Source organism: Talpa occidentalis, unplaced genomic scaffold (genome assembly GCF_014898055.3).
Source record: "Talpa occidentalis isolate TD23 unplaced genomic scaffold, MPIMG_talOcc4v2.1 talOcc4.5, whole genome shotgun sequence".
Classification (NCBI taxonomy): Eukaryota; Metazoa; Chordata; class Mammalia; order Eulipotyphla; family Talpidae; genus Talpa; species Talpa occidentalis.
The window spans coordinates 125,647,517-125,702,816 of record NW_023604861.1 but is presented as its reverse complement, the minus strand read 5'-3'; the positions used below and the strand labels follow the sequence as shown (position 1 = coordinate 125,702,816).

The following is a 55,300-nucleotide window of genomic DNA, read 5'->3' as shown; positions in this document are numbered from 1 at the left end:
CCAGGCACCACACGCCATACCCACTTACCATCTTATATCTAGGTGCGCCCTGGAGCTCTCCCTCCTCCTTGGAAACAGGGAGATGGCAGTGGGGCCAAGTGTGCTGGGTGTGCTCTTAAAACTGAATTTCGGGACAAACAGGAAAGTGTTTCTGGGGTCACAGTTGGCGGGTGAGCAGAGGCCTTGGTGTGGCCATCTGGCTCCCCCGGCCGGGGTCCTGGAGATCAGCCACTTCGTGAAGCCCCTGCCCATCAGACCCCACAGCTGCGTGGCCCCAAACTCCCAGGACAGAACCCCCCCTCTGCCAAAGGCTGGAGCCCACAGGGAGCGGGAGGGGATCTGAGTTCCACCTCCAGGGCTAATTGGGCTGCTGCCTACAATAGAAAAGTAAACTCCAGTTTCTCCAGATTCCAGCAGCCAACACAAGCTTGTCAGCTCACATCCGGCGCCATTGCCTGGGGTCCCTCCTGTCTTTGCTAGGAGAGACCTTTCTCATCAGGAGACTCAGCAGTGGACTCGAGCTCTGTCAGCCTCAAGAGCCTTCACCACGGGGCATGCCCTTTGCCCTTCACTTCCTGGGGGTCTCCTGCCCTGCTAAGTGGGAATTTAGGCCATATGAGCTACACACACACACACACACAGAGACAGACAGACAGACAGACAGACAGGGAGAGAGGTTCCCGTTGGCATTCATTTCAAGATTCTAAATTTCCACTGCATCTCTCGTGAGTATCTTGCCTGTTCCAATCAGCTCAGTCCTTCCCCGGCCCCCAGGGGCAGGAACCCCGCCCCCCCCCCAACCAGATCACCTAAGCCTCAGAGCTGGTTTAGGTGGGAAGGGAGGAGGCACTTGCACCTGCCATCCTGACTTGAAGACTGCTGCTCCCCATGTCACCTAGCCGGCCCCCACCCTCAGAAGGCGGGCAGGGCTGGCAGCGGGGCAGCGTTCTCCGACTGCGCCACTCGCCCGGCTTTCTTTAGCAGACAGAGGCTCGCATGGCAAGGGAAGATATCAGGGACCCTGTGGGGTCCCACAGAGCCTATGGTTTGATCCTTTTGGCTTCGGGGCTGGGACTCGGTCCCTCCCCCAGGGCAGTGTCAGGCCATCATCAGACACCCCTGGGCCTCTGGCAACCGTTTCCCCGTTTGTCCTTTTGGATCCAGCAAGTTACAGCTCATTCCTTTGGCTCACATTGTTCCTGAACGACATCACTTTTTCCATCTCCCTGACGGCCGGCCGTGTGCCCCTCCGCCCGAGCCTCCTCCCAGCTGGTCTTGGTCTCCCTGACGTCTCCCAGTGGGCTCTGTGCACCACTGCACTGCGCCATCTCTGGGCCATCCGGGATCTGTGCACGCAGAGCCCGCTACCAGCCCGTGCCTCCCTGCAGCAAGCCAGCGCCATGGCCCAGCCCTCATCCAGGGGGTCGGGCACTCCCGCCCCTTCAGATGGCCTGGCACACCGGGCACACTGCCCTTCTCTCAGGACCCAGCTCAAAACCTCCCAGGCACCTCCCTTGAGCACACAGCTGTGGAGGCCCTCTAAGCCCCTGCTCCGGCTGGGTCCCTGGGCACCACCCTGGGGCTGGGTCAGCCTCCTCCCTCACCTGTACGAGATCCACCACCAAGTCTCAGGGACAGGCCCTGTCCCAAGCTGGCGTTACTTGGCCTCACACACTGTTCTGCTCTGTTTTCTACTCAAAGTCAAGCATCTATCCCTGCCGGGGCAAACCCAGGCGCTGGACCCTGGTCCTTCCCACAACCTTCCTCTTTGAGCTGTTCATTCATTCACACACCACATTTTTTAAAAAAGTTCTAGCTCTGTGCCAGGCTCCTTGTTGATGGCACCTTTGGTTCTATTCCCCTATTCTCCACCCTCCCCCATTTTCTAAGGAGGGTTTATGGCAGAGAAATGAAAGCACAGACTTTGGGTTTGGATCCTGAATCCATCATCCAGACAAGTTGCTTTGCTGAGTCTCAGCCTCCTCATCTATAAAATGGGGATGCTGCTGCAACTCCCACGGCTGTTGGGAGCGCGAAAGCAACTATATACATAGCTGATATCAAGTGCATATGCAGAACGGCTGGTGCCAAGGACCCGAAGTAGAGCAAGGCTCAGGGCCCGAGAGGCAGGCAGAGCTGACGGTGCCAGGCAGGTGCTGCAATGAGCGGTGCAGGTCTGGCTCCAAAGGCCACGTTCTTGTGTGGCGTACTCTGCCCACACAACTTTCTGTCCCTCCTCTGCACCCAGGTGGCAGTACAGATGCTCTCAGTGCTTTCCGCAGCCTCCTGGCCCAGCTTTCTCTCCACCATTCCCAGAATAATATGGGGCATAAACTGGTTTCTTCCTTCTAGCCTCTCTCCTGGCAAATGATTCATGTGGGATACTGAAGACCAGGGTGATCCAAGCCTTCAAGGCTCCCCCACACCCCTCCCTTATCCCACCTCCCTTCTGCTCCTTGCCAATCCTACCCCAGAATCAGCTGGCTCCACCCCAGTGGTTGAACCAAGGTTGCTTCTCCTCCCCCATGTACATGCAAGGGCTGAGCGTGGCCTAGCAAGGCCTCCAGTTGTAATCAGCATCAGGGCTCCCCTTTGAGGACAGACCAAGGCTCTGTCTAATTACATGGGCACCAATCATTTGAGATCAGCAAGGCCAAGGAAAGCTGGAAGTCAGGTGGCCCCAAGGCCTGCTCTGGCAAGGTCGTCCTGCTCTCAAAGCCACAACCAGGAAAATCCAAGCAGAGAGACGGCTGAGCTGGAGAGCGTGACCTGGGCCGCAGCTGATCATAACGTTCTCTTCTTTTTCTTTCTTCTTTTTTTAAAAATTGAGATATAATTGACATGCCACATTGTATTCATTCTAGGTGTACAACATCATGATCTGATAAGATGTATACATTACAAAATGATCTCCACAAAAGGTTTAGTTGACATCCATCATCGCACATAGTTACCTGTTTTTCTTGCTATGAAAAAGCTCTCTTGGAGACTTTCAAACACACAATACGGTATTGTCAACACCGCACATCACATCCCCAAGGCTGACTTATCTTATAACCGGAGGTTTGTACCTTTGGGCAACTTCACTCATTGTCCTAACCGCGCCCCCACCCCTCCACTGCCTCTGATACCCACCAATCTCTAGTTTGTATCTGAGTTCATATTCTTAGGCATCTACAAATAAGTGAGGTTATATAGTATTTTTCTTTCTTTGTCTGATTTATTTCACTTAGATAATTCCTTTAAGTTCCATACCTGATGTTACAAATGGCAGGATTTCCCTTTTCATGGCCAGAGAATATTCCATTGTGTATGTGTGTATAAATATAACCCTACATCTGCATGTGTATACACATGCCATATTTTCTTCATTCTTCCATGGAAGGACACTTAGGTTGCTTCCAGTCTTGGCTATCGGCAATAATGTTGCAATGAGCATGGGGTGCAGATATCTTTTTGGGTTAGTGTTTTCATTTCCTTTGGATGTAGTCCCAGATGTGGAATTTTGGGATCATCTGGGAGATCTATTTTCACTGTTTTGAGGAACCTCCATCCTGTTTTTCATTGTGGCAGTCCCCGTTTACAGTCCTACCAGCAGTGCACAAGTGTCACTTTTTGCACATCCTCACCAACGTTTGTCATCTTTTGTCCTTTTGATACTAGGTGTTCTAACAGGTGTAAGGAGATATCTCATTGTGGCTTTGATTTGCGTTTTCCTGATAATCAGTCATGTGTTGGGCACCTTTCCATGTTCCTGCCAGTCATTTATATGTCTTCTTTGGAAAAATGTCTACTCAGATCCTCTGCCCACTTTTCCCCTACTGAGTTGTGTAAGTTCTTTGTCTATTTTTGATCCAACCCCTAATCAGATAAATGATGTGCAAACTTTCTCCTATTCTGTACTTTGCCTTTTCATTTTGTTGATGGTTTTCTTTACAGCCCTTTAGTTTACATTCTCACCTTTTAATAGAATTACTTAATTAGTCTTACTTTCACATTCATCATCTCACTTGAAGTCCCCCAGCCACTGCTTGAGGGGGGCTTTGTGGGGATTGCTCCCCTCAGTCGCTTATGTTACAGAGGGTAGCCCGGTTCTCACTCTGGTCCTGTCCTGGGATTACCCTCTACTAGGGTGCCTAAGTGGTCACACCATTTACTTAGTATCAACCCAGAATCTTGGAACTTCAGTGCTAGAAAGGACTGCTACCGAAATCCCCTCTTTGGCCATCTGACAGTGCTCAAAGTCTTCCAGAAGGTCTTCCTCTGGGGAAGGACATTGCTGTGGTCCAGGCTCCCCCCTGTCTCCATCTTGCTCAACACCCCCTCATTTCCAGGGACTGTCTCTCCCCATTTCTTCCCACTCTAGCACAACAGAACTTCCTCGAAGGATCTGAGACTCAGAAGCCACAAAATGGTACTCAAAAAATCATGTTTTTTCTTGGAAACACATTTCATAAAATTCTAGATGAAAAAAGAATGTCAGGCAACCAAAATTAAAATATATATTATTTCAGTTATGTTTTAAAACAGTCTGTCTAATTTGATACTTTGGCATATATTCCCATGTTTGGAGATTCCAAACAGGTTCTTCTCTAGCTGGTCATTTTAGCTTGGGCTAGAATCCAAACTAGATGGACTGGATAGACTAGTGTTTCTTTTTCGTTTTTCTTAAAACCAATTTATTGAGGCATGATTGACATACAAACGCTATACATATTTAGTGCACACAACTTGACGAGTTTGGATAAATATACAGCTGTGAAATCAGTCTATGCCATAAACATACCCATCACCTCCAAAAGCTTCCACCTGCTCTCTTTATTGTAATTAACATCATTATTTATAAGAACACTTAACAAAAGATCTATCCTCTTAGGGAAATTTAAGCATACGATACAACGTTGACATAAACTAGAAATTCAGACTTGGAAGGAATCCTCTTTAGCTCATACTACATGTTTGACAGACAGGTAAACTGAGGCTCAGGACTGACAAATATTCTGCCTAGTGAAATGCAGCTCCTTGGTGGCAGAGCCAAGTCTCAACCCAGGTCTTTGAGTTTCCATTTGTGCTGTTTCCACAACACTGCAGCCTGTGATCTGGGCAGCCTGGGGAAGAGGCCAGGGGACCACTTTCTGAGCAGCCCCTGGCTTCAGACCAGCCTCTGCAGGCCTGAGCCTCAGGCTGCTTTGATGCTCCTCCTCACACATGTGTCTAGCTCAATCGGCTGTCCCTTTGGACTGCTGCAAGGGGCTGATTAGATGTAATTGCTTTGCCTAGAGCGAGCTATCTGCTTAATAGAATCAGCTCTCAGTAATTAGCCTGCCAGAGGCCCATTTCCCTTGCTGGAGTCCTGGGTCTCCAGGTTTCCTTACTCCGACCTGTGCATCTGGGGACTCTGCAGGCAGCAAGGTATAGAGCATATGGGGTGGGAGGGGGCTCTGGAGAGTAAATGCTGGGAGAGAGCAGGGCTGTGCAGGCTCAGCAGACTCCAGGTGCAGTCCTCCCTGGAGCCAGGGAAATGCAGAATTTCACAGTTGGAGGACAAAACCCTGGCACAAAGGGACCACTTCCTAAGTGTAGAACTGAGCCAACTGAGCTACAAAGGGCACCTCGTCCAGCCCCAAGCTCGGTATATTCAACGATCAAGTCAAAGGACATTCTTGCAGCCTTATTATATGCCAGGCACTGTATTAACTCTCTCTAAAATGGCCTCCACCCTGGGGGTCAGCAGGCTGTGCTTGTATCCCCCCCTTGACCAGCGCAACTCGTTGCATGCTGAGCAGTTCAGTCTGTCCACAGAGGCGTGGAGAATGTTCCACCTATTTCACACTGAGAGTTCTTTCACCATAGCATCTCTCGCTGGATCATGAGCCCCTCCTAGGCTACCCAGAACAAACTAATCCCTCCTCCCTGTTATGGCTCACATGTCCCCTACATCGTTTCTCCAGACCGAGCATCCCTAATCCCCCCGATACGCCTCATCCATCATTGTTGGTGAAGCCCCCTCATTAATCTGGTTGATGGACTGAAACCTGCTTCTCTTCACCAGCTCCTCTCTCCCGGCATGGACAGGAGCCCAGTAGCCAAAACCACGGGGGCCGGGAGTCCTGTCCAGCAGGAAGAGAGACCCGCAGCCCTGGCCACTACTGGACGCCACTCACAGTGCCCAACATGTGACCCAGCCTGTCCACTGAGGGAAGGGACACCCGAAACCTGCTTTTTGGGAGTAAAGAGTCACCTCTCTTGTTCTCTCCTTCAGCTGGGTGTGTGTGTGTGTGTGTCCGCACACACAGGCACACTGCTGTGCGTGCTCTCAGGCGCCACTCAATACTGGCTGACTGATTAATCATTGCAAGTGCTATTATAATTATTGTGTTTGGTGCTGAGAACAGGCTGCCTCTGCTTGCTTCTCAGAAACCATAAACCTGCAAAGAAGAATTTCAAGATTTGTGAGGCTGTTGACTAGATCTTCAGGCTCGCTTTTTCCTGTAGCAGTAACACCTTTGTCTGGGAGTATATGCCATGGCCATGGCTTTCCTGCAAAGGCCAGGCTTAAGGGACTTAATTCTTGGGGTGGAAGGGGTAAGTTTAGGGAACTCATCTTGTAGCTATAGCCTGGGAGGTCAAGGCTGTCGACTTGAGTCTCTGCTCCAGTGCTCTCTGCCCCCAGCAGGCCTCAGTTTCCTCGTCGGCACTGGGTGACATAAGGTTTCTTCCAGACTGAATTATCCATGAACTTTGACCAAACACAGAGGAGGCTGTGAGTGGAGGAGAGAACAAGAAGGGCCAAGAGATAGAAGGGGAGGAGCAGAGACCAGGACTCTGCTGGCAGAAACTCTCAGGCCCACAGTCTCCTAAACACACACACACACACGGTGTGCACATATGCACACACAAATGCATGTATATGTGAACACACATGTGTGCATGCACGCGTATACACAGACACATATAAATGCACAGGCACACATGCACACACAACCCCCCCCAGGCTGGTTTTTGCCCAGCGCAGGTTCTCTCTCACCAGCTGGTCTGCCTGAGACCCTAGTTACTATGGGTCCTGCCACTGCCCTGTCCCAGAGGAGGCAAGGAGGAGGGAGGGGAAAAGGAGAGAAGGGGAAATTAGCAGGAAAGAGGAGGCATACAAATGCGAAAACAGAAAAATGAATCATGCCAGTGTCAGTAGGGCCAAATGGGCAATCTCGGGCACAGCTGGGGAGAGAAAACTGAGACAGTCACGCTGAGGACAGCGGCAGTGTTTAGTGACGGGCAGTGGGCCTCAGCACCGTGGCACCTCTGAGTATACGTGCCAGTGAAAATTCCCTGCGTGTCTCCAAAGGCACACAGGAGGGCTCGTCTCAGCACAGTGCTCAGAGTCAGAGGAGGCGGCTGGAGGAAGCCCGCCCCGGGGAAGGACCGTCAAATGTGCAGGCGGCAGATGCTAGACTAAGGCTTTCTCCTACTGAGGGGCTCCTCTGTGGGCACCCAGCTTGGGGAGGAAGACCCCACCGTTTCTCACTCTTACTGGGAGACCACATCGGGGTCTTGGCGGCTCACACAGCTCATCTGGGGCAGGTGTCCAGCCTCCCAGCGCAGGGCTGGCTCCCCAGCAGCTCCCAGGGCCTCTCCCTTTGTTAACAGTTACCTTTTGTGTTTAGTTTGGGCTGAGATGTTAAACAAATAGTGTCTCTTGACAAAGGCAAGGCGGCTGCACTGGGACCAGTTGTGCTCTGTGAATCAGCCAAATCCGGGTATCTCTCCCAACAGAGACACATCAAGAAATGCCTCAGTTATATCCTAAGCACCCTGCTCCCAATCAACCTGCTATCTGAGGCCACCAATCCCAGGCACAGCCAGGTCCCTGTCTCTGTGGCAGCTCCTAGGCCCCCTCAGCCCCGCCCCTCTCAGGCCTGCCATTGGCTTCTTGTTTAGATGACTCCAGACATCCCATAGGCAACCATGGGCCGCAGGCCCTGCCCGCCCACCTGACCCAGCCAGGCCTACTGAAACAGATGGGGGGTATTTACAGAGCGCATTCTATGCCAAGAGCTACCAAGGGCTGTGAGCTCAAAGAGGAGTAAGGCCCTCTCCGGGACCTGCAGGAACTTATGGTCTGGTCTACGTAGCAAGGACAAGAATTTCATGGCACAGCAGACCTCTCCTGACTCACCCGCTGCTCCCCTCAACAGTGTATTTCAGTTAGTCCGCTTGTTCTGTTCCCCACTCTGTCTCTGGTGAATCCTCTCACCAACCACAACTCTGGCCTGTACCCCAGCTCTTGTATGCATAAATAAATAAATCTTTTTTTTAAAAAAGAGAGTTTCATGGGAGGCTCTGGTCCACTTAGTAATTGATAGAGCTGGGATTTGAACCCTAGCTTATCTGGCTCAGGGTCAAGCCCATTTGCTCTCTGCCTCACTGTAACCTGCCCCATCTTCTAATCAAACTGGCAGATCAAGGAGGGCTGACAGAGAGGGTTTTGCCTTAGATCATAGTCTTGGCTATTGTAGATTGAACTTTGCTGGTCAAAGAACCAGGTCTGTCATGAACATCACAGAATGTCAGCGTGAGACGGGACCTTTTGAGATGATCAGCCCTTCCATCTTGTAGAAAAGGAAACCAAGGCCCAGAGAGGCCAAGTCTTCCCAGCTAGTTGGCAGTTGTGACGGCACTAGAGCCAGGCTCCATTGACGGGAGCCACAAGAGTCAGGAGTGGAGCATGGAAGTGCTTGGACCTAGAGCTTAGCAAGGAATGGAATGGATGATAAAGCCAGAAAATGATACATTTAAATTTTAGTGCATAAAATACACAACAACTAATAATATTGCATTATGTATCATTTATCCTAACTCTGAGTATGTCCTTTTCCTTGCAAGCTAAAGGCTAGACTCTTTCACCTGATTCTTAGAAGAACGAGGGAAGCAGAAGCAGAATAAGAACGTCATGGAATGTTATAAATAATGGGAACATAGACATGTCCTGATCCAAGTCCCTCCACTTGTGGATGTGCAAAATATGGCCCAGGGATCTGTGACTGGCCCCCTCCGCCCCCCGAGTCCCACAGCAAGCTGGTGGCAGAGACAGGACCCCAGCCAAAGCCTTCCAACCTGCCACCCTGAATTCTCTATACTGGACAGGAATAAATGTCTGGCCAAAGCTTCCTCCACTAGTGCCACCAATGGACTAGGAGAACATGGAGAAGCCACAGGGGGACAGTCTTTCTCTTTTACAACAGACAAGACTGATAGAAGTGATTTCTGACACTTGGCCCCACCTGGAGAGTGGGGCATCCCCATCATGTGGTGGGAACATGTGGGCAGGCCCCAGGTGTCGTGAATGGGAGGGAGGGGGATAGGTCTTTGACACAGTGCTACCACCCAAGTCAAGGGTTGACCAAGAGGACTCAAAGCCTAGCCTGCTACCAACTTGAATCTCCCTCATGCCCAGCTCCCATTTCCTGCTCCTTAAGCAAAAGGAGGGACAGGAGGAGACCCAGGCTGTCTTCCTGGGCTCCCCTATGTAATGAAAGCTACAGGGAAACCCAAACCTGGGCCATGAGTCCTGCCCCCTTCAGTCACCATGTGACCTTAGGTAACCCTATTCTTTGAGCCTCAGTTTCCTCGCCTGTAACGTGAGAGGGTTGGGCTAGACAGTCTCTAAAGATCCTTCCATTTCTGAAGTGCTGTGAAAATAGATTTTGTCATAATTAATAATAAATGCCCTGCCCCTAAAGAAAGCATTTTCACTTTTCCAAAGCTCTTTCACTCATAATATCACCTTTCATCTGCTCAGCAGTCTGGCTTGGCAACTAGAAGCAAGATCCTGAACACATAGTTTTGACACCAAAGACCAGGTCTAGTGAGCCACTTGTTCATCTGGACGAGTTAGGGGGAAACTGACTTCTGGGATGGTTGTGAACATCAGCAGTGTGCACATCCTAAACTTTACCCCAAACCTGAGAAGCCAAGAAAGACAACATTCTTCTTCCAGAGAACCAGAAGATGCAGTAAACTGAGTTCATGGCAAGGGGGCAGAGCCAGAAAGTCTGCCTTTTCAAATAATCAATGATCTTGGCGGGTTGAGGGGCTGGAGGCGAGGTGGGGGGCGGTCAAGAGCCAGGAATCACAGCCCTCCCAGCAGGCTCCAGTCAGAGATCTGGGTCCTAGGGTTGAAGAAGTCATTCGGAGCTTTACGCTGCCGGATCGGCACACATGCGGTCTTCTTTGATCCCTTTCAACAGTTGGTTCAGCATTAGTACAACTAGCTGCCCATTTACAGATGAAAAACTAGAGGAGTCATGTGGAGAACATGGGCTTGGGAGATTTCCCAGCTGAATGACCTTGCATGTCACTTGACTTCTCTGCACTGCCTTTAGCCTCAGTTTCCCCATCTATCAATATAAAGTAGGCATAACTTTGCCTACCTTCAGGACTGTAGTAAGGACTAGAGATGATGAATATAATACGCCTCGCCTGGCACGCAGCAGATGCTGATACATACTTGCTGAGTGAATGGTTGAAGGAAAGAATGTGTTGGTGGCACTCCTGGGAAAAGAAGCCCAGTGTCTGGCAGTGAGAGGTCAGCTCTGGACGTGAGCTGATGGTGCCCCCGCTCTGGCTGGCTGCCTCTGAGTCTGGCTATAGTCAGGGACCTTAGCGCCTCTTCCACGCCCCTCCTTGTGACCCATGCGAGGTCCCATGAAGGACTTTGTGACCCTCCTTGGCAGTGGGATTTGCATTCCAATCATTCTGCTCCCTCTGCCCATCCAACTCTGGAGTTGTTTGGAGCTGAGCAAGGCATGTGGGATCATCTGCCGTGGCACCTCATCAAGTCTCAGAGACGGGCCGTGGTACCTAACTGAGGTCCCACCGCATCCACCCCTCTTTGCCACCATTGCTACCACGGTGACAAATGAAGAAACTGATGCATAGGGAGTCCTTCTAGTTCTTTCAGTCTGTGAGCAAGTCTCCTGATCGAGGTGCCACCTGCTCTGTTTCAACTATTGGGTTGTCAGAAAAGTCACGATGTATTTTCAAGCAAAAATGCTTCGTGACTTTTCTGACAACCCAAGAGATCCCGGTTCTGTTGGCCTGCCTGTGGTGGTATCCGGTGCTGTCTCTGGCGGCTCAACCCCAGCCCCGCCTGACCTCCTGGTGCAGGTCAGGGGCTACGGATGCTAGGACAGCACAATAACTGGAGAGCAGAGCAGGAAGCCCCCGGACTTTGTGTTACTGGCCCAGGCTGCCAGCCTGTGCTTTCTCAACCTGTTCCAGGAACCATGATGACCCAGCGAGGAACACATTTTACAAGCGCAGGGCCTTCCCTGGGATGTTGGTCCATGTGCAGCCAGGTTCACAGCTGTGCTTCCCTGTTTCTCAGACAGCTGGCAGCTTGGGGCAGGGGAAGAGGTGTGGCCTGGGAGGAGGAAATCTTGGCTGAGCCCCAAAGTTGTCACTAATCACTGTGTTCCCTTGCACGTCACTTGACTTCTCTGTGCCTGTTTCTTCATCTACATAACAAGGGGCAGGACAGCAAGGTCCGGGGTCCTCTGCAGCCATGGCCCGCTGCGATTGCCACAGAGGCATGGCGGGGAGAGGGGGTCATTCTGCCTCTTCCTTTTCCCTTCCTGGCTTTTGGGCTTGTGTCATCTGTGCGTCTCCAGCTGTCAGGTCTCCCTGTCTCGGTTGGGTCTGCTCTTTTCTGGTTCCATTTTTGCTCTCTGCCTGTGTGTTTCGCTGCCTGCTGCTGCTTTCCTGCGCTCAGGAGTCTACCTCTGGCTTTATCTCCCGGCCTGTCACACCCCCTTCGCCTTTTTTCCTCTCTCTGTAGTTCTCTGCGTTTCTCAGCCTAGTTCTCCCTCCCTCCCTCCCTCCCTCTCCCCGTCCGGCCGGTCTCCCCGCCGCTCCGCTCCTCCCGCCCGCCCCTCCCGGCCCCCTCCCGCGGCGCGGCTCCCCAGCCCTTATTTGGCTGGGCGGGCGGGAGGCGGCCGCGGGCGGCGGGGGGCGGGGGGCGGGGGCGGGGGCGGCGCGGCCGCGGGGGAGGGCGGTGGGTGGTGCTGAAGGGACAGCTCCGCGGCTGCGGCGGCGTTGGCGGCGGCCCGGGGCGCGGCGCGGGGCCGGGCGCGCGGAGCGGGGAGCGCAGCCATGCCCCAGGCCGCCTCCGGGGCAGCAGCAGCGGCGGCCGGGGCCGGGGCGCGGGCCGGGGGCGCCGGGGGGCCGGCGGCGGCCGGGGCGGGACGATGAAGCGGCAGAACGTGCGCACGCTGGCGCTCATCGCGTGCACCTTCACCTACCTGCTGGTGGGCGCCGCGGTCTTCGACGCGCTGGAGTCGGAGCCCGAGATGATCGAGCGGCAGCGGCTGGAGCTGCGGCAGCAGGAGCTGCGGGCGCGCTACAACCTCAGCCAGGACGGCTACGAGGAGCTGGAGCGGGTGGTGCTGCGCCTCAAGCCGCACAAGGCCGGCGTGCAGTGGCGCTTCGCCGGCTCCTTCTACTTCGCCATCACGGTCATCACCACCATCGGTAACTACGCGCCTGGCGCGGGGCGGCACCCGAGGCTGGGCGGCGTGTCCCGGGCTGGTCTGCAGCCGCTGGGGCTGGCGGGGCGCCCCGGGAGGGTCTCGGCGCCGGCCCCGAGCTCCCAGAGCCCGAGTTCAGCCTGGCGTGGCTGCTCCGCGGGGACAGGACTCGGGGAGGGGGGAGGCTCCGACTCCTGGCTCTGGACCTGACTCTTGAGCCGAGCCAGCCCTGACTTGTCCCTGCCAGGCTGCGAGAGGGCCCCAGGGGACTCTGAAGTGTGTGAGAGGGGCAGGAAGGACCATCCGAGGTTGGGGCGAAGGGGTGTGGCCGGCCCAGGCCCTGGAGCAAGGCACTGTGTGCGAGGGGCGGGAGCGCAGGACAGCTCAGCGGCCCTGCGGGTGGGCTTGCTCACCTCACAAGCTGGGGCTGCAGGAGACCAGCGAGTCCACGGCACTTTGGGACACGCTGGGTTCCTGAAACACCTATAGCTGCAGCTATGGGTGCCGCCTGCTATGATGGTGGGGAGGTGAGTGTGTGTGTGTGTGTGTGTGTGTGTGTGTGTGTGTGTGTGTGTGTGTTGAGTTCCAGGAGTTTGGGCATTGCCAGCAAGCACCTTTAATTTTCTTAGGACAACAGAGCTGGTGCTGGAAGTCAGATCCTGCTCTGTCCACATTCTTCTCTGCTATCCCAGGAAAACAGTCTTCTCCTAAGAATGGCTCAAGTTCTTTTCTACAAGCCAGGGTGTAGACCACAGTGTAGGAGGCCACTGGCTCTCACAACCTGGGCACAGAGCACACATACACACACAACTGAATATCCAGGAAGGGACTGTCTGGTGAGGCCCTGATGATCTATTAGAAAGTGTCCAGGCAAGAGTGAACACCTTTCCTGCTCCCAAGACTGTGGTTCCAGCCCAGCCCCATCACGCCGTACGACCTTGGGCAGGTCCTGTCCGCTGCCTGGGTCTCAGGCTCACCTCCAGACAAGGAGTAGGGGCTGACTGAAATGATCTCAAGGAGTCCCTCCCAGTCCCGACGTGCTTGGGTTCTGGGATTAGAAGCCTGCCTTTCCCCAAAGCTAACTGCAATTCTCCAGGAGCTGTTTCCTTCACTCTGCCCATTTCTTCACTCTCCCTGACCATCCTCTTATTGGCTGAGCTCCCAGGGGCTCACTGCTACTTGGCATAGCCCGTGACAAAAGAGCAGTGTTTTCCCAGGAGTCAACAGGAGTCAAGAGAGTGAAAACCAGGACTAGACACTGTCCCTTCGGTCTATCCACTGCAGAACTCTATCCCAAGGCTTCGTTGCTCTCTGGGGACTACACTGGGACTGTGAGGTTTCTGGATTGCTCTCTCAGAAGAGAAAGAATAGGGCTTTCCAGAAGTGGATGTGGCCCAAGAGGGGACACCTTTGGGGTCTGCTGACCCTGTGGGCTTAGAGAAGGATGGACACACCCAGACCTGCCCAGAGGAGCCTGCTTTCCCGGGAGGGGATGGGCTAAGTTTGGTCTGGGGTCTGCTGCTCTACCTTCCAGGACTTCAGGAGCTGTTCAGTTGTCTGGAGAATCAAACTGAAGACCCTTAGGCCTTCTCTGTCCCTCTCCCCACACACCATCCCCATGGCCATGTGCCCCCTTGCTTTCTTAGTCCACTACTCCCCGGGTCCACAGTAACTTCCAAATTGGCCTCTTTGCCTCTAGCCTCATTCTCCTCATAGGGCAAGCTCCCCTGGACAATGCTTTCAGGAAGAATCTCCTCCCAAAAGACATCTCCAACCATCCCATGCCCTTCACAAAAGCCCTCAGTGGCACTGCCCACAGAATCTGGTCCATGATCCTTATCTTAGAGTTTAGGATCTTTGATACATGGCTTCAATTTCTATGTCTGACTTCCTTTCTCACTTCTTGCTTTTATGACCCATCCAAGGTCACCAAACTGTTCCTGAGAACATCTTCAGAGTGTCTGTCTGGCATGACTTTTTCTCTTTCTTCTATTTCTCTCATCTCAGCCAATCTCCTGGGCACTGCTCAAACCTCACGTCCTCCTTGAGGCCTCCAGGACCATCCAGGGCCTCTGCTCTGGATAACTGTGGGACTTACGTCAGAACGACCTGGGTGACAGAGTGTAGTCTCTTTTGTATGCTTATTTACATTTTAAGAGATGTGTTTTGTCTCTTTAGCCATGCTATAATTAACCTCCATGTGGGCAGGACCCTGTGGGTCCCAACTCCCTGCTCCCAGGGCGGGCACAGTACCCAGCGACACTCAGGAGCATTCAGAGAATGCTATTGATGGGTTTAAGGTGTGCAGAAATAAAAGAGCATCACCCTCCGTTCCCAAAGTGCTTGAATTCCTCACCAAGAGAGAAGCTAAAAGCTGGGCATAGAGGCAGAGAGTGCGGTTCTGGTGATGATTTATTTATAAAGTGCCAGGCAAGAGGAAAGACAGCATCAAAGGACCACCCTGGTTCTGTGGGGCCCCAACCTGGCACTGCCCACTCCCGGCCCCATTCACCCATCCCCAGCTTTTTATCATCTCTCACTCTGGCTATGCCACTTGTTTGGAAGCTGTCCTCAGGGGCTCTGCTCTAAGAAAAGCTGTCTGGGCTGTGATGAGATGCCTGGAAGGGGACCAATATTTGACTGATCCTGACCCCAAGCCCAAGGGCAGCAGCTTCTGTGCCCTGATGCCTTTGGGGACCCAAATGAGACTCCTGAGGCAAGTTTCCAGTAACTCATGCTCACAATGCACTTTCATCTCATTTCCTGAGTCTCAGCCTTCACAGCTTCCAGAAGTTGCAGGGCAGATGTTAGCTGGAGGCTCGGTGGCTCAAGGAGGGAAGGGACTTCCCCAAAGTCACCCAGCTGGTGAACAGGGGAATGAGAGTGAGAAGCTGGGGCTTCTGACTCCAAGTCCAGTGCTCTTTCCCTGCCAGTCTCTTGGTTATTTCCTCTGCCTCCATATGCTGTGAAGCCCAGAGCCAGCAGGGGTTGGCATGGCCAAGATGTGCTCAGTGACGCCAGCTTGCAGTGCGCTTGTGGGCAGTCCTGACTGGTTGAAGGTCAGCAGGGTTTGAATTAGTCATTCACCTGGTTAGTCACAGTCTTCACCGGCTACAAGGATTCCTCCAGATCCTTCCTCCCTGGTCTCCCAGCCAGGAAGTACTTCCTTTGTTGGGTCCTAAGTTCATCGAATGCAAATGGAAACTCTTTTCTGGGAAAGCTTAACCTCTTTAGCTGTTGAGTCATTAAACTCCTCCGGGGCCCCAGCCCCTTCTATTCCTGGCCGGAGGCTGTCAGAGCAGGAGGGGCCTCGGAGATCAGCTGGTGCCACCCCCTCCTCTAACACTGAAGGAAGCGGAGAGGTGAGAGGCACACAGCCAAAGGGCAGCACAGTCTGACTCCCCAGCCTGCCTTCCACTTGTTCCGGATGATTTTTTGCTATTATTATTATTAATAGCAGCAACAACAATAACCGCAGCCGCCATCCGTTATCTGCTCTTTGGCAGGTTCTCCATACTCGACACTCCATCCCCTCGTTTAATTCTCTCACCAGCCTTCAAGACAGGCATTATTACCCCCATTTTTCAGCTGTGAAACCTAAGGCTTTGAGTGTAAATGACTCACCCATGGCCTTGTGACTTGAAAGTGTGGCACGTGCCCAGTTGTAATTAAGCCTCTCGGACTCCCATGCCCTGGATTTTTTGCCAATCCTTTCTCCACTACAAGAATCCAGCCCAGACCCTGGTAACCTGAAGGCACCAAGTAGCCCTTGTCTATCCCCTGGTAAAGTGCTCCCCAGAAGGAGGGAGTCTTGACTTCACACACCCTGGTGGTCCCCCACGCCTTGGCCTCTGACCAAACGAGACCACCTGCCAGACCGCCCAGCACCAGGGCCCGCAGCTCACAGCTGCCGGTTCTCCCACTGTTGGCCCGGAATCCTGTGGCTCTAAGGCACCAAGAGACCAGGTGATAGGCCAGCTGACTGAGCTGGGGCAGGAAATCTGTTCTCTTTCCTTGGCTTCCAGCCTTTTCCCAGCTGAGCACAGGTGCCCCTCGCTCACCACATGGCTGGGGAAACCCCTAGTCTGTGGATTCATGTGGGTGGCTCCTGAGGGAATCTACTTTTCACCTCTTTCCAAGAAGGAAGAAAGTGAGGAAGTGATCTGCCACCCCCCCCCATCCCAAAGTCCTTAAATAAAAGGATGAGAGAAGACAGTACAAACATCCAAATACCCAGAAAGGTACATCACTTGTCCACATCACACAGCAAGTTGCACGTACCCCCCTTATTAGAACCCTGGCCTTTGGAGGCCCACACAGCAGATCTCACTGTCACCCCAGCCTGTTCCCTCGTGACTCATCATCTCCCTTAGCACCAAGGCCTCCAGCTGCTAATCACTCCACATGCCCAGTGTCCTCCTGACTTCCCAGGGAGAGGAAGGAACAGTCCAGCCTGGAACGGCCCACTGCCCACTCTCAGTCAGCAAGTCTTCCTCCTGCCCGCAGCCACACCTCTGCTTTGACCACACCGGCCCTTCCCTCAGGGTGGCGTGGGAGCACAGACACGGGCTTAGGAGCAGGAGGGCCTGGATTCATCTTCCACCCCACTTGTCTGAACCCCCCCAAACACACATAGTAACTATATGACCTTGGACAAGTCACTTAATCTCTCTGAGCTTGTTTAGACATTTACAAAGCAAAGAGGAAAATATCTGCCTCTCAGGATTAAAAGGGCTAATGTAAAGAAAGTGCCTAGTACAGAATAGGCACTTAATTAACATTATTGGCAACTATTAGCATTATTAATATTATTCATGTATTATTACTCCCCCCCACACAGAAGGGGATCACACTGTGTCCCAAGGGTTACCATAACCACAGCTGCCTCTGCTGCAGGTGGGGATGGTGGGTTACATACAAGGGCATGGTGATCACTAGTTACTAGAAACTTGGAGGTTCTGTCACTATTTCATCCTGATGGGACTTCAGTGCCTCGGGAGACCCATTTGGGTCTTCCTGACTCCCCAAAGGAGTCAGGTGGACAGAGGAGCTGCCCTTGGGTTTTGGGTCAGGATCAGTCAACTATTAGCCCTTTATCCTCCTAATCCCAATTCCCCATCACCGGCTTCCCCAGCTCCTCCCCAGTGTCTGGACTCTGTCTGACCTCTGGGCCCAGGGGGTTATGCTCCCCACTCAGAGTCGGCAAACCCTGCTGAAAACTATTAGAAAACAGTGGTAGGAGAACCGACTCTGGATTGGAGAATGGAGACAAAGTTCCAGCTCCACATAGCTCAGTTGCAGGTCCTCTGGGACCCTCAATTTCCTCATCTACAAAATGGGTCTATTTAACCAGAGGTCCTCTGACTGCATCGCCTCCTGTGTGTACTTCCATCACAGGTGGGGATGGAGACATGGAGGAGGTGGGAGCAAGAATAGGACAGAAATAAAAAGACGTATGCCTGGCCAGAGTCAGGCAGGACAAACACAATAAGTATCTTCAAAGAAAACATAAACAAGCACAGATGAATGTAGCGCAAATCACCACTATAAACAGCTTTCAGCTGGCAGCACAAACGGTAAATCTGTGAGTTGATTTTGCAATAAAAACGATGTAAAACTGATTTCCCTGCTGTCAGCCAGCAGCAAGGCAGAGACCCAGCTCTGCCCAAGGGCATCATCTGTTTAGGCAAGTCCCGGCAGAGGTGGGGACCTGCATTGCTCACACCCCAGCCTGCCTGGGATGCAGGGAACGGACGGGGTCTGGAACTGGTCAGGCTCTGTCCAGGCACTGCTCACCACCTGCATTCCCACGCTGGCCTGGGAGGGCAGGCTCGTTCGTGATCATCCTGCTACAGTCAAGAAAAGGGAAGCTCAGAAAGATTGGGAATTGGCCTAAGACCCTAAAGACATAAAGAGAAGACATCAGGACTCACTCAGGGGCGTCGTTCTTGGGGCCCTGCTGCTGCCCTCCCCAGAGACTGTCTGTGCTCCCTTTAATAGAACTGGCACCAACGATGAGGCTGGTGATAGGGGCCAAGCAGGGCACTCAGGTATGGCCTCAGCGTCAGGCTATCTCCCCTTCAGGATTATAGATAGAGCATTTGGCCCAAACAGAAGTCAAAATTGAATGCCAATCCTCTTGTTTTATGGTGTAGAAACTAAAATTCAGATTGGAGAAGGGGTGTGCTGAAGGCCATGCTTAGCCTGTCCTCAGAGCTGGCCTGCGGCCCTATTTATGACACTCCCCTCCATGTTCTTGGGCACCCCACCGGTTCTTGGAGAAGAGAGCAAGCTGTCACCAGCCTGTCCTGCTTGCTGGGCCCTCCCCCTAACCCCTTTGTAGAGCCTCTGGTTCTCAGAGAGTTGAATGACAAATGCTCTCTCGGTGGCAGAGAGAGCAGTCAGCTGCCCAACTGAAGCCACCGCCTCCCAGGCTGTCCCCACTTGCTGGTTGTCCGGAAACTGCCCAGGTTAAGAAAGCTTTCAGGTGGCACCTGGAGACGCACCGCCCCACACGACCACAAGTCACACCTTCACTGCCTTCTGAGGCCTCCTGGGATCCTGCCAGGCTGGAGCCAGCTTCCCCCCTCCCTCCCTCTTCACACATGCCAGCTCCTGTCGCCCCTGCCTCCCCTTGGCTTCCTCCAGAGAGTGACAGACAAGGACCCCTTTGTGAGGGGCACTGACTGCCAGAAATTCGAGCAGGAACCTGTCCAGGGAGCTGGAAACAGTTCTGTCCGCTGACAGGCCCTAGACCAGTCATTCCCGCTCTCTCTCTGCTGCCCCTCACGGGAGGAGCAGACGCCCGGTGACCTCAGACTGCCCATCTATATAGAGGGGGCACTCCACAGCCCACTCTGAAGAAGGTTAGCTCAGCAATTCAGAATTCTCCAAGCTCACACAGGGGAATGACCTGGCTGCTCTTGTTTAAGTGCAGATTCTGAATCACTAGGTCTGAGACCAGGCCTAAGATGCTACATCTAAGCCCCCAAGGGCTACTATTACTGACTGATCCATGGTCCATACTTTGAGTCGCAAGGCTCTAAATTACATGGAGACTTCACTTCTGGGAATAGACATGTGCTGTGAACTGTGCTTTTAAGAACAGAAGGTTTGGAGCTGGAAAATCACTTGGGAATCTGGTGGTGGAATGTCAGTGTCATGGCCGCAGAGCTGGTGGGCTTTCTCTGAGGCTGGAGGGGCCTGTAGCTTGCCCCTTGGGACTGGACCAGGAACCTGAGTGGGGTCACAGGCTGTGCCATCGCTTAGGGTGGGGGAGGGAGGGGAGGCGTGGAGAAGGGCAGAGTCCACTGGTCCCGGAGAGCTGGAGCTCCATAGATTAAACATCAAAGTGGGAAATTGACACCTCCCTCATCTACCTAGAATCCCCATAGTCAGTAAGACAGCAGCCCCCAATAGCAAAAGATGTTCCCTTCTTCCTTCGAGAAGAAACTCTATCTTCCCATGCACTGAGACCCCACGCCGTGGGCCCCTAGCCCATCATTCTATGACCACTAAATGCCTCTCGTGTTGCAGATTTCAGTGTGGAATGCAGCTGGCGGGACAAGTCTTGCTCTCGTCTAGATCTATCAGGTCACTTTGTGTCTGTGAACTATGAGTGGCATCACCACCAGGGGAGGTCGGAAACGGGGAGCAGCATATAAATGAGGGACACTTGCAGGAACAGGTGTGGAGAGCAGGAGTGCTGCCTTCTAATATCTGCTGGGCTGTTGAAAGTCAAAGCACCAACCTGGTGCTGATTGGGCCCAGGGGATTGAACTAGCACAAGTTGGCAGAGTCCGTAGAAAGACTTCATCTAGTCATATCTCAGGCAGGACTTAGAGCTGACACTGACCAGGGAGCATATAAGAAGACTGAATGGTCATGCTGCAGAGGTGACCTGTGTCAGTAAGAGTTCAACCACAGAAGCAGAGCCAGCAGGAGATATATCATAACAGATGTATTACGAGGCATTGGCTTATTGATGACATAAGTTAGACTAATCTGAAATCCGCAGAGCAGGCCATCAGGGAAGACAGTCTGGAACTTTCTCCAACATGAGCTGAAGCTGCTGGCCACAGGCAGAAATTCTCCTTCTGGAAAGTCACAGCTTAGCTCCTATAGCCTTTCAAATGATTGGATCAAGCCTCCCAGATTACCTAGGACGATGTCTTTCCCTAACTTAAAGTCAACTGATTATGGGCTTTAATCACATCTATAAAATGCCATCCCAGCAGCCCCTAGGTTAACATTTGATTAAGGAACTAAGGGCTTTAGCCTAGCCAAGTCAGTTCACCAAAACCATCATCACAGTGTCCATCATACTGCAGGCTGCAGCGGCAATAACTGCCTTCTGAGATGCTTTGGTGTCTTGGTCTTCAAGGGAGTGGTGGCCTGGGCAGTGAGAGTCCCCAGAGTGGAACTGTGGCCCCCAGGCCTCCGAACCCACTCGGTCACCTTCCAGGGAGCCAACTTTAGCTTTCATTTCAGTTCAGTTTACCAAGAATCACTGACTCTCCAGAATGCCAGGCACTATACCGGATAGTAGGAGAAGGAAACTAAGACCTAGATCCTTCTCCAAGGAGCCTCTGGTCTCGTGGAATCCTGAAAACCTGGGAAATATGCTAAATCCTTTCGGAATGGTTCCAAATTAGGGATCTGAGAAGGTTTCCAGGAGCAAATGACAAAGGCTTGAATGACAGGTGAAGACTGAGTAGGTGAAGATGGGCCGTGAGAGCTTTCCAGGATACAGGTGTGTGGGGGCCGGGTGGGGGTTGCATCGTGTGCCCAGGAAAGGTGTCAGGAGCAGAACCCACGGGGGGCTGGGAACTGGACTCCAGCAGGTGGGCAGGAGGAGGAAAGTAAAGGACCCAGCCTGTGTCCTTGTCCTGGACCCTGACCGGTGGGCCCCATGGCTTCAGGGAACTAGAGTGTAGCAGCAACCTGGATCCCGATCACCAACCTTCACCCTCGCTCTGGTCACCCAGCAGACCTCAGCCAGCCCCCAGGAAGAGCTTTACTTCCTCCTCTCCACCCTTCCTTTTCTGGGCCAAAGGCTCACTCTGGAGCCAGACCAAGCCAAATCTTCGGCGGCGTGCGGGAGCCCGTGGGCAGCGCTGCGCGGAGCTGAGGTCGGGGATAGCTTCTGCAGACAACCCGGGCCCGCTCTCAGGCCCCCTGCATCTCCGCTTGAGGCTCCGGCTTGGCGTGGACTCCCTGTTCCTCCCCAGGAATGTGTGGGCCTCTCCAGACCAGGGCTCCCATGCGGGAATAAGCATCTCAGAAATATCCAGAGAGGCACATTCCAGCCCACAGGCCACAAGACCTTCCGGGGGGCTCTCCAGAGACCCGGGCTGTCAGGCCCCAGTGGGGCAGCCCTGAAATCCAAATGCCGGGCTCTCGGGCTGCTCCTGGCTGGCTGGGGGAGCTGCTGCTCCCCTGGGATGGCCCATCCTCCGCCAGGGCAGGGGGCTCTCTGCAGCCTGGGGCAGGCAGGGTGCAGGAGTTCCAGGCGGGAGTACGCCTCGGGCCCTTGCAACAAAGGCATCTTCCCTTACTGTTCCCTGCAGACCTTAGACCCCACTGGGAGCCACCACTCCCACGAAGTCTGCCTGGGTTTTCAGGGTCATGAGCCAAGGCCACCACTCACTGGGAGGTTACTCTGAATTGAGCCTGCCATGTGCGTTGCCTCCTTTCATCCTCACAGCCCCCTGTGAGGGAGGCACTATCACCACCCCCACTTTACAGATGAGGACCCTGAGGCTCAGAGGGCTGAGGATTGAACCCCAAGGTGTTCTGCTGCAAGCACTGCCATGCCCTGGGTGTGTGAAGCCTACACAGCTCCTGGTGGACAAGACACATGGCCAGGTAGCCTGAGCCTAGTGGGCAGCATCAGTCCTACTTTGCCAATGAAGAAACCGACCCTGAGAACACAGGGTGATCCAGCAAACACAGGTAGTCAAATCCTGACCATCCAGCCCTAACACAGGCCCTCCCGTACCTCAGTGGCCTGGTGCTGGACACAGTGCAGGGGGGCTGATGCCCCGTGTGAGGGTCAGGGGCTTCACAGTAGCCTGTGGAGAGCAGGACGGGCAGCATGGGGAGGCATACTCCTCGCCCAGAGGCCTTAGTTCCATGCATTCCCCCCATCCTTCTGAACAGGGCGGGAACCAAGCAATGGTTCCTAACAGCAGTCAGTGAGGGGCAGCGGGGCAGGTAACCCATGTGCCTAGAGGTGGTCTGGCCGCAGCAGGGCTGGAAGCCCCCCCTGGGGGCCAGCTCTAGGAGGCAACGCTAACAACCATGGTTTTGTCATTTTTAATTTGATTGAGGTAGCCCTGGTTTGCAACGCTGCATTTGATGGGGAGTTATGGGGTCACACCTCCTGAGATGCATGTCACCCACCACCCAGGCGCCCACAGCCCCCCACTGTAGTGCATTGTGCCCCCTCCCACTTTGCTTCCCTCCCTCCCTTCCCTATCTTGTCACCTCAATTCCATGGTCAGGTTCTTGGTTTGGTTCTACTGACCCTGTGTTTTGTTTCTCTGTGTTCCACATGTAAGTGTCTTTCTCCTTCTGATGTATTTTGCGTAGCTTCATCCCCTCCAGTTCCATCCATATTGTCACAAATGGCAAGCGTTGGTCTTTTTCATAGCTGAGTAGTATTCCATTGTGTATAGGTACCGCGTCTTCCTAATCCACTCACCTGTCCTTGGGCACTTGGGTTGGTTCTGTGACCGGGCAACTGTAAATAGTGCTGCGGTGAAATAGGAGAGCACGTAGCCTTCAAACCAGTGTTTGCTTCCTTCAGGTAGATACTAGGAGTGGAATTGCTGGGTCATTGTTCAGTTTTTGAAAAACAACTACACCGTCGTCCACAGGGGCCGGGCCAGCCTGCATCCCACCGGGGTGTGTCAGGCGCCTTTCCTCCACGTGCCGTTCCTGATCCTTTTGACATGGGTCATTCTCCAGGTGTGAGGTGGTGTTTCATTGTTATCCAAGGATGTTCTTTACAGTAGGTTCTCTTTACAGTAGGATGTTGTTTACAGTATCCAGACTAGTATCTCACGCAGGACCAGCCATTGCATCAAGCTGTTAAATGAAGTTCCTTGAGTTTCCCTTATCTCTCCCGATCCCCCACCCCTCTACCCTCCAAGCCTCCTTTAAATGATACTTAACTTACATTCTTGCTGTATCCTCCCTTCTTGAGGGAGGGGTACATCAGCAGGTGGATAAAACCAATTATTTGTACAAAAGCCTGGAGTGAAATTGCTGGATCATGTGGTGGATATATTTGTAATATTTTGGGGCACCTCCACGCTGTTGTCCGTGGGGCTGTATTCCCATCAACAGAGGATGAAGGCTCCTTTTTGTCCCCCTCTCTGCTACTGGGTTTGGGAGCCCGGGAGAGAAGAGAGCTTCTTCGGGTCAGCATCATTCTGCACTTGGGAGGCTGGGCCCCTCGCCAGCCAGCAGCTAGCGCTTTCTTTCTGGATTTCCTTGGTACTTAAGAAACACTCAGGGGGTGGTTGAGGAATTGACAAGTCAAAGCTCCTGGGATGAGCCAGGTGGCAGAGATGGTGGGAGTCAGTGGGCAGCCCTAGGAGAAAGTCAGGTCCCCTCCCCCCAGAGGAGAAGGGGACTGAGTCTAGGGGGGTCCTGGAGGCAGGGGCTGATCTTTCCTTCCTGGCTTAGCGCTCAGCCTGCTCTCAACCCCAGGAAAGGGTAGGCCCAGTGGAAACCCTGTGAACGCTACTTGCCTAGGAACAAACTGGGGGCTTTGGCCAGACTGAGCCAGCATGACCCTCCTCGTGGGCTTTCCACCATGAGGGTTAGACAGAGCCAGACCCTCTGGTCATCAGCTACCTCCAGGCGGCCTAGAGAGACCTGGACTCAAACTCAGGGCTGCCCTTCTCTCCTGGGGTGCCCAGCTCAGCCCTGGAGTTCTAAGCACTGGTCATCTTGGGGCCACAAAGAGGACAACCCTTGCCTGATGGTCCCTGCCTGACCCCCCACCCCCAGGATGACCCACTAGTATCATAGAGATGGGCTTACTTGCAGCTGTGACTGGTGACGTCATAGCGGAGCTGAGGAAAGTGGGCTCACTGTCCCCTCTGCTGTCCCTCTGCTCCTACAGCAGCTCAGATGGCCTCTGCTGGGCCCACTGGCGGTCCCCACTTCGAGCCCCCCCACCCCCCCCAGAAGCACACTTCCTCGAGTTCCATGCTTGTCCTCATTTCACCCCAGGCCGGCTGAGCCCTGGAGGGACTTCCTCTATGTCTGGTCCCGAGAATATAGTTCTACCCGAGACCTCCATGTCACCCTTTCTGGAAAGAGAACGTTTCTGAGTGTGGCTGAGACCCTGCTTATCAGCAGAGAGAGTCCACTGCCCCAGCCCCTGGGATGGCTGGAATGCAGGCGCCTCCCTCCAGGAAGGGCAGGGCTCACGGGAGGCCTGGGGTGGGGGCGGAGGGAGCAGTGGTGCTGAGAGCAGGCTGACCCCAGTCAGGACTTTCTGAGGGGCGGGAGTGGGGGGGGGTGATCAGGCGGCAGACAGTCTTCTTCCCAGATGGGCCCTGGACCTGAGCCGGCTGGAGCAAGGGCCCGGCAGCGGCCGTCCTTCCGCATCCCAGCTTCCCCAGGGACTTGCCAGACTCTGGGGTGCCTGTCAACACCCTGAGTCCTCACAATGGTTTGACACCTCACTCTGGGTTAACATGTTTATGGGACGGGACACGATCAGCTGTCACAGCTCACACGCCGGCCTCCTGGAGGTGGAGGCCAGCACCGTCCTCCACCTTTGGCCGGGATGGGGAGGGTCCAGGCTGTGACACTCGGCATGCCCGGGCAGAAGAGGGGCTCACTTTGGCAGTGGATGGCGCTGCAGTCACTCCTGGGAGCCTTTGGATTCTCTGAGACTTTCTGATTCAGGCCAACCCTTCCCTCTCCCGGATGAGGAGACTGAGCCCCAGGACGGGGTGCGAGGGGAGCAGGCTGGCCCAGCCACTAGCAGTGTCCTGGCCCAGTCCTCCAAGCCAGGGCTCCGACTCTCTACCCCTCGGAGACCTACAGTCATTCTTCCATTCCCTTGGTTCATCTGGGGACATGCTGGGGACCATTCTAGGCCCCACAGATTCAGCCTCAATGGGGACAAGTGTTAGGCAGGAAAACAAGAGGTGGCAGCCTAACATCGCCTTCTGGGAAGGGGCCTGTGTGATGCAAGGATCAGAAAAGAGCTCCCCAGGGGTCACAGCAAATAGAAAGGTCCAAGGTAGGCCAGGTCTGGCGTGTTTGAGGACCAGGAACAGAGAGGACAGTGTGGCTGCAGCATCCTGAGCAAAGAGGTGGAAACAGGGCTGGCTCTTGCGGAGGCGAGGAAGCTGTGGTCAAGAGTTTGGACATTACACCAAACATGATGGAAGTCGCTGGAAGGTCTTAAGCAGGGCTGTGACATGATGTAACTTAAAGTTTTGCCAGCTCCCTTGCTGCTCTGAGGCGGTCAGGTGGTTGTATGGGGCGCTGGGAGACCATCCAGCTCGCAGGTCAGAGACTGGAAAGAGAGAATGATGGTGGATTGGACAAGGGGGTACTGGAGATGGTAGGCCTGGTGGGTGGAGGGGTGTTTTCAAGACAGAGTTGGCCGTGTGTGCTGATGGACAAGGTTGCTGTGTTGGAGGACAGAGAGCTGTGGGAGTTGGGGAAAGAGAATAATCAGGAATGGTCTTTGGCCCGAGCAACTGTGTAGAGGGTAAGCATTTACTAAGACGGGAAATAAAACCAGAGTTATGGGTCTGCTAAAAAAAAAAATGGGATCCAACTTTGTTTTAAACATACAGCTTAATTAGGAGATGCTTACTACAAGGCCATGAAGACAGACAGACAAGTCTGCAGCTCCAGGGAGAGGTCAAAGCTGAGACATAAATTTGGGAGGTATCAGATGGAAACAATATTTAAAGTCACCTCTAGATGAGCTCAGCGGGGGAGAAGGGAGGTAGGAGAGAAGAGCCTGGGGGCTCTTCCTCCAGCCCTGGGAGAGGGAGCAAGGGGTGGGGATGGGGGGGGGGCGTGAGGATCCCGGAGATCCATCTGGAAGGGTGTCCAGAGGCCAGGAGTGTTTTGGGAGAGGCACACAGTCCACAGACCCACCTGATGCTGGGGGTGCGTGAGATGACCGCAGAGAAAGCACCACTGGAGACACTGACTGTGAATACAGTGTGACATTCAACAGTTTGAGCCAGGAGCTGGAAGGTGAGGGTGGCAGGGGTTGGGGGTTTGTATGCATGGCCTCTAAGGTGGAAAACAGGGGCCAGATTCCAGGAGGACAGGGAGAGAACAAGCAATACCCAGCCCCCGTTTGCAGGCCTTTTCATAAATGCTCCATAAACCTCCTGCGGCAGAGACCCATGAGGTCATAATCATTATGTCCATTATACAAATGAGCCCCCAAGGCCCAGCAAGGTGATGGCCCACAGCACTCAACTGGGTACCCAAATCCAGGACTGTCTGACCCCAACCCCTCCTCCTCTTGCGGTAGCCCCTTCCCCGAACCGCCACTTTGGCCTGCCTCCCCAGCTGCTGCTTCCCACAGCCCTGCCACCGCCCATCCATCCTCCTCCTTTGATCACTCCTGTCAGCTTCCAGCTGTCTTGGCCTCTGCCTCTCTCCTCTGGGAAAGCTCTGGTTTTTCTCTTTGATCCTGCCTGTCTGTCCTCAGCTGCATCAGCTGTCCTCAGCTGGGCCCTGTGTCTCCCTCCCAGTTGCCACAGGATGTCCTCACACCTCTGCCAAAGGTGGAAGATCTGCCTGAGTTTCTGAGAGCCTGGAGGGAACTGAGGCCTGTGGGACAGGAGTGCAGCTCCACCTCTCCTCCCGGGGCTCTCTTCAGATCGGACCTGGCTGCAGGCCAGGCCCCTCTGCAGCGTGTCCGGAGTCCAGAGCTCACAGGCCGGGGAGGCCAGCAGAGGCCGCCAGGGCAGTCAGCCAGAAGGGCCACGCATTCTTCCCCAGTGGGTCAAGATGGGCCCAAAGTTCTTCTCAAGGTAGCGATGTGGATGTGACGCATGGTACGAGTCCCCCGTGGGGGACACACAGTTGGCTCAGCCACCTACCTGGCTGCTACCACCAGTGCAGGCGCGTCAGAGAAGAGGGGCTCAGGACCTCAAAGTCCCTTCTGCAATGGGGTGACTGCAATGGGAAGTCATGGCTAAGGCCCTGAAACAATGAGGGGTGAGAAGAGAAACCCTGGCAGGAGCTCTCCACCTGCCCTGGGGCCCCGCTCCATCCTGGCCCCTGCCCTTTCAAGACGAAGCCTCCCAGAGCGGCCCCCAGCTCCTAACCTGAATTCTGAGGCCTGTCTGCCCCCAGCCAGCTCCCAGCTGCAAGAGAGGAGCAGAGAGGACTCTACACACACGCGGGGTCCAGCTGCTCCCCAGAGCCCTGACAGGGGGCTGCCGCAGCAATTAGCTCCTCACACATCCCTGGGGTTATTTTTAAGCCTCGTTCTTCCCTGGTTTATTTTTAAAATAACACTGGCACGTGGCTGGCCGAATGCCCTGCCCAGGTGCCAGTGCCAATTTGGGCCAGGAATGGAGCAGGGCAAGCTGCAGCTCCTCCCGAAGGCCCCCCATAGAAAGCAGCGCTAACCAGCCCCCACTGGAAGGCAGAGGAAGTTCCCACTGCCACACAGAAAGTTTGGGTCCAGCTGGGGTGTGCAGGTGGGTGGGCAATGAAAGGCTCCCAGAACCTCCCCCATCTCCACGCTGCCTCCAACGAGCCTTGGCTTCCTCATTTCTCAGCGGGGTGAGTGACGTGCTGACTGCCTCACCGACTGTCGAATTCTCAAAAATGAGCAATACGCTAAAATTCTGCACCAAGAGCATTGGGATGAGCCCACATAAGACCATGCTGTCCCCCACTCTCCCACTAACCCCCCCAGGCCAGGCCCCTCTCCGGAGTGAGTGGCTCCCAATCTGTGAGAGGCACCTCTGACCCCTTAATCTCGAGTCCCCTGCCAAGACCTGTCTTCCACATGTTCAGTCCCTCTGAATCCAGGCTGCCCGGGGTAAAGGGCAGCTGTCAGGATGCCGGGGGCCAGATGGGGGTGGCGAGGGCAGAGCACCTCCACACCAGCACCTCCCCCTCCCTCCTCGCCCTCCAGGCTTCCAGAGAGCTGGAAACTAGAAAAGTGCTGCTGAACGTTAGCTCTTCCCTGGGGCGCACAGCAATAGCCGAAGCTGGAGAAGTATGTCAGGGATACATGACAGAGGCCATTGAACAATAGGTGGAATGTTGGGGCTCCTTTCCCCGTGGGCAATAGGGAGCCATGGCAGGATTTTGAGCAAAAGAATGGCATGTACAGAGTGGGGCACTGTCTGGAAGTTGATCTGGGAGAAGGGGGAGAAGGGATTGGAAGCTGTGGGGGGACAGTTAGGAGCTATCCGGGCTGGAAAGGGTGAGGACCTACAAGAGGTGGTTGTAGGCAAAGAAAGAAAGGGCAGCAGAGGGGAAGGAAGAGGGAAAGGCGGGGAGACCAAGTTGGTGGCTGAGGAGTGAGGACACAAGAGGAATCAGACAGTCCTGAGAGGGCAGTAGGGGAGTGAGGGGAGTTCAGGTGGCAGGGCAAGTTCAGGGGGAAGGTGTTCACCCAAGTGGCAGGTGGAGACACAGAACGGGGCAAGGCTTTGGTGGCCTTCCCGGAGCCAGCGCCACAGCAGCCAGAGCCAGCCCACTCTTGCATCCAGGTGCAGGCATGAGCAGTGGCCGAGAGCAGACTGCAAAAGGCCAGGAGGAAGCTGCGGGTGGGGTGGGGGGGCTGCCCCACAGGGCCGAGCTTGGTCAAAAGAGGGAGGGATGCCGGCCTCCCCTGGTGGCGCAGCGGTTGAGCGCTGGGCTGCGAGGCTGCCCGCAGCCTCTACAGAGCCGGTTCGTTCCCTGCCACCAGCGAGGGTCCCACCAAAAAAAAAAAGAGAGAGAGAGGGATGCCACCGTGTGTGGTTGTCCAGGTTGCACACTGTCCAAAAGGGTTCAGTGGCGGGATTTGGGGAGCTCCAGTCGAGGCTGCTCACCAAGCGCTGCACTCCTGGGGGCTGCATCCACATAGAGAGGCCCATTTTTTCCCCTAATTTCTCCCAGAGCGCCATGTAGCGAGAGCAGACCTGGGACACCTTGGGGCAAAGGGACAAAAGCAGAGAAATCCCTGCTGGCCTTGGTGAAAGTGATCTTAGTGGGTGAACCAGAGACAACCCGTGGGTAACGGGGAAGCAACAGGTGCGAACACAGTGGAGGCGCATCTGGGCCGCCTCCCTTCCGCCCTGGCAACCTCCCTTCCAGACGTGAAACCAAATGACCTTTTGAAAATGCCCTCAAATGGGGAGTCCCTGCAGTCAGGAAGAAAGGCACAGTAAGGAATCAGCCTTGGGAGGGGAGGCTCACAGCTGCTGAAATGGAAGCTGGAGGGAAGGAGAAAGCGTGGAGCGGGAGAAGGGGTACAGAGGAAGCCATGGTCTGCCATGGACGTGCTGCACAACCTTGAACAAATCTCTTAACCTCTCTGTGGCCCGGTTCCTGCATCTCTAAATGGGGCTAATAAAAGTACCTGCCCAACAGGGCTGTTAGGGGAATAAAAAGTGTCTACACCAGCTCCCTTAGAGCAGCGTGGCACGTAGTAAGCATTGTGTAAAGGTCAGCTGGTGTTGTTTTGAACTGGGAGGACGGAGCCTGACAGAGGCATTTCATCATTTGAGTCAAGTCAGAGAAAGCTCTCGCAGATTCCACATCAGGGCTAGCAGGGCCAGGATGCTCAGCACAACTGGGAGCAGTAGCTGGAGGGAGCTGGGTCCTGGGGAGACTGCCTGGGTGCTGGGGACGTTGCCCAGCTTGGGCTCTTGGCACCATAAAAGCAAGCTCAGGACACCAGCGCATTGATAGGCAGCTTCTATAGCCGCAGGAAACATGAAGTCACCCTCCTATTATCCCCCGGCCCTGGTCTCTCTGCCCACTCTGGGCTGTAAACAGCTGTGGGGATGGAAAGCTTGGGAGGTGGGTGGCAGAGATAATTGAAAGGGCTGGGAGTCCGAGGTCAGAAGAGAGGTCTCGAGCCCAGAGTGAGTCAGGCATTGAGAGGCAGGCTGGGGATGAGCAGTGGTCCCGAGGGTGGGACAGCAGCTGTCCCCACGAGGACAGGCTGAGAGGGGCTGGCCTAAGAGGCACTTCCAACAGGGCCCAGGGTTGGGTAAAGTGTGTTTCCAGAATGTGGAATCTTTTTTTTTTTTTAAAGATTTATTTTTTATTTATTTATACAAGCATTGGGTACAGTCCAAAGCGCGGGAGGGTGAGAGAATTCACCAGAGCCAGAGCGGGGAACAGAACAGGCAGAAGGACCGAAGTACACTGCTGAGGGGAGCAGCGGGCGGCAGGAGAGGTCTGCGTGCCATGTGGGACCCTCCTCCGGTGGCCGGGGAGCAGCCGGGGATTGAACCAGCGCTGCAGAGGCTGCGGGCAGCTTCCCAACCCAGCGCTCAACCGCTGCGCCACCGGGGAGGCCCCAGAATGTGGAATCTTAACTGAGAACGTGTCTCACATCCTATTGAGCTGGTGGTAGGGGGAGGCCACATTGGTGGCTTCTTTAGTCCCCAAGAGACTGGAACTTGAAGAGTGGGAGGACAGAGGTCAGAGCCTGGGGGGTTCCTGCTCCCTTTACTGGTGCAGACTTTCTTGCTTCCCTCAGTGCGCCCACCTGTAGCCCATCCCTGCCCTGGATGGTGCATGGAGTCTTGCCAAGAGGCCACAGTGGGGGGCATGTGGGGTGTGGAGTGTGTTCACACTGGGGACACCACATTTTCAGGCTGCTCAGAGGGAGAAAAGGTCCTGGCAGCTGCCTCCCGGCTGAAGTCCCTGTTGCCTAGAGTCCCTCTCCTCCTGGGCACCATGCCAACCTACACCATCTGAGCTCCTGAGCCCTGGGAGGGTGCTGAGCCTAAGAAAAGCCTCCCTCACATCCCCTGGCATCTGCTCCCAAATTCCCTGCCAGCCCAGAGCTGTCTGGGACACCACCATGAGCAGGAAGGAGAGTGGGGAGGCAGGTGAGGGAGGTAGGGTTCACAGGGGCCGTGCCTGCACCACCACCCCCCCCCACTTCCATCCAGACCAGCTTCATGTATCTGCTGGGAATTAAATGGACCCTGGCAAGGGAGGCAGGGGGATGGGGTTCCTCTCCATGCAAAGCTAAATCCCTGCAGAGATGGCAAGGGCAGAAGAAGGTGCCATTCTTGCAGTCGGGACAGGTTAGGTGTGCCAGAAGGTGAGCCTGGAGCTGTCCTTGGGAGGCAGAAGAGGGGGCGGGAATTCCAGGCAGCAGGCGTGTGCTCAGAGATGAAGTGTGGGACAGGTACAGGCACCTTGGCACAGAGGGCACCGGAAGCGCTGGGGGAGTCAGGAGAGAGCAGGCCAGGTAGAGGGATGGGTCAGAGTGTGGCTGGACAGCTACGTGCTGGACCAGGAAAGGTCCAGGCTGTGTTGTGTGCATTTGGAGAACAGGGGGCTTCTGAACAGCGAGTGGCAGCTCAGAGTTGTGCTTAAAATAATAGCAATAATAACAACAACATGTCAGGCCCTGTACAAGGAACTCTACACACAGTATTTCTAACACCCAGGTCAGCCATCCATCTAGCAAGCAAGTAGGGGTCAAAGAGGCAGCACAGGTCCAGAGAGAAACAGCAGCCCAAGAGCTGGCGACCCGCACCCAGCTCTACGGCTGCCACCTTTCCAGGCTGCAGTGTCCCCAGCTGTCAAATGCAGACCACTCTCACCCAGGCTGCTGTGAGGATTCCACAGGAGTGCCCCCCACACTGTAGCGCACTGCACACCCCCCCCCCAGTCTCCAGAAACCCAGCCCAGGCCCCTTGCTGTGCTGCTCACTTTGCAGGACAGCCCGGGAGCCCAGGAGCCCCCATGGCCAATGCAAGGAGAAGGGGACTCAGGAGGGAAGTGGCACAGCTTCCAGAAGCCCCACCCTCTCCCTCCCTCTCTCGGCTCTACCATTCCTGCCTCTGCTGCCCTTGGTCCCTCTGGCCCCCCTTCCCCTGTAACTCTGACTTGCATGGGACTTTGGGCCATTCTGGTCCCCGCAAGGACCTGACTCTTTGTGACCCTGCAATCCCGCTCCCCAAAGCAGGCCAGTCCCTCAGCCCCAATTGCACCTGCTGAGAGAGACACCTGATTGAGTCCAGCCCCCAGTGTGGGGCTTCTTGGATCAAGTGTCCACCCCTCACCCAACCTGCCATGGCCAGTGCACGTGGTACAAAGGGTTGCCGAGGCGGCTCTTGACTGGGGCCGCTGCAGGAAGACCAAGAGGGGAACCGGCACCGAGCTCTGTCCACCTCAGACGGCCTCCCTTGGGGACCCCTGTTCCCGGCTTCCCTCTCCTGGCCTCCTACAATGTCAAGGTGACCCTGAGCCTTCCCAGTAATCTCTGAGACCTCAGGGGACTGCTCCCTGGGACAGAAAGGACTAAGCACCCAAGCTCCGAGTTCCTCAGCCTGGCAGAAAGCAGGGGAGGGACGCAAAAGAGAGTCTTCGTCAGAACGCCCTCTCCCTCCATGTGGTTCAAACCCCATATGCAGGACCCCAAGGCATTAAGCCCAGCCCTGCACCAAGAGACTGGTCCCAGCATGGCAGCCGTGCTTCCTGCCGGAGCAGGCATTCCCGGGGGCGCCCACACGTGCTGCACCTTGAAGGCCACTAGATCTAGATGGAATCAGCTTTGCCAATTTTTATCAGTATGACCTTGGGCAAGTAGTATTAAGCCTCCCTGCGCCTCAGGTTCCTCATCCAAATGGAGTTATGGATGCCTGCCGTGAAGGTCACGGTGAGGCCTGGATAACTGATGTGAAGACATCCAGGTTCCCTGAGGCTGCCGCCACTATTAGTAGAGGCTCTAAGAGCAGAGAGAGCAGCACTGGGCTCCACGCTGGCCCGTGAATGCCTCCCTGCTCTCCACCCCACCCATCCCAGACCCAGCACAGAGTGGAGGCCCGGAGCTGAGTCCCCAGCCGGGACAGGCCTGGGCCTCTCAGAGGCCCAGTGTCCAGCATCATCCTGCACGGACAGACTTGACTAAAAGCGGCTCTGCTCACAGAGGCATCGTCGTGCATAGGAGATGGGTAAATATGCCAGGCAGCTCTGCCAAGTGAGGCCAAGTGAGTGGCAGAGATGGATGCTATGCGGAGAGCTGAGAAGGGGGTGCTGCAGCCCAGAGCAGGAGGAAGGCAGGCTTCCTGGAAGAAGGCAATGGGGGTGGGGGACAGGAACACAGCAGCCCTCAATGTAGCAACACAGGGGAGGCTGCGAGGGCTTTAAAAAGAAAGGTCCTTTACAATAATTCTCTCTCTCTAAAATTAAGTTCACTTTAAAAAAAAATAGTAAGTGGTCCCCAAAAAAGAAAGGAAGGGGGAAGGAGCCTCAGACAGTGACCTTCTTTTAGTTCTCAGTGACACCCAGGCCAAGAGGCCCCATGCACCAGTCGGGCCATCACACCCACCCGAACATCAGGTGTCCAGACCACATGCAGAGGCTGTCGGGAGCGGGAAGCGCCACCCACCAGATTCAAGAGCCTTGGCTGGTGACTGTGCCTTCTGACTCCCTCTGGTTTCTGGGTGCCCAAGTCCCACAGCCCTCTGGCACAGACTCAACACAGGGAGTCCTGCGGGAATTCTTAACGTAAGGGACTGTCTTCTCTCACCTGCCCACTGGCCCGTCTCTGTTCCCGAAGGGCAAGATGGAGCCATCCCCCTCTCTGCATCTCCTCCTAGAATCTAGCCTAGGACCTGGCCCAAGTAGGAGGTGCTGAAGAAGTGTTATTAATTAATTAATTAACTAACTAAGAGAGAACAAAGCCATTTTCACCTTGCTGATTTTTCAGGTGGTACTCTTGAGACCAGCACTGCCACCTCCCCGGGACCCCCACTGCCCTGCAGCCTCCTGGGTACAACACCCCTCCTCCAGGGCTGGGTCTGAGCCCCCCACTCTGGCCAGCCTCTGCCTGCTGCCTCCTGCTGTCGGGCTCAGGCTGTGACTGTGGGACCCAGTGTGTCCTCAGACACTGCCTCTTGGACAGGCTGGGACGGGAAGGAGGAGGAAGCTAGGTGGGGAGCACCTGCTTTGACGAGAGGAAACACATGGCTACCAGCCACGACCTCCCAGAATAACATTGAGAGATGCCATTCATGAAGGCCCCTCTCAGATGGTCATGGACCCTCCTCCCTGTCCCCAGCATAAAAGCCCTGGAGGCCACTGAGATGTGGGAGAAAGAGAACCTGGGGACCACACACAGGCTGGCCTGTGATCACACAGTGGTTCAGCAAGAACCAGGCCCAGGTCTTCTGACTTCCAGCCAACCAGGAAGAGTTCTGGGCAGCCAAGCACAGTGGACAGAGAACTGCCTTTGATTTCAAGTTTGGTTTTGACATTTATGGCCTGAGCTAAAAATACCCCCTGTGTCTCAGTTTCCCTATCTGTAATATAGTAATAATACCACCTATAAGATAGCTGGGCACGCTCAAGCAATAGAACATATAGAAATTCTCTCTAAGTGACAAAGCTCTATACAAAGGAAACACAAGGAATAGCTATTATTCTAGAACTTAAGAGCACTGCACATATTAAGGACATGAAAACTATCTGCTGGTTGAATGAATAACTTAGGAATGGTGAGTGATGAACAAAGAGCTCCAGGAGAATAATTTGTTAGGTGGGTGGGATCAGGGAAGACCTCATGGAGGAGGTGACTTTTGAGATGGGCTGTGATGGGAGATGAGAAGCCCATCAGGGAGATGTCCAGAAATGTGGTGATGCAGACACGTCCCTCCAAAGAGCTGTAGATACCAATTCCACGTGCAGGATGAGCTCCAGCCCCTGCTCAAAATTCATGCCTCTTCTTGGGTTCTATGTATGATAAGAGGATCAGAAGGAGACAGCAATTTATTAAATCCTAAAATATAATTTATAAGAGAAGAAATAACCTAATCCAGCTTCTTATTTGATAGGTAAGAAAACAGGCTCAGGGAACTGACCTGTCTTAACAATGGTCCTACAGCAGTCAGCAAATTAGAAAACATGGACCGAATTTGGCCCACTGCTTGTTTTTGTAAATAAAGCTTTATTGGAATATAAGCCATGCCCATTCCTTTACATACTGTCTACAGCTGCTTTCATGAAATAATGGCATGGTTGAATAGTTGCAAGAGATGATCTGCTCTTTGAAACCTAAAATATTTGCTATCTGGCCCTTTACAGACACAAGTTTGCCATGACCTGCCGTACAGCGAGGCGGAGTAGGGAGCCAGGACTGCTGGCTTCTAGTTGAATGCTCCTTAACTCCCCGGACCCTTTCTCTTTGGGCCCTATCCTGCCCGCTGTAACACGGTCCACAGGATGAGGTTTCGGGCAGCCAGGCTCTGGGCAGGCTCAGCTCCAGGACTAATGATGTGGCCAACAGGAAACACCTACACCTGATCTGGCCACTGCTGCCCCCAAGTCTCAGCAGGGCTTTCTGCAGCCATTTTGGAGCACTCTGATGAGGAGATGCCAACATGCACCTGCTCCTCCTCCATGGGCAAAGCAGGGAGAGCCAGAGAGTCTCAGGGTAGGACTCAGGCCAGCCAGATGCCAGAGTTACAGACACAGCCTTCCCAGAGGAGCGCCAGGGAGGACTGGCATCCCTACCCATCTGCTGGACAGGTCCACATTCAAGTGTGCTATAGAATGCCTTTCTCAAAGCCAGCTGTCCCTGGTGGACTCATTTAATTAAAATCCCACCAGATCCAATCTGCTAGAAGTTCTGAGTTCACAGATGTCCTGTCCAGCTGGTCATGAGGATGCAGACAGGCCACAGGCCTGAGCCATGGCCACATGGTACAGTGACTGATCTAGAACACACCCCAGTGGCCCAGGTCAGCGTCCTTCCCAGGCCACACAGAGCAGCTGCCCTGTTGCATGACAGTGCCCACTCTGACCTCAAGTTCTGTCCATTCTCTCTGTCTCCACTCCTTTCAACCGGAGGTCCATCTCTGAAGGCTCCTTCCTTGATTCACGCATTCAGCTGAGATGTGTAAAATGCCAAGCGCTCTGTGCCAAGTGCTCTGCCAGGTGTGGGGAATGCAGTAGCAACAAAAAAGGGAAAAATCCCTGCCCTCTTGGAGCTTATGGTTTAAACCCACCAATGCAAGAAACACGTTATACACAGACCTCTTCCTCCCTAGGCAGTGCGCCCCTTTTACTCTCTCCCCTCTTGCTCCCCTCCCCTCCCCTCTGCCAGTCTAGGCCTGAGCTCTTTACAATGGGACCATGCAGAGGCTCCTACTGGCTGCCGCACCCCCTCATCTCCCACCACCATAGCCCCCCAAGCATAGTGTTGCAGGAAAATCCACCTCAATACCTCTTTGAGGGTCTCCCTCCCCTACTCAGGAGCTGCCACTGGCTCTTCACTACCTGCAAATTAAGATTTGAATTCCTGCACCTTCCCTTCCTGGATCACCACTGATTAGCCCACCAGAGTCAAGTGAAATTTCTCTGCCTCCCAAAACCAGGATTTTGTATTGCTGTTAGGTTTATAATAATCATTCCTTTCTACTTAGAAAAAATAATTGTTGCTGCAACTATAGGCTATAGCAAGAAAAAATTAAGTCTAATCATGAGTCTATGATTCAAAGATGAACTCCATATTCAGTGTAGCTCCTTCCAGCTTCTGTGAGTGTGTGTGCATAAATACATTTTTTCATATTTATATATTTTGTGTGGGATTCCATTACACACAGAACACTGTAGCCTACCATTTTTAGTTAAGTCTGTGGTGGTTTGCTATGTAATTAAGTGACTCCTCCAGAACAGCGCTGTAATGGCCACACAATATTCCACCACATAAATATACCTTAATGTGTTTAACCAAACCCTGTTGGTGAGCATTTGGACTGTTTACAATTTTTCACAATGAAAATGCTCCTATAAACCTCCTTGTTCATAAATCTCTGTTCCGATCTCTGGTTATTTTCCCAGCAGAGATTCCTAGAAATGGCATTGCAGGGTTACCGGGGAGTGACATTTTCAAGGTTCTTGATGCATATCATGAAGCTGCCTTCCTGAGACAGCCGGCTGGGTCCCCGCCCCTTATTTGTGAGAATGTCCACCAGCCCCTGGGCGAGGGGGTTGTTTTCTCTGCCATGTGTCTTTCTAGTTCTGTGGCTTTGCTTCAGCAGCTCCCCTCTGTCAGAATCCTGCATTGCCTTCCAGCTTTGGGGGCAAATGCCACCTCCCCCTCAAAGCCCTTGCTGGTACCCCAATAGAAATTCTCCACCTCCAGTCAAGCTTCGGTCCCTGTCTTAAAGTCTTTCTCGAACATTTCCCAGTGGTGCCATGTCTTTTAAATAATTTGTGCAATAACCACCTCTTCTTTGCATGGGCACTGAAGTTTTTCAAGTGCTTCTACTAAGATATTTCATCTGATTCACTCCCAGATGGACAGTGTTTTGAGTGCAAGGACCATGGTTTGGCCATCTGCGTATATTGCCCCTGGCCCCATTGCCAATCTTGATATAATGGAAGTTTTTAACTCAATCTTTGCTATGCTTTGGCCTATTAGAATAGACTTTAGATGCTTCCCACTGCAGAAAGGACTTAGCTAGGACAGAGGATTCTGGAATCCAGTCCTGGCCTTGTCACTGACATGCTTTGACGTGGGGCTGGTCTTTGTACCTCTCTGGGCCTCACTTTACCCATCTACAAAATGACTGAGTTGAACTACATGGTATCCCTCATTCTAAGACTGATTGCCTCTGTATCCCCTACCTCAGGCACTCAGAGCAGCCCTGGGGTGCCTCTGACAGCCCCTGTGCAAAACCAGCCTCGGGGCTAGGCCAGAGGGAGCTGGCCAGGGAGGCAGGCCTGGCTCCAGGCCAGGCTGTGTCTGCAAACACTGACCTTGGCTGCCGCAGGGATTTTCCATGACACCAGCACCCTCCCCCTCAACTCCCCCTAATCCCACGTGGGCCTGTGGGCCCAGGGAGGGTGAAGGATGGGAGTGGTGGGGGGCTGTCCTGCATCAGAGGAACCTGGAGTCCCCTGGAGGGGAGTAACAAGGGCATCTGTGGAAGGAGAGTGCTAAGAGACAGGAGAGAGCAGTGGGCCCACAGGTGGAGACTGGGAGAAAGGCAGGGGTAGGGAGAGAACCTGCTAGTGGGGAGTGGGGCAAGGGCTGGCAGAAGAGCCCAGAAATGGGAAGTGAGTCCTTGGGATGGGACAGGCTGCACCCCGGGAGGGGGTGCTATGCTTCAGAGCCTCCTCCAGCCTGGAGGGAAACAAATTCCATACCCAGGGCCCATACTAGTCCTTCCCCCACCCCAGTGTCCATGAGACCCTGGTGGTTTCCCAGACCTAGCTCAGGCTCTGGTCAGGCCTGGTCAGGGGGACTCCTGAGGCCCCCAAAGCCGACCTCTTCTCAAAAGGATCAGGGCGCAAGGAGGCAGGAGCTCTGAGTCACTAAAGGCCCTCCTGCCAAGGCCATCTCCCCTCCCTCCCTGGGTGTGTAAGGGGACTTTTCTCTCATCTGCATCCCAGACTTCAGGGCAAACTGGGTTTCACAGCATTTTCTGAGCAGAGCAGCTGCCCCGCCCCGCCCCCCCCCCCCAAAGCCTGTGTGTGACGCTGAGAGGACTCACCAGCCCTCCAGAGGTTCCACGTCCTGAGAACTCCTCTGTAGCTCAAGGGCACTATTTCAGGGCCTTTGAGAAAGGCCCAAGGGAGATGCTCCTCCAGCTCTGGGAAGGACCCTAGAATGTTCTTGGAAAAGGTGGTGTCTGAGCTGGACCCTGAAGGATGGAAGGAGAGAGCCTGCGCTCCAGCCGGGCCTCCTCACTCCCTCCTGCCTGCTCCATCCACCTCAACTCCTTTAACACGCCAATTAAGCTGCTGCAGTCAGACCCTCTGTCCCACTTCCTGGCTCCATACAGCCACCTTCACCAGACCTGGGGGCAGCTCCCCATCTGCCTCCAGTCCCTGAGGAGACATAGTCCTCAGGGGGACCCTTCCTAAGTGCCCCTTAAGCTAGGCCTGACTGGGACACGCCCAGGGGGAGAGTGTAGCCCTGCTGGTGGGTGGGGAACCCAGTGTTCTGCAGTCAGCTCCTGGAGCTGCCTCTGTCTTCCTCCAGCCCCCACTTCTCTCTGGCTGCCCCACTAGGCCCTGACAGCACCCTGAGTTCAGGTTCCCTTCCCAGGGCTTTGCAAGACCCCAGCTCAAACCAGAGTTCACACCCTTGGGGGCACTCAGGCCACAGGTCACCTCATCCATCTTCCCTCAGGGCAAACATTAGCCTGGCCAGTGCCCATTTACATTAGATAACTAGATCTGCAGGGAACCAGGAAACAGGATGCAGCCAGGCTGAGCCAGGAGCTGTGCATTTCTAGCCTGAAGAAGGTCTGGGCCATCCAGAGACATCATCAGAGAATTTCAAAAGTATGTTTCCCAAGCTGTGCTCCGAGGAACACTTTTGTCTGGCAATAAGCACTGTGAGAAAAGTGTTTGAAGGTCAAATAAGTGGAAAAACTTAGCACATTCTCCCAACTCTGAATGACCCTGCACATTAGCACGTGCAGTGAGGCATTGCTAAACCTTCTCTTTAAATCAAATGTCAACAGATCCTATAAATTCAGTATTTCTCCATTTTAACTTAACCAAGCAACCCTTTTCTTAACCAAGATTTATTAACAACCCATGGAATTGGTATTCCAGGAAATTAACTTGGAGAAACACTGGATGTAGAATTTTGATACAGGAAGGAAGTTGAAAGACCATCTAACCAAAAGATACTAACGGTTAATATTTATTGACCCCAATGCCCTGAACATTATATATCTACTACCTCATCAAATTCCTATAGCAATTCTATGCAGTAAGTATATCACTATTTCTGCTCTACAGATAAGGAAAGTGACGCACAGAAGATTTAGTAACTTGACTAAGGTCGAAAGCTGTTTAGCTCCTAAGCCTATGGAGCTACCAATCTATTCTCAGTATTTCAAAAGCACAACAGTAACTCAATTCAGTCTCTTAGAATCATTATCCTATGTTAATCAGAAGTTCTGATTGCCAGATGTGGACTTAATTAATCTTGATGGGAAAATAATTAATTGTTGCCTTCACAATGATCTAGCCAGTGTTAAGGACTATGGAAGGAGCAGCGGATGCACCACGCAGATCAACAGATCATACTTCATAGATAAAATCTTTCCAAATTTAGACTCTATGAATGGAGGGGAGAACAGAAAAAAAAAAAAAAAGGCATGCAGGTTTCAGTCATTTGGGGAACATAAATAACCAAAGAAAACAAACTGGTGAGCATAACAAAAATAACTCTAGACTCTGAAAAATATGGTGGTGAGCAGTGGGGGGTGAAGGAGGGGAGAGGACAGGTAAGGTGATGGGAATTAGAGCTCTGGGGTGGGGGAGCAAGCTCTAGGTAGCAGGGGAGCAAGGCTTGTGCACATGTGTGTAAAGGTGCATTCCCAAAAATATACAGGTTTGGAAATGAATGGCCATCAATAAAATCTGAGTAAAAATAAATAGGATAAAATACAAGACATCTCTAACAGGGGGAAGGTGTAAAACTTGAATCTTGTCTTGCCCTCCCATGTCATAGATGAGGAAAATTGAGGCCCAGAGAGAGAAAAGGACTTGCCCAAAGCACTGAGACACTTCTGGTTAGGGCTAGACCCCCAGAACTTCTGCCTCCTAACCCCATGCTCTTTCCTCTACTCGAGACTGGCCAGCCTTCTGGCTCTGTGGCCATCTGGGCCAGGGGTAGGGGCCAGGCAATCAGGTTGGCAGGAGCGTAAGGTCAGTGGAGAACAGGCAGCTGAGCCCAGTCTAGCCAAGGCCATCACCAAGGTCCCTGAGTAGCTCTTCGTGCTTTGATTAGAAGCCAGAGTAAGAGAGTTTCAGTATGAAGGAGAGCTAGAACCCCCAACCTCTGATCGCCCTAGAAAATGGAGCTTCAACCAGTTTGAGTTCCTTGGTAACGGCAGGAGAAAGACAGAAGAACAGAGATCCTGGGGCTCCTATCCTTCCCCCAAAAGATGCATGTTCATAATTAATATTTATATCCAGCCACATGATTAATTTTTATATCCAGTCACCTGGCTTCCTCAGGTGAATTCTGAACATCCAGGGCCATCTCTGAGCTGAGCTGCTCTGGCACAGGAGCTGCCCAGCCCTGGCTGAATGAACAGGTCAACCTTGGCCATCCTGAGCCAGAGGACAGAGCACTGAGCGTGGAACCGAGAATGCTGGTGGGCACAATCTGTCCTCACCTTGCTAGGTCGCAGGTGGTCCATCACAGTGGCTCAGAAGCTTTCCACACCAGACCCCTAATAAAGAGTGACACAGCCTCACACAGCCCAAGCAGCTATCCCCCGACCTCCTGGAGCTTTAAGATTCAAGTAGCCTTGGGCTGGCTGAGATGCCAAGAATCGTGGCTCTGTCATTTACTAGCTGTGTGACCTCAAGCAGGTCACTTTCCCTCTCTGGGCCACCTTATCCTCATCTGTGCAATATAGGGGCTGGGCCATATGATCACTAAGGCCTTTCTGGCTCTGAGAACGCTTAAGTCTATGGTAGACTCATGAAAGGCGGTGGGGGACAGGCCCATCAGTGCTCTGAGGTGGTGCCGAGTCTCATGGTTGCCATCAGTCCTGGCTGGGTAGTCTAGCAAGTACTATGAAAGGGCCTCAGGGACTCAGAGAGCAGCCTCTGTGTGCATCAGTGACACAGAGGAGGGGGAGGGCCCTCACCCAGAGCCTCCAGAGGCTGGGAGGGAAGGAGAGCATTAGGACTACCTTTTGTCGCTTTCTCCCTTGTAAGCCCAAGCCAGATGTGGGCAAAGGCCAGGGAGGCGGTGGGCCTCCTGGCAGGCAGACAGGCCTTTCCCATTACTTCCCAGGAGTTCCAGAGCCCCCAGGGAGTGGCTCCACCCCAGCTGGCTCCCCTCCAAGCTGGGCACCCACGTCAGCAGGTCCTCACAGCTCCTTGCCCTTTCACCCAGTGACAATAGCAAAGGCAAAGGGGTGGGGGTATGATGACCTGGGCCCCGTACTTAGAGAAGCATCTATTTCCCTGGGCATAGTGCTTCTTTTGCCCCTTATGCCAGGCCCAGCTCAGGGCCCATGAGTAAGGCTCCAAGTGGAATGCTCTTCTCTCTGGCCTCAGTTTCCCATCCTGCTCTCATGCCACCCCACCCCACCCCCAGGGTGATAAATTGGCTCTGAGGCATCAGGATGAACCATGAATCAGAGGCCTCAGTCAACTCCCAAGGCCTTCTAACCTTCATTACTCCAACTGTGAGAGTCAGAACAGCCTTGTAGGAAGTTTTTGAGGATTAAAGTTAAAAATATATCTGACAGCTAAAATGTATCTGTAAGTTCAGCTAGTGACATGGGCACTGAGGGCAGCTCGTCCTGGCTGGACCCCAGGCAGGATAGTGGCTAGAATTGGGCACAAGGCTCAGGCCTGAAGAGAACCTCTGGTTAAGCCTGCACAGTGGCTGCCACTTTGAAAATCACTAAATTCAACAGGAGGCAGCAGGGAAAGGAACCGTCACTTCTGGCCCTGGAGACTGGGAAACAGGAGGGCACTCAGGATGTGGGCAGGCTGAGAGGGAGGAGGGAGGAAAGCAGCAGGAGGAGGGCCCTAGGAGAGCATGGCTGGCTGGCACAGTCTGCTGGGACTGGGTTGTCCCAGATCAGGGACAGTGCCCTGGCACTAGGGGCCTTGCAGCCTGGCAGCCCGAGACAGGCAGTGAGCCGCCAGGCAGGTAGAGACTGGGTTTCCTAAAGGACAGTGGGCCCTGGAGAAGTCACAGTCTGAACAAACCCAAGGTGAGGTGACAGTCGTGGTGGAGAGGTCACCCCCGAGTTCACCCCCACCCCAAGGCCGCACCCTCAGGCCACTTTTCCCTGTGTGCCCATCACCACTGCATCCATTGCAAGTCCCCAGGTTCTGAGGTACTTTCACATGCAGTCACAGCCAGGGCGGGGATTAGCATCTCTAGCTCCACCTCCCCACCCCCGGAGTATGGGCATGCAAGAGCAGTCCAGAGAGGGGAGGGATTTGCCCCAGATCATACAGCCACATTCGGTCAAGCCCACGCTACCCAGTCCCCGCCCAGCCCCACACACAGTGCCATGTCCTCCCACACACCCAGTGCAACCGCCTGCCTAAGGGACAGGGAAGGACAGGATGAGAAGCAGCTCTGGCTTGGGCCTGGTCAGCTGTCGAGGTGAGCTGTGGTCTGGCTGCCCCAGCTGAGCTGGCGGGCACAATCTGTTCTCACCCTGCGAGGTCACAGACGGGCCAGGCACGGTGGTTCCACAGCTCAGCTGTCCAGGCTCCTGGCAAGGGCGACACAGCCTCACACACCCCAAGCAGCTGTCCCCAGATCTCCCTGAGCTTTAAAGTCAAATGGCCTTGGGCTGCCTGAGATGCTAGCTTTACTAGTACTGAGCTGCCCCCAAGGTGCTCTCTTGGAAACGGAGGGAAATCTGGCGCCTCATTAGCTCTTGGTTATTAATCACTGGGAGCTGTTATTGAGTACTTGATACCTCCCGGCTCTGCACTCTGTGCATTACAGACATTATCTCACACATTTCTTCCCCAAGCCTTGTGAGGTGGGTACTCTTTAGCTGCCCTTTACAGATGTGGAAATTAAGGCACTAAGAGATTTTTTAAAATGCAGTTAGTCCATGTCAGAGTTAGAATGTGAAGTCAGATCAGACACCAAAGCATCTGGTACCCTGTCTCACTATTCACTCATCAAATGTATTTTGGGCGTCACCCATGGACATGGCTGGCAATGCAGTGGTAGAAGCTAAAATGAAATACTACAAGGTCCAGGGTGCCCACCCCACCACCCCAAGCTACTGTTTAGCTGAACATATGTAGTTGGGGACCCTGGGAGGCAGATTAGGGGATGGTGGCCATATTGGACCTCGAGTTCAAAACTGAACATATCGGTGCCCCTGAAAGCAGAGATGACTTCCAGCTATGGGGAATCCAGGATGGCTGCACGGGAGAAGCATTTGATTACATTTTTTTTTTAAGATTTATTTATTATTACAAGAACTGGTCAGAGACAGAGCGGGGAGCAGAACAGGCAGATGGACGGAAAACACTGCTGAGGGGAGCAGCGGGTGAGGTCTGCCGTGCCATTTAGGTTTCTCCCTGGCTGGCTGGGATCGAATCAGCGCTGCAGAGGCTGTGGGCAGCTTCACAGCAATGCGATCAACCCGCTGCGCCACCAGGGAGGTCCTGGTTACATTTTGATAAGGTTTAGAAAGGAAAAAATTGGAAAGTCTACCAGCATTATTTTATTATAATACCCCTACTAATAAAAGTGATAAAGGTCTAGCAAAGGAAGCAGGGACGGGACTAATAAACCATATTTTATAAATGAGGAAACAGGTTCAGAAAGGGAGCCTGGCCACACAGCCACTACTGATAGGGTCAGAACTTGTGCCAAGAGCTTCTGAGTTCTCATCCAGGATCCTTTCTCTGGCAGTCCCCAGGCAGAACTCTTGACTGCAGGCCGTCTGATGGTTGGCTCAGAGGGCAGAGGAAGGTTTTGCCTCTGCCTGACTCCTTGCTCAATGAGGGCTGAGGAGTGGGGTGTGGGACAGGAGTTACCTGGTGGATGATAGTAACACCTGAAAGGACACCCGGAGTGCCTGTTTTAATAAGGACAATGCCATCTCCCCACGAGGACTGAATTATCCAGTCCCGGGGCCCCAGACAGGGAGCTGAGGAGGACCCTGAAGTACTCACTTTTTCCACCAGTTGAGAGCAGGAGCACTGACCCCGTTCTCCTCTGGCATGGTGGGCCAACTGCCTCTGAGACTGGGAGACCCAGTTACTAAATACCCCCCCATAAGCTCTGGCTGGCACAGGAAAGTCACCCAAGGACTCATCCATGCCTCAATTTCCCTCCCTCCACAATGACTCATAGGCCATCAGAACCCACTCAGTCCAACCTCCATCCCTTAGAGTCAAGGAAACTGAAACCCAGAGCGAGACAAGGAATAGACATGGAGCTATGGGCTGTCAGAAAAGTCATAATGCATTTTTCTGTTTCTCAAACAAAAATGCGTCATGACTTTTCCAACGACCAGTAGCGCCCAGATCTCCCAATGTACTTGCCAATCCTTCCCACCCCTCAACCCCTGCTGCCTCTGGACGAGTGGCCACCCGCGCCATAAGCAGCTCCTGTTCCAGGCATACAAGATGGTCAGGCTTTGAAGCCAGATGCCAGTTCAGAGGCAGGTGTTTCTAAACAGGCAAGTGTCCTGTTTTCAAACAGTATGACCCTGGGAAAGTCTCTTCCCCCTCCCTGTTTCTCCCTTTCTCCCCACCTACCCTATGGGGTCCTCTCAAGAAGGGAGAAGTCGGGCCTCCCCAGGTGGCACAGTGGTTGAGCGCTGGGTCGCGAAGCTGCCTGCAGCCTCTGCAGCGCTGGTTCGATCCCCGGCCACCGGGCGAGGGTCCCACATGGCGCACAGACCTCTCCTGCCGCGCCCGCTGCTCCCCTCAGCAGTGGACTTCGGTCCTTCTGCCTGCTCTGTTCCCCGCTCTGGCTCTGGTGATTCTCTCACCCTCCCGCGCTTCTGACTGTACCCAGTGCTTGTATAAATAAATAAATCTTTAAAAAAAAAAAAGTGGAGAAGGCATCAACAAGGAACTAGCAAGGTGCACGGTGTGTGTCTTCTCTGCACGAAGGAAAGAGGCCTGAGCCAGCCGGGTGGGCGAGGGGGCGTGCAGCGAGGGCTTCTCGGATGAGCACCCTGTAACGCGGGCGTTCTCTCTGCTCCCTCCCACCACCCGCCCTCCAGGCTACGGCCACGCAGCGCCCAGCACGGATGGCGGCAAGGTGTTCTGCATGTTCTACGCGCTGCTGGGCATCCCGCTCACGCTCGTCATGTTCCAGAGCCTGGGTGAGCGCATCAACACCTTCGTGAAGTACCTGCTGCACCGCGCCAAGAGGGGCCTGGGCATGCGGCGCGCCGACGTGTCCATGGCCAACATGGTGCTCATCGGCTTCTTCTCGTGCATCAGCACCCTGTGCATCGGGGCGGCGGCCTTCTCCTACTACGAGCACTGGACCTTCTTCCAGGCCTACTACTACTGCTTCATCACCCTCACCACCATCGGCTTCGGCGACTACGTGGCGCTGCAGAAGGACGAGGCGCTGCAGACGCAGCCGCAGTACGTGGCCTTCAGCTTCTTCTACATCCTCACGGGCCTCACGGTCATCGGCGCCTTCCTCAACCTCGTGGTGCTGCGCTTCATGACCATGAACGCCGAGGACGAGAAGCGCGACGCCGAGCACCGCGCGCTGCTCACGCGCAACGGGCAGGCGGGCGGCGCGGGCGGCGGGGGCGCGGGCGCGGGCGCGGGCAGCGCGCACACCACCGACTCCGCCTCGTCCAGCGCGGCCGCGGGCGGCGCGGGCGGCGGCTTCCGCAACGTGTACGCGGAGGTGCTGCACTTCCAGTCCATGTGCTCGTGCCTCTGGTACAAGAGCCGCGAGAAGCTGCAGTACTCCATCCCCATGATCATCCCGCGGGACCTGTCCACGTCCGACACGTGCGTGGAGCAGAGCCACTCGTCGCCGGGGGGCGGCGGCCGCTACAGCGACACCCCCTCGCACCGCTGCCTCTGCAGCGGGGCGCAGCGCTCGGCCATCAGCTCGGTGTCCACCGGCCTGCACAGCCTGTCCACCTTCCGCGGGCTCATGAAGCGCAGGAGCTCCGTGTGAACGCCCCGCGGGGCCTGGAGCACCTGGGGGCGCGGGCGCGGGCCAGGGCGCGCGGGGGTCTCCTTGCCTGGAGGAGCTGCAGGGGTCTGAGAGGAGCCCGGTGGGGCGCCCCCACCCCTACACACCTCACCGCCCTCCCCCAGCCCCCCATCTCCGACTGTGCCTGCCTGCACCGGCTGGCAGGAGCCTCGGGCTCTGAGGACCCCAGGGGCCTCCATCCGCACCCTGCAAATTCCGAGAAATGTGAAATGTGGGGAGTGGGGTAAGGGGGGAAGAGAAAAGCGGGGCATCTCCCAATTCCTTTGGAAATCTAAGGAGCGCTCCAGTCCTCAGAGGCCCTGCTGGTACCCAGACCTCCACCCCGCCCTTCCCCCACCCGGAGGGGACTTCGTGTTCGTGTAGGTTTGCATCTCTATTTATACCTCTGTCCTGCCAGGCCTCCCGCCTCCCCTTGGCCCCTAAAGCCAGGGTGTCTTTGTCCAGTCACCCCCCACTTAGTCCCACTCCCCTGCCTCATCCCCAGCTGTGAGCCCCTCCCACTCCCCTTCGTGGTGTTTTGCATGGCTTTGCAGTTATGGAGAAAGTGGCAACCGGCAGTCCCTAAAGCTAGTCCAAGAGGGCAGCACACAAGCTGGGGTTGCAGCTGCAGGAGGCGGTGGGGGAGACAGGACCCTCCAATCCTCTGGATGGTCAGTGACAGTTACCTGGCCGCCAGTCACATTCTGGGGGGTTGGGGTGGGGGGCGTCCAGCCTCCAGACAATGCTCTTGGAATCAAACACAACGTCATAGTTGCCATCCCAGCTGCTGCTGATTATCACGACTCTTAACCTGTGGAATGATTTTTAGCCTCTGGACACCCTGTCCTGACTACTCATTTCTTTGATTCTCATAACACCCCAATTAGGTCCCCGGAGCAGGCGTTCTCATCTTCATTTTACAGATGGCACTGAGACCCAGGCGGGCGAAGGTGACACAGAGAGCAAGAGGCAAGGGGAGCCAGCCCCGGGCTGCCTGTCCTGCCCGCCCTGGAGAGCAGAGCTCCTGCCTTGTAGAGCTGGCGCTGTGTGGGCATTTGGTGCTTAAACCAGAACCCGGGCTTAGGGCTGGGTCAGTGCTGGGCTCAGTCTATACTCCACTTGGCCAGGCGGCAGGGGCTCAGAATGGCCCCCTGAGACAGTGTAGGACCCCCAGACTCTGAACTGCCTGCTTACAAGCAAAAAAATCCTTGGGACCCCGTGGGGCTGGGTGTCACGGGGAAAGGCCAGGAGCTGGGATTTTCGGAGTTGGGCATCGGGCAGAGCAGTCAGCAGAGCCAAGAGGCATACCCTACTGGGACAGGAGCCCCGGGCCCACAGCCATTGTTGGTACCTGTCTCTCAAGTAGCTCGGGGTCAGCTGGAACCACAGCAAGGAGCACCCCAACCAGAGGGCGTGGGGAGCTTGGGCCTGGTGTGCCCATTGCCAACCCCACCTGCAACCCAGAAGCCAGATGCAGAGCAGCAGATGGAGGTCTTACCATAGTCTCCATGTCAGAACCCACAGCTGGAGCTGGTACCATGACTCAGGGCAGCATCAAGGGGGGCGGTGAGGAGCCTCTCCCCCCTCAATACTGCTCTCGAGTGCTGGTCCCATGTCACCTTAACACTGCTGAGCAAGACCAGCCCTGGGATCCAGGAGAGCAGGAGGTGACAGGCCTGGTGACCCGCCTTGCCCTAACCCAGCCACCTGCTCCTACCTCTGGGAGCCCCAAGGAGGGAAGAGTGTGGCCTGGCCTGTGTGTGAGTCCTGTCTCAGTGTGGAGGAGCTGGCTGCCACATGCCTAGGAGAGCAGGGCTGGGGACCCCAGGGTGCCCTCTGTGTTTTTATTGGGGCGTGGGGGCAGTGCTGGCTGCCTCTGTCCTGTGTGTGACCCTGCCCTCGAGGGGTCCTGTCCTGTCAGTCCCGAGGGAGCCACAACCAAAGTTTCAGAGAGATGGTGGGGACGGAGGCCTAACGGCCTGGGCAGAGCTGGGTGTCTCTAGGTCCTTCCTGTGGAACTGGAAGGCCTGTGTTGTCTCCCCCTCCCCGCTCCACTGCAGGCAGCCTTTCTGCTTCCCCAATGCCTTATGCCTGGGCTCACTGCCACAGAATATGCAATATGTGTGGGTGACGTGCCCCCACACCCACACCCCCACCCCGGGCATTCCCTGGACCCCAAAGGCTGTGGTTGCCTCGGCCTCTCTTCAGCCCCTCCTGCCTACCTGTCTTCACACTGAGAATGGCGCCTAATAAATGCTGTCCATGGAGACCAGGCTCAGACTCAGCTGCCTCTGTCGCCGTGTAGCCTCGGGGCTACCAGAAGCGTCCATTCCCCCACTGCCATCACCACCACCACCAGCAGGGTCTACAGACACACGTGAAGCTGATGGCCACTGACAGCCCTTTACTTCTGGGCCTGGGGAGGAGCCTGGAGACAACACTTGTTTGCCTTTTGTGATTTCCTCCAAAATCCAGGTTTTTCTGTCATATCCTAGAGCTGATAGAAGAAGAAAAATAGAGGACCTTCGGGAAAAAAAATCACCTGATCCCGCCCTTCCCCGCTGAAGACCCCGTCCTGACTATTCATTCCTTTGGTAAATCGAGGTCCACAGAGGCAAGTCTCTGCCCAGAATCACACAGCAGTGAGGGGGGCAGAGTACTAGACCAGGACAGTTCCTAGCCCAGTGCTGCTCCTCCCCACCTGGCCTTGGGTGTTTGACGGGTCACGTCGCAGCTGACAGTGACACCTCCCTATTTACTGGGGGCTCTTCTCCCACAGGGCCCTCCTCCCTGACTCCCCAGACCCGTGGGCTGATGACACAAACATGCCTCCTTCAAAGGGAGACACTTCGCAAGCACCTTTATCTGGGTGTGGAGGGACCCCAGAGCCCAGGACAAACCAGGGAGCAGATGCACCTGGCCCAGCTGGGGCGATGCAGAGTCAACGAGCCAGACGTGGCTGAGTGCATCCGGCAGTGATGCCTGGACACCCCACCCCACCCCCATCTTCGTGCCTCTCTACCTATATGTCACAAAACAATGCCTAACCCCTGCTACACCCAGCGCATTCTAATACTCTCTATTCTAGTTCATGTTATTCAAATGCCGGTCACAACCCACTACATTGATTTTTCTTCCCGCTAATGGTTTGCTCCCTGCACATTGAAATGCACTGGAGAAATAAAGGTGGGGGGTCAGGATGCTTCGCCCCAGTCCTCCCTGTACCCACATACATCAATTGAAAGATACAGAAGGAGACACCTATTTATTGGGGGCTTGGGAACCAAAGGAAGCAGTGGTAGCACCTGTAGCCTCTCCCCGCTCCCTTAAGAGGCAGAACACAGCCGGCCTTCAGGTGACAGGCCCCAACCTGGCCGTACCTGCAGCTGCGGGCAGACCCCTGGGCATGCTCTTTGTTGGCCTGCCCCCCTTAGCATGTTCACAGCAAAGCAGACTCACCTGACCTAAGACCACCTCATCCAAAGCCAGGGCCCCCTATCCTGGGCCCAGCTGCCTCTGCCTTTCTCAGAACAGCTAAGAGCAACAATCGCAGAAACAATGTCATTTTTGAGGTCAGCAGTGCCCAGAACAAGGTGGCTTTTACTTAAGCAGCTTTTGCAGAACATAAATATGCCGACCCTTGCCCTCCTTCCTTCACCGCCTGGGATGAAATAATCACAAACAGGACTCTGAGGAATCCCTGAGGGGGGTGCGTTCATCCATCTGTCCGAGGGGGGCCAGGATGGTGGCAGAGCGGAAGAGCAGCAATGAACCTCACCCCAGGCCCTGCGTGCAGCTCCAGGCGCAGCCTCGCCCTGGCGCCTGTGTAGGCTTTTGATCTCCAGATGATGCCAGCCCTGTGCTCCTCACTTCCACACAACATCTGAGGCATCTTGCACTAAAAAATATATGTACAGCAAAACAAAAATAGAAAGCTCGCACCGCTGAGTGGGGGTGGAATAGGAATATGCTCAGGCGCGCTGATGTGGTTACCCAATGTGCACATCAGACAGAGACAGAGCATCCTGGGAGCCAGGAGAGAAAGAGGCACCGGCAGCGACTCTTCCCAAGTCTGTCCCACGTGTACCTCATGGTGTGACTGGCAGGGAAGGTCTTCTCTTGGGCAAATAAGTCTAGAAACACAGCACACGTCACTTGTGCGCTCCACGTAGCATCTTCCCTTAGCAAAGGTTATGAAAAGCCCCACAGCAAACACAGGTGTTTGCCTCGACTTATATCACCTCTGCCAGAACTCAGTCCTGGCACCAGGCCTCTGTCTTCAGGACATGTCTGCCCACACCTGGCCTCCACAGAGGGCGCTCAGGGAAATGCTCATTGTCTGATGAAGAAAGAGGGCTCATCTGTCCCTTTCAAATAAATTCTAAAGGGAGTTTAGCTTCTAAGTCCTTCCATCACTGAAGGTTGTGACATGACAGAACAGCTTTTCAATTACGTGTTAGCTCAAGCCCAAGCCTGGGGACTTGCCAAGATCAGGCAGTGGCTGAGTGGATGAGCTGGGATTTGAACCTGGGGCCTGTGATCCCAAAGCGCAGGCTTCCCCCCCTCGCTGTGTCCTTTCCCAGGGTGGTCGGCTCATGTCTTCAGCAAAGGGTTGGCAAAAGTTGCAGGGTTGTTGAGGACATGTCATTTCTTATTCAGAATCTCGGTGACAGGGAAGTGGTAAGCTAAAAAACTGTTACCCTTCAAGGATGACAGATTCTGGTGGAGCTGAGAAACCCTGCTCCATCTCAGGCCCTCGCACTCCCGCCAAGAGAACCATCTAGCTCTTTCCATGGGCTCAGCATTGCACTCCAAGCTCAATAGCAACTTATTTAGGGAGTCAGGGGCAGGCAGGGAGGACTTCTTCAGGACAGAGCAAAGAGCTGCTGCCCACATGGCCGTGCCAGCCCCGAGCCCAGGGCAGGCCTCCCCATCTGCACTGAGGAGCGTGAAATTGATGCCCCTGCTCACTCCCAAACTAAGTTTAGATTAGAAGTCTGGGAGGTGCTGTTTCCTGGGAGGCCTGAAGAGAGGAATCGGCAGTGGACACGGCCCCTCCTCTGTCCCAGCCATGCTACAGAGATGTTGATACAACAGCCCCACTTACTTCTATCACCTTTGTCAAAGGCTGGGTGTAGGCATGCGTGCCTCAAACCCTTGGTCCCACAGCTCTTTTTCTTTTCCAGAGGAAAGGATTTTGATTCACAGAGAGGACGTGATATGCTCAAGGTCTTGAAATAAGATAATGATGTGGCCAGGACTGGAACCCAGAGAGCCTGACTTTCCATCCCACACACAGAGTGGGGCCCACCTTCTCTGACTCCAATTTCAGATGAGAGCTGCTAATCTTTGCAGTTGAGTCATTTAGATGCTGGAAAATTTCCACATCTGCATTAGGACCAACACCAGGCAACTCACTCCCGCCTCCCAGTCTCCCAGCTGCAGGGGCGGAGGATGGAGGGGCCTGCACCCCCTTAGGGCAGGGGCTGTGATGGAATTGACCTCCATGATCTCTGGCCATGAACTCCCCAAGCGTCCACATTAACAGAATTTTCAACGTATAAAACTTTCTCCCTTTGTTCTTTCATTTGATCATTGGCCAGCTCTGTGACTTAGGTGAGGATTAGCACCCCCATTTTACAGATCAACCAGGGTCCTGAGAGCAGGGCTTGTCCCATGTACACCCCCAGATCAGAAGCACTGAGCAGACCACCTGGTGTTTCCTTGGCGACTGGTGTCTGGGCCAGGGCTGCAGCTCGGCGCCAGTGACTCAGCTCTCCACGTCGGTTCCCAGGGGCTCAGGAGCCCCCAGGTGGCCATGTTCCCCAGAATCCACTGGCAAAATGAGACAGAGTCATGAACTCGTGACACTCTCTACCATGTGCCCCAGGCAAACTCCACCAGATCCCAGGACTTTGGACACAAGGCAGCAGGATGTTCAGCCAACAACCTCTGCCTTTTGGAGGGAGGTCAGAGGTTCCTGGGGAAAAGGTCATGCCTTTAACCCAGATCAACTCCCCAAATGAACATTTCCACAGTTTTTATTTCCTGAAGAGAGAACATAGACCAGGTCATCCCTGACTACAGAATATGCTAGTCAGAATTGGGGTGGCAGGAAGAAGGCCTCCCTCCCTGGGCTTGTTCTGGACCCAGCACCTCCTTCCAGATGGCTCAGGTCCAACTGGAGAGACAGAGGTGCCCTAGGCAGGAGCCCTGGCATGGCTGGGTTATGCTCTGTCTTCATCTCTGGTCCTCCACCCTTCTTTGTAGTAAAAAAATTCATATTCTTACTTCAGGGCAGAAAAAGCTCTAACTACTTAGCACCACATCTGTGGCTCCAGGGGGTCCTGCAGCTGCTCTCCTTCCTGATTTCCCTCCAAAGGTAAAGGGACACCAGAGAATCAAGGACACGTTCATTACTGACTGTCTACTATGCGCCACGACTTTACTGCCTCACCACAGTGCTGTGAAGCTGATACAGTTGCCTTAAACTGGCAGATGAGAAAGGTAAGACTCAAAGAGGTTAGGTGACATGTCCAAGGTCACACTGCTAGTACATGATATGGGCCTAGGACCTTCTAGTTCCAAGATTCAAGCGCTTTCTGCTGCACCTCCTTGCCTAGAATGTATATGTCCAACCTCCCCCAAAGTAAGAATTGCCTCAACCTCTTTGCAAACAGTTTATGCAGCCTTGATCTTCAGGACCCTCATTCTCTAAGGCAGCCCCTTATTCACTGAGCAGCAGCTCTAAAGACCTAAATATCTTCCTTCTGTTGAGGCAATTACTGCTTGGGTTCTGGCTCTGCCCCCTGGAGCGATATGAAGTTATCCCCACTGTTGTAAGCATCTCCGTAAAGGATTCAAGATGGCTTCCTGCACAGACAGGGCCCCCAGTCTTTCTCAGGCTAAATGCCCCATTCCTTCAGCCACACCTCCCATCATGACAGTGCAGCTAGCCCCCTTGCCACCCTGGCTCCCTTCTCTAGAAGACTTTCAGCTTACATCTATCACCTGGAACTTGCTGTAACAAGTGTGGTCATGCTGGCACAGAGGTGGTGGCCATCCCCTCTGTTGCCCTGGGTACTATCCTCCTATTCATACAGCCTAAGCATGTATCTAATTTATAAGCAACCACCTCACACTGAGAGTGCTGCCCACCAAATCCAACACCCACCTCCCAGACCTCCCAGGGTTTGTCATGAGGACCGCTGTTACAGATATAGTTGGTTACCTACTGAAAAATCATCCCTGATGACAGAAGGTTGACATTCCTCAGATGCTCCTCCCTCTGCAACCCCAATGCCAGGCAGAATCCAATCACAGTGACTTTCAAGCATCTTTCCAAAGATTGGAGTAGTTACAAGTGTGTCCAGGTCTGGTTAACCAGCCCCTCAGGGAAGTCTGCTGGGGACTACTGAGAAAGACTTTCCTCCACTTAAAAGAAATCATGGAGAGAAGGCACCCCTCCACTTGGCCTGGTCTACATGTGATGCCTGGAACCATGGCAGCCATCCTGTGACCGTGAGAAAAGAAAGCATCAAGAACACAGACTAGAGGGCAGAAGGAGGAGGTGAGAGCTTACTTGTCACCATGATATTGAGTGATCCCTAGGCCCCTTGACCTTAAGACCTCCTGTCCCAGGGGATGGAAAGTGACAGAACCAGATGGATTTCTGTTACTGGCAGCTGAAATCCCCATCCCGGTGACAGGACTGCGGCACTGTCTGAACCCAGTGGAACCCAAGGGAGAAATGACGTTCTTTCCCCTCCCTTCGCAACCTCCAGCAACACGAGGCCAACTCTCCCATTCCTGTCTCTCATATAAAAGTGGGGCCAACCTCCAAACTTTATGGTCATTTTTGGATATAAGGAAGTCCGGTGTGGTCTGGTCCAGTCCAAAACTTTAATCTCAAATT

General features: G+C 54.3%; 1 protein-coding gene across 1 annotated transcript; it reads left to right on the top strand.

Moving 5' to 3' along the window:
* The first annotated feature begins 12,242 nt into the window (after positions 1-12,242).
* KCNK3 (potassium two pore domain channel subfamily K member 3) lies at positions 12,243-49,652 on the top strand. The gene is made up of 2 exons (XM_037528366.2): positions 12,243-12,525; positions 46,442-49,652. Exons 1-2 carry the CDS (start codon positions 12,243-12,245, stop codon positions 47,365-47,367), a joined length of 1,209 nt encoding a protein of 402 aa, XP_037384263.1. The 3' UTR covers positions 47,368-49,652.
* The last annotated feature ends 5,648 nt before the right edge of the window (positions 49,653-55,300 follow it).

Bases quoted from the DNA above. Each gene is read 5' to 3' on its own strand.
- KCNK3 (XM_037528366.2), top strand. From the start codon at position 12,243: ATGAAGCGGCAGAACGTGCGCACGCTGGCGCTCATCGCGTGCACCTTC. The intron at 12,526-46,441 runs GTAACTACGCGC...CCCGCCCTCCAG, and splicing joins CACGGTCATCACCACCATCG to GCTACGGCCACGCAGCGCCC.